Raw genomic sequence first — 72,089 nt, 5'->3', positions numbered from 1 at the left:
AAAGAAAGCAGAAGTTAATAGGTGTGATTTAATTAAAATCAGTAATGGTTAAGATTTTTAACCAGCCAGTCTTTTTGTGTGTGTGTGTTCAATTTCACCAAAAAAAATCAATATATGGGTCACCTTAAGGGCATGAAAGGCAGCTACACTAAATGTATTTCATAAAGTTATGGTTTGGGGCACCTCAGTCTTCTTGCCAGTTAGAGAGACCACCCAACTCAATCAGCTGCCTATTTCCTTGTGATGAAGTATGTTGTACTGTGGCCTCCCTTTGTTGGGTAAAGCATGACATATTTTGTAATGTAGTACTCTACCTTGCGTGCCAAACATCGGATCACAAAATTCTTTGTTTTACTGTTATGCTTGGAATGGAAATACATTTTGCGAAAATATTGTTCTCTCATAAAGCCCAAAGAAAACAGTTGAAAAATGTCAATAGAAGTCTGCAAATCTGTGTATCGGGTTTCACTAGAAACGTGTTTAATTTTACTTCATCATATTCAGGCTGTGCTGCAATAAAATATTTGATCCTGGACACATTCGAGTGACCTAAACAAGAAAAAATAAGCAAATTTTGTATGAATTCTGATCCTGTTTAATGTTCTGGTAAACAGCTAAAAAGACTTTCTTCTTAGATTACACTCCAGTCCGGAGAGCATAAATACGTTATGATTTACGTCTGCACATATGCAGAAAGAACACTTTTTTTTACAGTTTGGGGTAATGTTAAACAATTGTAACTTTCACTTTTCCCAGCAAAAATAGAATATTACTGAACAAAGGAAAGTTCCTTCAAAGCCTATTTGCAACAATCTCTTCCACCCCCATAGAAAATTCACTTTGTACAATAATGTACATAAATTATTCTCAAATAAATTTTCCTTTCTATATAATGTTGTGCTTTTTTTGCCCTAAGCTCAAGGTCCATAATCTTACTTGCATGTAGTTTTGATATATACAAGAGAGTAATTTACTAATGTAAGTGTTTAACACATTTTGTGTAAAAATGTGTTCCTGCTAATATACCAAACTGCCCTTGCTTCTTCTTTGCTGATAAACACTCAAGATGCAAAGTACAGAGCTCCTGGAGGCAAGGAAGCCTTAGGGAGGTTTTCCCCCAGGGCACCCATTGGGTCTTGCACCTACACATGCAGGTTTTGTATACAATTATAATTAGAATTGATTGTATTATTACAATATTAACACATTTAGAGATAATTGTGGCCAATAAAAGTTGCCAGCTTACCACAGACAGAATTTGCACACAATTTACCAATATGGACCCAAAATTGCATTCCTATTGGCAACTCAAGTGCATAGTGACATAGTATTACAGTTAACAATTCCACTATCACCCCATCTTCCCAGGCCCGGTGCCTTGGGGGTTACCCTCATTTCTGCCCTGTCTTTCACTCCTCATATCCAACAACTTATCAAATCATATCACTTTCACCTAAGAAATTTTCCAAAATCCAATCATTTATCACCCCAGATGCTGCCAAAATTCTTATTCACTCTCGTATATCTCGTCTGGATTACTGTAACTCTCTATTATTTGGCCATCGCTTTTAGAGACTGTCCCCTCTCCAGTCCATAATGAATACTGCTGCCAGGCTCATACAACTCTCCAACCGCTCCTCCTCTGCCATGCCACTCTGCTAATCCATGCACTGGCTTCCCCTACCATCCAGGATAAAATTCAAACTAATGACTCTCACATTCAAAGCAGTCCATAACTCTGCCCCACCCTAAATCTCTGAACTCATCTCTAGGTACCATCCAACCCACTTGTTATGCTCCTTTATTGACCTACTTATTAACTCCTCTCTCATTCCCTCCTCACACACTTGCATGCAAGTCTCTGGAATTCACTCCCACAATCTGGCAGACTTTTTCCAAATCTCTCTGCCTTCAAAACACCTCTAAATACACATTTATTTAGAGATGCTTACCCTCATTTAGTTTAACATAACCTCAGTGTGCTGCTAAAAGCAATAACCTGTGTCACACCTATCACATTGCTTAATTCTGATCTTGCCCATTCCCACACCTTGTGTCTCAACTATTTCTCCTTGTAGATTGTAAGCTCTTTTGGGCTGGGCCCTCTTCACCTCTTGTATTGGTTATTGGTTGCATTATTTGTTACTCTGTATGGTCAGTTTAAATAACCCACTTATTGTACAGCGCTGCGAAATATGCTAGTGCTTTATAAATAAATGTTAATAAAATAATAAATACCGTAATAATAGTGGGTAAAAAAATCATGGCAACTTGTGTCTGATTTGCACTTTGCACTTGTGTGACTTTAACCCAAATGCAGCTGAAAATTTAGACAAGTAAAACTTAATAATTGGAAAAAAAATCCTTTTCTTGCAAACATTAACCAGCATTTGGCAACTGGGAGGCATTTTGTCACGTTAATGGTACAATTTGTGTTCACACTACTCCAATGCACCCACCAGTGATAATGTGATAAAAGCTGCTAGGGTGTAGAACTGTGTATGGAAAAGATATTAGGTGATAAAGAAGCCTATGGTATAATGAAAGATGATTTAATATAGTGACCGAATGACACACGTATAGATTCACTTTCTATGTCATCTGCTATGCCTATTTTAAAATTGTAAACGTGTAAAAACCATTTCATGCATTTCAGCATACATTCTTATGACTGTATGTGCAAATTAAAGCATACTCTTTTAAAAGCAACATTTGCACATTGTCACATTATTTTGTAAAGTGAGGAAATGGCCATGCAGATACTACAACATATATTTATTGTGTTACAGCAAGAAAAATAAATGGTTACTGCATTATTATTATTATTATTATTATTAACATTGGACATACAGAGTAACATATAAAGCAATCAATAACCGATACAAGAGGCGAAGAGGGCCCTGCCCAAAAGAGCTTACAATCTACTGCATGCAGCTATGCATTTAACAAACCCTGGACCTAGTGGAATATTGGTGCACAGTTTTTTTGTTAAAGTCCAGTGTTCCAGTTTTGCTTTAATAAGATTTTTTGGAACCTCATTAAAACATCCTGAACTATTCAGTTTAAAATCACAGTCTGTGGCATGATTACATCAAGAATATTTCTGGACCCCAAGGCAAACTGAATAAATAAAGAGCTCCATGAACTAGTTATTGATTCCTGTAAAGATGATGCATTCTAATACACCAGTTATTTCATTGGATTTTAAAAAGTAGATTACAATATTATACAGAATAAAGAACCTTTATTAAACAAACTAAGATGTAAAATTTGCAGATTTGTCATGATGCATGCTTGTTCCCTAGGCATCAAAGGCCAGATTTGGATCCAAAGACAATGACATAGCTGTTGGCTTTATTTGCAGATTTAAACACTAGTGATGGGCGAAATGTTTCGCCAGGCATGGATTCGCGGCGAATTTCTGCGTTTTGCTATTGGCTGCTGCTACCAGAACTTATCTGCTACTGATATTAAACAAACATTTGAGACATACTATAGCTTGCTGACTCCGATGCTGGGGGAGAGACTGGGGTGACAAAACATTAGGGTCAAAGCTCTGTGACCCATTAAGTGATAAGTAGCTAGATAACAGTACCAGGGTATGGCTGCCCTGTGGCTTCTTAGTGGTGGCAATCTGTGTCCAGTATATATTATATATTTTTCAGAAGTAAAGTCTTCAGATTTTTATGTGGAGGTTGTCATATATAAAATAGAATATGTTTTAATGTAAAATATGTATTTTTAATTTGTATTAAAGATACATTTTATTAATCCCATTTACTATTATTCTTTTGACTTCAGAAGGTTAAACTCCTGTGACTGAAAACACAAACATTTCTTGTATGCCATATTACAATGCATAGAACTAAATAGCACAGAGAATGAAGGGACTGAAGGTAAAGTGGGGAGACTCCAGAACAAGTCTGTAAATAAGATGACTGTTTCCAGTAAAATAAAGATGATTCTAGATGAGAGCCACTTGCCTACAGAGGCAAGTCACAGAAAGGCAGACTGGCTTCTGAACTGTGCATTTGAAGGTGTGAAGTAAGGCAGTTCTGTCCCGCTGAATAAGAATGTTTTAAGCAGGGATCCCCAACCTTTTTACTCGTGAGCCACAATCAAATGTAAAAAGACTTGGAGAGCAACATAAGCATCATAAAAGTTCATGGGGCGAAATAAGGGCTAAAAGTGGCTATTAGGTAGCCTCTATGCACACTATCAGCTTACAGGGGGCTTTATTTGGTAGTAAATCTTGTGTTTATTCAACCAAAACTTGCCGCCAAGTCAGGAATTCAAAAATAACTACCTGGTTTGAGGCCACTGGGAGCAACATCCAAGGGGTTGGTGAGCAACATGCTGCCCATGAGCCAGTGGTTGGGGATCACTGTTTTAAAGTTTTGGGTATACAACTGAATATTGTAGAGTAAATGTTTGACAGGTATACAGAATACTTGGGACTATGGGCTTTCTGGATAAGGGATCTTTCTGTAATTTAAATCTCCGTACCTTACGTCTACTAAAATATCAATTAAACATCATTTATATCCAATAGGATTGTTTTGCCTCCAATAAATATTAATTATATCTTAATTGGGATCAAATACAAGGATTATTTTTAAATATTAGAATTATTTTCTTATAATGGAGTCTATAGGAGATGGCCATTCCGTAATTCGGAACTTTCCGATTTGGATTGGATAATGGGTTTCCAGATAATAAATCCCATACCTGTACTAATATTCAGGCCCGGATTTGTGGCGAGGCCACAAAGGCCCGGGCCTAGGGCGGCATTAACAAAGGGGCGGCATTAACAAAGGGGCGGCATGCCGCTCCGCAGCACGCAAGTTTTCAAATTTTGCTCCCATACGGAGCAATGGGGACCTCTCCCCATTGCTCCGTGTGGGAGTTTTAACTTTGGCGCATGCATGTTTGTGCGGCACGTGGGGGAGGGGAATGGTTGCGCGTTCGCACTGCAGGGGTGATACGGGGTGCCGAATGGGGGTGGCCTCGGGGCGCCCCATGTAGAAATCCGGCACTGCTAATATTGCACTTTGCCGCGCTTTCCTGTCTGTTCGAGATTATTTTAGGAATAATCCCTGAACTTTTGAAAACCATTTTTGAACAGCTTTGCCATTGCCATTTTGAGCTTTGCCATTGATAAAACAGGGCACTCAAGTTCATGAGCCAGAAACTATCCAGAAATCCTGACAACAGTCCTGTCCCAGAGAATATGAACTTTAAATTAAATGGAATTTTACAATTACTGTTTTAATATTTAATAATTTTATATATATATAGCCAACTTTTCCAATTAAATAAACAGAGTTTACTTAGATACTGAGTATTAGCAGATTACAATACATTTTTAAAGAAACACATCAAAATATTTGCAAAATAACCTTATCTGACTCAGGATACAACCAAATTTGTCATGTTGTCTGACGGTACAGAGCAGTAATAACAGCCAAAGTTCCTTGAGAATCCTATTTATCACTCTTGTACACATTATGTGTAGCCAAGTTAACCATTTTAAACTTTTGATCAACTAGTCATCCCTGGAACAGGCCACAAGGGTCGGAAATAAATGACAAATTTTGAAAGCAGCCAAACCTCAAACATTCTTGCTATATGATATGATTATATTTAAAATCCTAACCAACTTACCTCATAAATCAGATTGCATTTGCTTCAAATATCTTGTATTTCTACAAATGATAAATGTTAGATTTCTTAGAAATGCCACAGCTGTCAAAAAGCATTACATTTAAATCATGGTGTTTCTCAATCACTGAAGGGGAAAGGGCAGATCAATAAATGTGTAGATACCTGCAGAAGTTATTCACTAAAGGCAAAGATGGCATATAGAACACAGTAAAGATGATAATGTATGCAACTAACTTTTGGCCATGAACAGCCTGTGAGCCAGATATGGTCCTGCAGGGAAAAATGGTGGCTCTTAGTCTGCTAAAGTGCTGTATTACCTTCTTTCTATGACATCATCATTTTAAAGAAAAACTATACCCCAAATAATGTAGGTCTCCATAAAAATATATTGCATGATCTAGCTTATATGTAAAACCCTGCTTCATCTAAATCTAAATCTTTTATAAAAATATACTTTAGTAGTATGTGGTATTGGGTAATCCTAAATAGAAAACTGCCATTTTAATAATTAAGGACCACCTCCTGGGATCATAGAACTCACAGTGCACACAAACAAGCCAAGGCACACATACATGCTAGGTCCCATCAGCCAATTAATGGACAGAGTTCTGCCTTTTGCTTCCACACTACTTCCTGTTACAGTTAGAGCTGCATTATTTCTGTTCAGGTGATCTCTGAGGGAGCACACAGCCCATCACTAAATGGTGGATCAAGGGAAAGGATGTAGTTCTCCTTTAAGTAAAAAGATTTACCCTGAAACATGCAGCATAAGAAATATTTGGCCCACCACAGGCAAAAAGTTCAACAACTAAAGTTATCATTACTATTATAACACAGATTTGACAGCATATTTCATAGTGCTGCACAATAGAGGGTGGCATACACCAAATATACAAATTACATAGAAATCCAGATAAATGAGGACCCTGCTTATCCTGGCTAACAATCGAAAAGTTTTCAGTCTGAAAACTAAATGTAAAATGTACCTACCTAACAGGATTAAAGTAGTCCATATTTCTTGTATATTGCATTTGCTGTTACAACTTCAGTTCATTTGAACAGGTTTAAAGTGAAAGACATAGTATATTTCTATCATGTTTTCACAGATCATGACCTTTAAATGGTCATTACAAACTAAAAAAAAAATTCCAGGTTACTTGTGCTTAATACTGTACACGGAAATATCTATGCTGGTAGAGTATCATAGTGTGTTATCCTTATAGAAAGGTACTGAGTCAGTATCAGCTCAGTATCAGCTTCATAAAAGAATAGCTAAGTAAATTTGATGTTGAATAATTACATCTTTAAAATAATAGCATATTTTTATATACACAAACATATATTTTTTATGGTATGGTATAACAGACATTCACATATATTCAAAAAGGCAAAAAAGAAAGCTAAACAGACAATAATTATACACTCTTTATTATTATAAACTCTTTATATTTTAGTTTGACTAATACAAAGGAGGAGTCTTTTGGAAGTTGCAAAAGTCTTGTATGTTATGGGGCCATATTCTGAAGATTGAGGGCAACAGAAAAGTACTTTAGAAGTGTAAATTCTGGTGCTCAGGATCCTTACTGATTAGACAGGTTAGAAATATCCCCTTAATTTCCACATTTGGTACACAAAACTGCACTTAAGTAGTTATACTAGCTCCACTAATAGTGTACTCAGCAACAGTTATGGAACTTGCCAAGATTTGCACGTGTTCTCCTGATCAGCAAGTAGTTGCCAATGACTATTTCTACATTGAAGGTACAGTGAAGCAATGTTTCTCGAGGATCACCTATAACAGAAATGTCAAATCTTGTGACAGCCCTTGTCCTTTTCTGACTGAATCCAATCTCCTGTGTTTGAAATGATTCCTTAAGAGAAGCGTGGTGCTTATATCATTGAGATGATTAATAAAGGTTATAGTTTTCATTACAAAACTTGTAAAAGAGTTTACTAATGGTGTGTGCGTAATGTTGCTTGATTTTTGCTGTTAATATTATTAGCTTTTAATCCGGTTAAAATGAGCTAATATTGTTATTCAGATTTCCTGTAAAGTTATTAATAAAACATGAGCTCTGTAAATATGAACAAGTTGTTGACAGCAGAAAAAGCGTACATTACACCATGGAATATTACCCACAGCACAAATGTTTTTGTGTCTCTATTGTCCTACACAACCTTTTGGAGTGTGTGACCTTTCCTTTGTTGAAGAAGTTGGCTCAGTTCAGTAAGAACATCTGTTCCCCTTGCAGGTAGACTGTCAAAGTACTTTATCTCTGTTGGATTCAAAGCCTAGCTTTCAGAACCTATTCTGTCTGTTCACAAAAGTCATGGTCCTTGAAAATCAACTTATGGGCTGACAACGGCAGGTCCCTTTCCTCTAACCCTTTCTTGGCTGGTTGGAGTAGTGGACTGCTGTGAGGTCTGGTTCAATCATGTCATCAAATGAGACCATGTGGAGAGGGAGCCAGGAGGAGACATCTGCACAATCCCCTCAACAGAGTCACTTTAAAACACTGACAGATGTATCTGTCATATTACACCTTCAACCAACCTGATATACGCTGGCTCAACACACCGAAGTTGTCCACAAGTGACTGCAAGTCTCTCATGATTGAGGAAAACTCTACCTGGAATACAACATAAAGAAGATAACATGGGGAAATATGCAATTTCAATACTTACTGTAGATCCAATACAATGAATGCATTGAATTTGTCTGTAAAAGTCTTCCTGTCCTCACTAGGAAAGAGAACATGCAGTACATGCAGCATAATGCAGATTTGTTTGACATAACGACAGCAAAGTATCCTCAAAATATTAGGCAATCTCCTTAAGGGACAGTGTTTTTTCTTTGAAGGCTTTAATTTCTCCCTGTAAATATACAGATGTGTGCTTTATGAAAAAGATAATTTTCTCATTTTATCATCTGTCAACAGAACATTCTTTCAAAAGTATTTGGTGTGCTTTGGCAAACTCCAGTCCTGTCAACCAGGGCTGGAACTAGGGGTAGGCAGAAGAGGCAAGTACCTAGGATGCAATGGTAGGGCGGGGGCACTAGGCACGTTTCCCATTTTGCTCGCCTACCCTGTGTTCTGGCTCTTCTACAGCTCCTCACCATCCCAGGACTTCAGCACTTTGCCTCGCTTCTTCCCCAACCCACTTGTCTTCACTCCCACCCACTCCTTCCTTGATCTGCTCATGCTACATTGTGAAGAGCTGTTAGCAGGGTAGCGGGGAAATTTATTGTGGAGAACGCGAACCAGGAGGGAGGGGCTATAAGTGGCGCACCCTGCCTTTGGCCCAGTTAACCTAGCAATGCTGTCAAAATCTAGAGAGATTATGGCTATTTCCTAGAGCAACATCAGTTTCCATTAGATCAGATATCAAAATCAAAACTGTTTCAGTAATCTAAAAGGGATGCACCTTTGAACTAACTTAGTACAGGTATGGGACCCATTATCCAGAATGCTTGGGACCTGTGCTTTTCTGGATAAGGGATCTTTCCGTAATTTGGATCTCAACACCTTATGTCTACTAAAAGATTATTTAAACATTAAATAAACCCAATAGGACTGTTTTGGTTCCAATAGGGATTAATTGTATCTTGGTTGGGATCAAGTAAAAGGTACTGTTTTATTATCACAGAGAAAAAGGAAATCATTTTTAAAAATTAAGATTATTTGCTTATAATTGAGTCTAAGGGAGAAAACCTTCCCGTAATTCGGAACTTTCTGGATAATGGGTTTCCGCATAATGTATCTCAAACCTGTATGAGTAACAGATTATGGTCTGCTGCAGTCAGTGAACCCCATTTGAAAGCTTGAATGAATCAGAAGAAGGCAAATAATTTAAAAAATGAAGTTGACTTGAAGGTGAAGGATTTAATGCTGTTTGTAAATATAACACTGTGCACATATTAATAAGCTTTAAAATACTTTATGCCTAAAAACTAATTAAGTGTTGGTGTAAAATTCACAACATATTTATAAAACTTTGTAGTAGTTGTCATCAATGATTGCAATGCATTGTGATCACACAAACTATCCATTAGAAAGATTTTATTGCTGATTTTATAAAGAAATTTATTTTTTTAAGCCAGGCCCTCTTGAATAATTCCACAATTTTACACCACTCTAGATCTGTCCAACACACTTGGAAATGGAACAAGTTCAAGCAACAATTTAGGCATGGAAAGCGGTTTAATATGCTGTGTAAAAAGAAGCATTGCTTTTTGTGTTTAAAATAGCACCTTTTTAACATTTTACACATTCATAAAAAAATCATTATTCAGCCTAATAAAAATGTAATGTTAAAAGTGGAAGAGTATTGTACTATACACATCATTACACAGCTAACTGCACTTTTAAAACTGTTGTTTTTTTAAAATATCTAATTACTGCCTAATATTATCCCATTTTGCACCTTATTTTCCTGTTATGAGGGTAAATATCCACTAGATGGCCTTCATTACTGACCCACATTAATATATATATATATATATACACACTGATATAGGACCTGTTATCCAGAATGCTCAGTACTAGGGATTTCCAGATAAGGGATCATTCTGTAATTTGGATCTCAATACCTTAAGGGTAGTGACACACGAGGAGATTAGGCAAATCTTCGTTGTTGCGGGCTACCAATCTCCCTGCAATGCCATCCCACCGGCTAGAATGTAAATTGCCGGTGGGATGGCATCCGCGGCGCCACGATTTGCTGAAGTTGCCTTGAGAGGAAACTTCGAGTGCCATGTATGCCATTCCACCGGTGGTTTACATTCACCCGCAACAACGAAGATTTGTCGCGCGGCAACTAATCTCCTCGTGTGTCAATGCCCTAAGTCTACTAAAAAATCATTTAAACATTAAATAAACTCAATACTTTGTTTTTTCTGCAATATTTATAACTTAGTTGGGATCAAGAACAAGGTACTGTTTTATAATTGCAGAATGAGAAAAGAAAGAGAAAAAACAGAAAAAGAAAAATTAATTTTAAAAATGTTCATTATTTAATTAAAATGGAGTCTGTGGGAGATGACCTTCCTATAATTTGGAGTTCTCTGGATAATGGGTTTCCGGATAACAGATCCCATACCTGTAATACCTTTTAATTCAGCAAAAGGTAGTGCATTAGGAAACCCACAGAAAATGACAACACATCTTTTGCATGAAGAATGCATTGTACTAGTCTTTTATGTTCTTATGGTGTGTTTCTCTTATTTTTATTTATATCAAAGCAAATATTCTAGCTGTAGCTACTAAACTGCAAGGACACATCACAGTTGTCAATGTCGTTTATTTTAGTTAACAAAACAAATAACTAATTAATAGAACTGGAAAAACAACACATATTTGAAAAGTAATGTAAGGAACTCTCAGAGTGTAATTTTTTGTTTTGTTTCTGTCACACTGACCAGAAGATGGCACTCTAAGCTTTACTTTTAAAAAAGTTTGTGAAATGAAGAGGAAATAAAAGAATTTAAAAAAATTACACTCACAGGTGTTTAGCTGTGATGAAGGACTTTGTACAGGCCATTCAGTTGGGTTGGGGGACAGGGCTCAGTGCATGTCTGTTCTTCCACTCCCAACCCATTCTGTACTTCCACCAGACTGCCAGATGCTAAAGCACAGCCATAGCAGAGAACACATTTTCAGTGCATCAACCTCTGCACTTTCTGACAGCCCCCTGCATTGTGCATGGTAATGTTCAACTTGTGTGTGTGCCCCTGGGGAGCTGCATCTCTATGTAACGAGTACAGAATTGACTTCATTTAATTGGTTTGTGGGATTATCTTTGCACAAGAATTTATGTATGTTGTTCCAATCCTAATTTGCTACTGAAGGGAGTATGTGACTACCATTTCACTTTCAGCATAAATGTTAAATGATAACCTTTTCTAAGATGATTCATGAACCAGCTGGAAAATATGTTCTTTAGCTGTTGGAATCAATATTAATGCAGAATCTCCAGCAGTTGCATGGGCGAGCATTTTGGTAATGCTGATCATAAAAAAGTTTCTGTTCAGATAATGTTGAAGAAAAGATCACTGTCGCAGGCTCTGAACATCTTTGCCGTATAATAAGCAGAAGAACATGTTAAGGAGGTATCCTCATTGTCTGCTCAGTTTTTTTAATCCTGGTTTCTCAACACCTGCCCAGAGCACACTGAAAAATTGCAGACGGTCAAACAAGATCAGAAATCTCTAAATATCTAACTAATAACTATTTAGCAAATATCTGCTAAAGTGAATAAAGTACTTTCTTATATACAAAGTTGAACTGACACAAGATATCTCTGATATGCAGAAGTACATGGCAAAAAAATGCTGTACTATGTTCATTAAGGATGAGTGGGTCAGAAAAAATTCACCACCTCCACCTGACCCTAACTCACCATTTTTAACCTAAGCTTTCACTCATTTTTATGACTGGACCTGACTTAACATTACCACTGACATCTACAAAGAGAAGGGGCCAAAAGGAAAATATAGCAAAGTTGCAGACTTTACTTTGGGCAGAAGATGTTATCCTGGACTGCCAAAAACAGTACAATTGGCATACACCTCTTAACAGCCTGGCCCATTGTCCAAAACGGATATTCATGCATTTATTACATTTTATTTTGTATCCAGCAGTGTTGTTTGTTAATGTAATTGTATTTTTTTTACTAGCATGCAGCAATTAAAAAAAAAAAAGCATTAAAAATCGCGAGACGATTAGAAGGAAACAATCTCCCCAAATGTAACAGTTGAAATAGATTTTAATTTTAATACCGTAAATGAATAATTTATACTCAAAATAGCTTGCAACTTAAAACTGTTAATGACATCTTATAATATCAAGTTACTAATGCAGAATAAATTCAAGGAGAAAACTAATTCATACATAAACAGTGAACAATCCACCAGATCTATCAAATCCTCATATATAAATACGAATATAAAGTGCATCAATAGCACCTGCTGTAAAAATGATGCAATGCAGTCTCTGTATTACTAATATCTATTTGCAATATCAACTATAACAATACCTACAGTATACAATACCTATATATCAAGTTATTTCTAGTGCATATAGGGTACAAAAACATTTCCTATTTCATAAGGTAACATGAAAAAGCAATACACTGGTCCAGATTTTATTACAGACTAACTTTTAAAAAGCACAGGTGCTAACTTGATGCTAAAAAAAAATCTCAATCTGGGAAGCCAACAAACAGGTTCTGATATAGAGAGGACAGAAGGCACCAGCCATAGACTTGAAGTCCTTTTTAGAGGTAATCAGATTTTATTTTACGTGCACAGTTTCATGAGTTATCTGAGCTTTTTCTGTTTTTTTCCTGGGATTTTTCAGCTATACTCTGAAATTTCTGCAAATATAAATAGAATTATTAGATATGAAGGAACTACATGTTATATACAGTGGAAAACAGTGCACAATACAAAAATATTGTACAGAAATACAAAACTATGGACCATTTACAAATGTCTAAGGGGCCCATTTACTTACTCACGAACGGGCCGAATGCGTCCGATTGCGTTTTTTTCGTAATGATCGGTATTTTGTGATTTTTTCGGAAAATTATCGCGACTTTTTCGTTACCAATACGATTTTTGCAGAAAAACGCGCCTTTTAAATTTTAACGCTACGAAAAAAGCGCAACTTTTCGTGCAAGTTTTAACGCTACGAAAAAATCGCAACTTTCGGAATGGCTACAAAAAACTCGCGTTTTTTCGCGCAAATCGTATTGGTAACGAAAAAGTCGCGATAATTTCCGAAAAGTCGTAAAGGCGCCGAAAAAATCGCAAAAAATACGAAAAAGTCGCAAAATGTTCGTTTTCCAATCGGAATTTTTCCAATTCGGTCGGAATTCGTGTCTTAGTAAATCAGCCCCTATGTATCACAAGTTTTAACAGCTAAAAAGAAAAATCACATATTTACACTAAATCAGATTTTGTTCATATATCCCAATTTTAATTCATTTGTCTGAGCTTTACTGCACCATTTTCCTTTCTTAAGAAAGATTTTAGCAGCCTTTTTTAGCAGTTTTTGCTGCTGTAATGCTGGTTTAGTCCCTTGTCTCGTTTGAGAAAGTAGCTTAACTACTGTATGTTTGCCCATGTTAGATATTTTATTTGTCTCAGATTATGAGAACTGGCTGGAGATACAACAAGTACTAAATTTGGACTGACAGGGAAGTTGGAAATATAGGGTTGACTTGGTCAAGATCATATTTTTGGCAAGGTTAGTCATATCATGTTTTCATAATGTTCAAATGAACACCATTTTAGTCTTGCTGCAGTCAAACAAGGTTTTAAGCAAAAGGTAGTTTCCCCCAATATATTTTAAGGCAGAATGGTAAGAAATAATAGAAACTTTTTTAAACCAAACAAACAATAAAACAGTGGGAGATATGTATCACAATCGGCTGCAACAAAAATGTACTACTTACTGAAGTTTTGTATCTCTCTGATCTAACTAACATGGCAATAATACAGGTACAAAGAACTAAAAGTCTGAAAATGTGAGGCTTCTTTACCTTTGCCTTTGCTTGAACCTTCTGAAGGAGCTTTGTGTAATGCTCTTCCATATCTCTCCTATGTTTTAGCCAATACAATTCCTGTGCTTTTATCTCTTCACTCAGCTTCTTGAGTGATTCTTCATAGCTCTTCTGCAGGTCCTTCATAACCTCAGACTTGGTCTTACAAAGACCTTCTAGACTGGACACCTTATTAACACCCGAGAGATAGCAATATTAAATTAAAAACTAGGCTGGATAAACACCTACTGAGACTTCTAGATCAGACTGTGTTCAGCAGCTCATATTAATGTTGACTGTCAGTGAATTTTCTAATTACAATGCTACATATTTTTCTACATAAGTGAATGAGAATTTACTCTTGAATTGTTGAGGAATGCTCCATATAGACACAGGGTGCCATATTTGCTACATTTTAAATTATGATTAATTGAGGAAAAACAAGCTATCCTATCCGTGATTTGTAAAGGTTTACTGTCTGTACTGACTTAATAAGATGGAAGACACAGTTTTAAATTTTCATTTTATACCCTATAAACTGATATAGTCCTGATGTTTGTGGATGGCCACGTCAAACTAAGAGATTTTCTGTGCTTTATTTAATCTAGTGGTTGCAATTTATGTTGTACAAAAGGTGTTTCTTATAGGTGAGTTTAAGGTTTTATTTACCTTTTCATTAGCCTGGTTCAGGTCTGAGATTAGTAGATCAACATTTTCCTCAAGGAAAGTATAAAGCTCCATCCATGAAAATTTATCCAACAAACTTTGTGGGTGTTTTGCCAGGCCACAGCCTGCAACCAAACGCTGGTACAAGCTGTGCAGGAATGTAAACTTTTCCTTAGAAATAGAAAAAAAAATAATTTGAGTGTTCAGTTTGTTACAGGCTTGTTCCGATACAAATAAAAAAAATCATAATCCTGTTGTCGAGATTTGCATGGTTTGTAGAATATTTTGCTTAACAGGTCTGCAATGACTGAATACTTCAATTGATACTTTAATAAATATAAAACATTGTCAGTAAGATATTACATCAAGCAGGGCCACCATCAGGGCTGAGAGGGAGTAGATTTAGTTACACAAATTGTGTAAGTTATGTATAACGAAGCTTGACAGGGGCAGGCAGGGGGAAACTCCACTGACCATCAACAAATTAAAAAGTTGAGGTAAATTATTTGAGTTATTAGCACATTAATTTTTCATCTTAACTATTTATATGAACTGCTTATTACAGAGTAACATCAGGTTTTTAGATTGGGTTCTATTTACTAAATTATATCATCCTCTTCTACACATTAACTTTCAGGGGAATGACTGGTTATTGGTCCCCACAGCAACATCATTTGGCCCCTACGCTTACGCAATTTATATATGCTATATTTATGCTAAAACTTACGTTAATTTTAAAGAAACTTACGTAACTTATATAAAAACTCCACTGACCCCCCCAAATAATAAAATTATTAGCGCATTAATTAATTTTACTATTTTTATGAACTACTAAGGACTAGTTATTGGGCCCCACAGCAATATAATTGGGCCCCTAAACTTTATGTAACTTATGCAAAAACTTACATAACTCAAATTTTAAGCAAGGACTATGCAGAAAAGGGGCAGGTAAGTGGGAAGGGGTTAAACTTAGGCCAAACTCCAATGACCCCCAATAAACTGAATGACTTATTAGCTCATTAATCAATGGAACTCTTAGGCTGATGCCACACGTGACGTTTTTACGCTGCGTTTTTTCTCAGCCTAAAAACGCTGCACAAGCCACACAGCCCCTGAATATGGCGTTTTTCAGCCTAGAACTGGTGACGTAGCAAATCCAGTTTCCATGGTGCTAATAGTGCAAAATAGTAAAAAACTCCGCGTATTTCAGCTAGGTCTGGCAGCTACCTTTGTGTATACATAGGAATAGCTTGCTTTGCAAATACTGGCGTATTTCAGCCAACGCTTGAAAAATCCGTGCTAAGGCGTTTTCTAGCGTATTTACACTTTGTGTGGTTTGCCTCGAGTCTTTTCAAGTTATTTCTATGGATGATGATATCGGGCGTTTTTCAGCCGCTGAGAGAATTACAAAAAACGCAGCGTAAAAACGCCACGTGTGGCATCAGCCTTATATAGACTGCTTATTATAGAGTAACATCAGCTGTTTATATTGCATACACAAGGGGCATGAACAAAGTGTTGGTACTGTGTTCATGGGGGCCCCATATAAATAACTTGTATGGCACCCCAAAGTTTTTTTATGGTGGCCCTGACATCAAGCAGGTTAAATTATATAAGAATGCAGGGCTGGATTAGTGGTGAGGCCACAAGGGGATATTTTTAGGTGTATTTATCGAAATGTGCATTCTGACTTTTACCCAATAATAGATTTGCCTTTAAAACTCCCAAAGAAATTGTGGTGGATTTTCACCCTGGTGGACTGATTACTCGCTGTAGTTGATAAATATGCCCCAAGCATCCGGGATAGTCTGGAAGTATGTGGGTACAGCTTAATATAGCATTTTTTCCAGTATGCGGAACACTTCTGTATGAAATTCCTAAAATGCAGCTTTTTGTAAAAATCTGTTTTATTTTTTTCAAAAAGCAGTGACCACCGGGTGGGCACTAGACAAAAGAAAACTCTTTTCACCAAATTCTAATGATGGAATGTTGACAAAGGAAAGCACCTGTGAACATGCAGACTCCTGAAGAAAGGTAAACTAGAGGCTCCCTGACTTTAAGCCCACAAAGGTGCAAGGTCCATGCTGATTTTGCTAAAGAGGCATGGTGCCCCATGTGATAATAGGCTTGAACTGAGTAGATATCACCCACCATAAAACCCCTGCATTAGACGACTTTTGTTGCTGCTTTAAAAAAAGCTGCACTTTCGGATTAAAAGAACACTATTGAAATTACTTCTGGGGATTCAAGACCTCAAGGACAAATATGAGAAAATTCCCAAAAATCCTTCCACTTTTCATAACAGCTAGAATTTTTTAAAACTGGTAGAATTTATGACTTTCATGGAACCTGTTCCAATGCTGTATACTGCGACAGAGATTTTTGTAAAAGTCTTTCAATCCATTTTAAAGCAAAAGTGATCTTCATCCAAAACTTTTTTTTTAAAGTGATAAGTTTATATTTATACTCCGGCTTCTGAACCAAAATTTGTTAAAGAGCCCCAGACAACACAGAAACCCCTAATATATATCTTACTGTAATCTGTTCCTTCAAAATGTATGAACAAATACCATTTTTATATGCTGAAATCCAACTGCAAAACAGTTCTCTTTCTGCATCATTTAAAATCCTGGCAGGAGGAGGGACTAAAATGTTACAGTTACCACAGCTTACAGACAGCATGCAGGAACTGCATAACCTACAATCCACTGCACTGTGGTGTTCCTTTCCTTATTGACATCATGTGCAAAGGGAATTGTGGGATTTGGAGGATGCAGGGTGAAGGGAGGTTACGCACAGTCGACTCACAATAGATATTTTTTTTGGATTCTCAAAGTAGTCAGCCAGATCAGCAGGAGAACAGGGGGCTAGGCTAGGTAACTGTTCCAAACCATATTATTACATTAAAAATCAGGAAAAGGCTGCATATTTTTAATTGATATATATTGCACAGTTGCTTGAAATTCAGTTTTTTTTCAAAAAGCACAAGTTGTGTTTGGGTGAAGTTCCCCTTTAATTTTCAATGGGGTTGAAAATCTCCAGTGTTTTAATAAATTGGTAAATAAAGTAATCTAATTCTGAGCAACTTTTCATTACATTTTTCTTTCATTATGCAAAAATCAGTATTTAGGTTGAGATTTCCTTTAAAAGCTGTGTATCCTTAGGGTTTTTGACATTACGATATTTAAGAAAGTTGCATAGTGCAGTCACTAAAAATACAGAAACAGTTAACAATTGCCTGTGTCAAATACTTGTATCTTTTACCTCTGTATCATTCTGATAAGCCCTTGCAAGCTTCTGGATTTCTGTGTCACACTCTAACACCTTTAGTTTCTCATTCTGCCAGCCATTTTGTGCATTTTTCAAGTCCATCTTCAAAACAGCTATTTGATATTCTTGATCTGTGCATTTTGTGTGCAGATCACCCAGGTCTTTTTTGGAAGCTTCCAGGTTAGGCTGTGCTTTCTATTGAACAGAGAAGACAAAAAATTAAACTTAAAAAAGCTTTATTAATAATTAATTCTGTTCTTTTACCTCAATCAGTTGCATTTTATTACTTTATAAGGCAGCAACACTCATTTACTACATGGAAACTGGCAGCACTTGATATATGAAATGTATTCAAATAATGGCATCCTTTGTATGGTTACTCTTAAGGGCCATGGCCCATGGAAAATAAGTTGCCCATGGTTAAATCTCACTACCACAAGTGACACATTTTCCAGAAATGCCTTCCCACTGGCAACAGTGAATAGTGAAAAGTAAATCACTGGTTCCAGATTTCACTAGAGACCTCAGTGGAAATTCCTTGTATAATGCACAAGTTTTTTCTCATCTAATTAGGACTAAGTCATCCATAGAGTTTTAATCACTCCTACTTGTAGCAGCAATTAGGAATGGTACCATAGTTTTACCTTAGAAATGGTACCAAACCCAACACTGATAGAATCAGTCTTCCCTAGCTGTTCAGTACCTAACTGAGTGAAATTCTAATCCTATTGGTTAACCTAAGAACAATTTTACTTCACTGTTACTGACTCTCATCTATATACCATCTATGTAATGCAACTTATGATATGTCTCTTACAAGAGTAACACTGATTATAATCAAACATTATATAAATCTCTGCCTTGCTTAGTCCTCCAATTAATGAAAAAGTCAGAACAAAGGCAAACTGATATTGCCTGCTTTTCATAAGTCAGGACAGTATCCCACCAACTATAGCAGCCAATCCACTAGTAAAATCTAGATTGCTGGCAGAGGTGGTCATACAAAACAATGTCATTTGCATTCACTACACATTCAATAAGGCGCACCATAAACAGCCACCACTTAAGCCCATAGGTGATTATGCAATGGAGCATTATTAACATACAGATTTTTATCCTGCCACTACCGTATTTCTGCATCTGAATATAGAGGGGAAGTCCCCTTCTTCAAATTCCTGGAATCAGGCATTTTTATAAACAGTTGTATTGGGAAAAGTGTTTGAAAAGTCTTTCTATTTTGTTAAGACCTTGAAAAAAGATGGACATTTACTTTAATGGTATGTAGATAAATACAATGGCAACAACCTTAAGATATATTCAGTAGTTTATAGTGTCCCATAAATTACCCTCCCTTATTAGGTAACTGACTCAAGCATAGAACAACGGCACAAATGCAACCTTATGTATCACATAATTACAGTGTTATTGAGTAGAGTGATATAAAACACATAAGGGGTAATATTTCACTGAGCCCTTTAGAAGCCACAGTGTCCAATGTGTGCATCCACAAAATAAAACATCAGAACACAATAAAGTGATATATATTCCTTTCTAAGAGATTAAAATCTAATCAGTTTACTCATATAATCAATTTCTAATTTCTTTTTTAATTTTTCCTCTTTTAAATACTTTTATTTGCATTAACACCAAAAAGTGCCACAAGCTTAACATGCCACATACCTCATTCGCAATACATATTAGTAGTTTAATGGCACAACATAAGGGTATATGTTTGTATAAATCAGATTATCTAATTTTACTTTTGAATGCCTGTATTGTGAGACATATTGTATTATTAACACACAATTTAGTAGAAGTAGAATAGATGTAATTATAAAATATAATATAAAAATCCTTTAAATGGCCGTGTTTTATAAAGTCTTTAGTAAAATTACTAAGAAAAGTATGTATAGATCCTACCATAGCAAGCTCCTGCTCCATTGTGACAGAACTGTCCTCTATATAGTTTTGCTTTGCAGTGAGTTTTGCAATCATTCTGTTTTCTTGCTCTAAATCTGATTTCAGCTGATTCCCTAAAGTACAGAAATCATGTTCCGACCTAAAAGAGTCAACAAGAAAAATGTGGAGAGGATTTACTTTCAGCTCAGATTTTTTTTAAAACATTGGTTCAGCACCCCAATGGAGGTTGACAAGATTTTATGTTAGGTCTTATTGAAAATTGTGATCTGGCCTAAAATTGGCCAGATCACAATTGGGCAGGTTTGATTTTCCCATCAGATGGGGGACCGCATCGGCCAGTTGATGTGGGTCTTGGTCCGACAGCCCATATACTCGGAGTTTTAATGCCATTGGACCCTGTATGCCCACCTTTAGGCTGACAAGCAGTTGAAAAAAGCAGTCATTAAGTAAACCAATAAAACACACTAATAAAACACACGCTCCTGCACATAATATTGTTGGATTTAGAACACACTGGAGTAATTTTATTAGTGTCCAATTCTTTCATAATCCATTTTATATGCACTAAAAAAATAAACTGCGTCACTTAAAAAAATAAATAAAGAAAATGAGTAACATACTGTTTGAGCTTTTGAGCAAACTCTTCTGCCTTCTTTTTTTCTGAATTGTAAGCTGCTTCTACTTTAATGAACTGATTCCTTATCACATCTAAATCAGAAACTGTTTGGACCAGACTGGCCTTCTCCACTTCCAGGGATCTTTCAATATTGTGTATTTGCAACTGTTATGAAAAGTGCAGAGGAAGAAATATTTTAGCACTTTAACATTTTAAACTCTTATTTACATAGCGCGGGAGAACCAAGGGCCGGAGAGTGCAAAGAGTATCACCTCAAGGGGAAGATGCAAATTCAGTTTGGAGAAGACACAAGTACAAAATGTGACCTTTTAGCTTTTTTCAAGAACACTTAAGGGCATATGTATGCTCAATAGTGCAGCCAGCAAAGCGCAATTTTCAAGGACAGTCCTCATGTTTTTTTCCCATAATGCAGCATCATTGCATGCACAAGGGGGTAATGCACTTACCACCAATTTCTGCAAATTTACTGAAACTGTGCCCTCATTTTGTTGCAAATAGGCTGCAGTTGTTCACTGTTGAACTATGTTCTTTACATTAGAACTACAAAAATGTACTATGGGAAAGAACAAATGATCAAAGAATATAGTACACACAGAAAGACATATAAAAAGGCAGAAAAACATGATAGTTACCTTGATAACTTCAGAATTCATTTTAGATTCTAGATGTGCTGCTTTTTCAGCCTCTATATTATCTTCCAAGCTCTTAATTCTTCTATTTGCGTCCTTAAAAAAATAGTTATATGTCAGTTGTAGTTATTATGTGTGTGTTTGTGGATATATATATATATATAGGGATTCCCAAGATTTGGGGCCCCTAGGATGGGTTCTCCTTAGACAGGCACTAGAGGGTGGCCTTAGGGAATTGGACACTTAAAGGTGGTCCTAGATGTTTTTCTGCTAAAAGGGAGTTTCCCCTGCATTTCTCACCAGCAACCACTAGATGGGGTGCTGGGATATAAAAGGGCGTGCAGCCATGTTCTGTTCGTCTTAGGGGCTGATTTACTAATCCCCAAATCCGAATCCCGAATATAAAAAAATTGGATTGGAAACTAACATTTTGCGACTTTTTCGTATTTTTGCGATTTTTTCGTAGCCGTTACGACTTGCGCGAATTGTCGCAACTTTTTTGTAGCCGTTACGACTTGCTCGTATATTGTTGCGACTTTTTCGTATTGAGCGCTCATAAACGGCGGGCAAACCTTTCAGACTTTGCATGATTTTGGAAGCCTCCCATAGGACTCAATGGCACTCTGCAGCTCCAACCTGGCCCAAGGAAAGTCACGATACTGAAGCTTGAATGAATTCGAAACTTTCGTACTCAGCGCGACGGCTACGAAAAAGTTGCGACAATTCACGCAAGTCGTAATGGCTACGAAAAAGTCGGGACAATTTACGAGCAAGTCGTAATGGCTACGAAAAAGTCGCGACAATTTACAAAAAAGTCGCAAAATACCGATCATTACGAAAAAAACGCATTCGGACGCTTTTCGGACGTTCGTGGATTAGTAAATGTGCCCCTTAGTGTGGGGATTGCCTCTAGACAGAGGTACTCCATATAATCAAGGTTGAGTGAGCAGTTTTCATGTTATAGGACACTCTAGGGGGCTGATTTACTTACCCACGAACGGGTCGAATGGAGTCTGATTGCGTTTTTTTCGTAATGATCGGTATTTTGCGATTTTTTCGTATGTTTTGCGATTTTTTCGGATTCTTTACGAATTTTTCGTTACCAATACGATTTTTGCGTAAAAACGCAAGTTTTCCTATCCATTACGAAAGTTGCGTAAAAAGTTGCGCATTTTTCGTAGCGTTAAAACTTACGTGAAAAGTTGCGTTAAGTTTTAACGCTACGAAAAATGCGCAACTTTTCGCGTAAGTTTTAACGCTACGAAAAATGCGCAACTTTTCGCGTAAGTTTTAACGCTACGAAAAATGCGCAACTTTTTACGCAACTTTCGTAATGGATACGAAAAACTCGCGTTTTTACGCAAAAATCGTATTGGTAACGAAAAATTCGTATACAGAATCCGAAAAAATCGCAAAACATACGAAAAAATCGCAAAATGTTCGTTTTCAAGTCGGAACTTTTCCAATTCGGGTCGGATTCGTGGGTTAGTAAATCAGCCCCTAGGAGTGCCATGTAGGGAGTAATAGCTAGAATGGGCAAACATTGCCCCTCTAGGAGTGTAGAGGGGTTAAGACCCCCCAGCAATCCATCTGCTGGAGATAAGGGACCAAAGTGTCTAGGTAGGTGGATCAGTCACCGCTAGATGGGAGATTCCTAATCTGAGGGTGCCGAGCCGTGAGTCCTTGTGGTGGGTCTGTCTAGCGTGAGTACCGGGGAGAGCCCTTAGAGAGGGTCTCTTGGCGAGAGTACCGGGGGGAGCACCTAGATAGGATCACCTGGTGGGAGTACCATGGGACCCAATAGGAGAGACGTTCTCTATAAGTGGAGTAAAGGAGAAGGTGCCCTGATTGTATGTGTTACACTCCTGGAGAGGTCAGCCCAAATAAAGCACTTCATCTGGTTCAACATAACCTTCTGTGTACGGATTTTCATAACCTAAAGGATCACCTAGTGGCCGGTAAGATACTACCCCAGGGAGGGGCAAGGTGCTGGGAGTTGTGTGGATCCCAGTCAAGGGTTAAAGTACCACATTAAGTCCCAGGGTGGGGAATACAATCCCACAGTATCATCCCTGGGTGGAGGCACGCCAAACAGCATTAAAATACCTGTCACCCAATAGTAAGCGGGGCTCAGGGCTCCTGTTGCGCCAAATAATAGCAGTAGCAGCACTGAATCCGCAAAAATGGGCTACATATATATATATGGTGGTAGAATTTCTGAAAGTAGCAAATTTTGTGCAAATTATCCTTAAATTATATTATGTAAAGGCACCACTGCCTTCATGTATTTTTCATAACATATTACCATATACAACAGACAGCTTACTTCAAGTTCCGTCTGCAGCTTCTCTTCTTTTTGGTCACTATAATCCAGCTCACTATTCTGATGTTTCAAAGTCACCAGGTTGTTACAACATATAGTTTCCATTTCCAGCAGTTTTTGCTGCATCTCCTGAACATGTATCTTTTCTTTCTGAAATGAGGTTTGTGTTTTATCATGCTTTGTTTTAAGTTTTCTTTGCTTTAAATGTACAAAATGTGAAGGAAGTGAACAGTTGTTTTAAACACTACTTACCCATTAGGAAGAATTAATTGGAAAACTGAACCCTAAAAACAAAAATGGCTACAAATGTCATAATGATTAGAATTTCTATAATCATCCATGCCTTTAAAGATGGGTTTTGTTAGGAGTTTTGGTGGCTCTCACATGCTCAGTGTGCTCTGGGCAGCTGTTGAGAATCTAAGCTTAGGGGTCATCGTAAATTATCTAATACATTTGTATTCTGTATATACAGTATACTGCGGTCCCTAAGCTCAGTAACTAACAGCAGCACAGATCTCTGTGGTTGCCTTGGGCTGGTAATGAACCCCAAAATATGTGTGGCATTTCTACCCTACTTATTTGTTAAGCTTTAGTTAGGCCCAGATTTGTGGAAAGGCCACAAAGGCCCAGGCCTAGGGCAGCACAAATTTGGGGGCAACATGCCGCCCCGCCGCACCAAAATGTTGAACTTTTTCTCCCATACGGAGCCATGTGGACTTTCCCCCACTGCTCCGTATGCGAGTGTAAAGCCCTGCGCAAGCGCGATCAGGGGTGGGAGGTTTGTGACGGAAAGGGGGCCTTGAGGTGCCCGGATTACAAATCCAGCGCTGGCTTTAGTTCTCCTTTAAAAGACTTTTCTTTGATTTTTTTAATTAAACACCACAGGATACATTGCATAACAAAACAGTGCACTAAAATATTATCAGTAAGCATCAGTTGATATCTATCCACACTATCCACCCATGTATTTACTTGAGGACAAGTTGTAAACAGCATACAAAATGTACCTGCAGTTGATATTTAAGGCTGTGAGTCTCTGAAATTAGGGTCTTCTGTTCCTTCAAGCAGTTCTGAATAATGTTCTCTCTGTTTTGTAAGTCATTTTGAAAGGTTTTTTGTTTTTCTAGCCAATGAAGCTGTGCAGTTCGAAAAATATTCTCTACACTGAACATCTTTTGTTGCAGTTCATCAACTTGGGCTGTTTAAGAAAAGACAAGCAATTCAATTTGCAGCTATTATAGCAAACATGCAGTTTCTTGTGTGCTGGGCAATCAAGATGCATAATATAAGCCTCGCCTGAAGTTCCTTCATAAGTGAAATAGAAATTTTGTAGTACAGGTATGGTACATGTAGAGGCATGGGAACAAACGTAATGACTGAATTCACTGGAGGATACCTTACATTTTGAAACATCAGGGAATAGTGTTTTCCTTGTCTTTTAATGCCCCCTTACTTAGAAAAACCCAGGTCCCAGGTATTCTAGATAATTTCAAATCTCCAAATTTTCTACCTCAAATTTCTATTGCTTTGTCACATGGAAATGTACTTTACCTTTGAACTGAGTCTGAATTTGTACAGAATTTGCCTTCTGTTCTTCCCCTTCTATTCTGGCAACTCTGTATTGCTTTCCAGCTCCCATTGACTCATATTTCAAATTTTGTTGAACTGCTTCTCCATCCTTAATCTGTATCTTGGCAATCTGATTTTCATAAGCGTGTAGCTGCAATTAAAAACCCAAAAGGTTATGCTCTAACTAGTTTACAGCTGAAAAAATCTTCTTAATTCTAATAAGCTTTAATCACACATACTTATTTTTCCCTGGAAGTCACACAAGCAAGATCGCTCTTTGTGGAGCAAAACATGTCATCAAGGACAATCTCGTAACGAGAGGGCTCTGGGCCCCCCCTAAAAAAATCTTTAGGACAGGGCTATGCACACTTCAACTCAACCTTTCTCCCCCCTCCTCCATCCACTCGCACATGTATGCACACCTGCCCACACAGGCAGCAAGCGTGAATATTTTCACTGGGGCTACAGAGGCAAGTGACCCTGCAGTCTGGGCCCCCCAGTCCCACCTGCGGGGTCTGCTTCCTCTATAGTTACACCTTTGGTCAAGGGTTTCACAATTATCCTTATGTTATAAGTAATACACAAGACTTTTCATTTATCCATTTATTTTCTGATTGTTTTGTTGTCAAGCCGCTCTGCTGACTAGCTTCCTTCACAACTAAACCTAATACTTTTTCCTCTACTGAAACTACACAAATGAATCTTCCTGAAAAGGAGAAACCAACATAAAATTTAATTACAAGTTTAATGCTTTTACGTGAAGCGTTAATGCTACAGCCACACGGAACTGATTGCCAACCTGAGGTGAAATGCAGGGCAGTGAGAATAAGCCACTACATTCAAACAGGTATGGGACCTGTTATCCAGATTGCTTGGGACCTGGGGTGATATTTCCATATTTTGGATCTTAATATCTTAAGTCTACGAAAAAATCATTTAAACATTCATTAAACTCAGTTTAGCCTCCAAAAAGGATTTCTTATATCTTGAAATCACTGAAATCCGCTCTGTGTGCCTGTATTCGGGCAAGAATCAACCCCGTATGGTTATAGCCTTTGGTCTTACAGTACTATCATATTTTAAATGTCTGCCTGTTTACACAGTATCACTATTTGTGTAAACCCAGTAAGTGGCAGTTCAGTAGAGTTTACTATTGAATTTGAGGTCGTTGAGAGACTGGCATATGAACAGATTTTGTTCATAAAATGTTGTAGTCTGATCTAGTATAAAGGTCTAATAAACTAAACAACCAACTGTGTTGCTTTATAGTAATACTAAAGAAATTTTAGTCAATCTGATGTAAACATGATCAAAATGAATTTTAAAGACATAATACAGATTTTTTTTTTTGGAAGAGCACAAATAAAACAGAAGGTGTGATTATTGCTCTACCTCATGATGCATTACTATTGCAAAACAACAGTCACTAATGTTAATAAACTTTAGTGTTGACAAATTCTTTATATTAGTTGAACCAATTTGAATTTTCACTGTCAGCATGCTATTAGAGACTATTTGTGCTTTTAAAGATGGCCACACAATGAGAAAATTGACTTCGCGGTAAGATAGTTCTTGAGTGAATGTGAATGTTCCCTTGAACATTGGATGCAAAAAAAAAATAATGTGCATAAATAATAATTTGTGCATACTTTTGAAAAAAATATGTATGTATGTACAGTATGTATATGTATGTATATCTTTATTTATAAAGCGCTACTAATGTACACAGCGCTGTACAGTAGAATACATTAATACAAACAGGGGATTATTAAGATAATAATAGATAAATACAAAGTATAACAATAAATACAGATAAATACAACATAAATACAGTTGCAATAAGTTAAGAGTCGAGGACACAAGAGGAAGGAGGTCCCTGCCCCGTAGAGCTTACAATCTATATGGGAGGGTAACTTACAGACACAAATAGGCAAATATAAGTGCTGTAGATCACAGTGGGTGACATTACAATATAAGTGCTAGTTCCCTGGTCAGGTGCTGGGTGAGTGCTCCAAAAGGTAGTCTTTAACTTTAGTTTTAAAAAGACTGAGGGAGGATTCTCTTCGGAGGAAATCAGGGAGGGCATTCCAAATGTAAGGGACAACAAGGCAGAAAGGTTTAAGGCGTGCATGAATGTCGGTGGGTCAGGAAAAGAAGTGTTTTCACAAAACACACCACAATATGTTGCTGGATTCATTTATGTGTATGAACACAATTTAGAGGGGGGACTGCCAGCAGCCCTCTTTTTGAATACCAGGTGGTTAATCTTGGTGATAAAATCTTTTTTTATATTATAGATATTATATATATTATTTTTTTATATTCCTCACTGGTACGTATAGGTAATCAATGGCCCAGATGAAAAATGGTTGGTTTGAAGCAAAAGGTATGGACATCATGCTTGGTATTATATAAACTTGGGTGTATGGGAACCAAGTAGACAAAATGAGGCCTAATTGAGAGCAGTGGTTATCTGCATTTTGTAGGTTGCATATATCATAATATCATGTCAGATTTAAAATTATAGATTAAACTGTAATCTCTATGGATCCTGAATGGGTTTTATAGCACCTTGCATGGTACATAGTGCAGTGTATGGGGAATATTTATAAAAGGGTGAAACAGAGCTTGCTACAGTCCGCAAGAGGTGAAAATCTGAAAATTCCATACAATTATGGGAATGCCAATTATAAACAATTCTAATTTTTACAAATTACTTCTCTTTAATAATAAAACAGTACCCTTGTCCTTGATCCTAATTTAGCTGAAACAATCTTTTTGGATTTATTTAATGTTAAAATGATTTTTAGCTGGCTTAAGGTATGGCGATCAAAATTACAGAAAGCCCCCTCATCTGGAATATCCATGGTACCAAACATTTCGAATAATAGATCCTATACCTGTACTTCGGCAGAATAAAAAATAAAAATCTTAACAGAGAAAGTCTAACCTGGTCATTAGGATTTATGAATTATGAGCACCCAACAAACACACTGCAGCTCTGAATCTTTCTTAATAACCCAAGACAACACCTTAAGATATCATTACTCTTGTCAGTACAAATTACAGATATAAGGCAGCATAGATACTGAGGTCATAAATTAAAAACAAAAAACACTAAAAAGCTTAAAACTAATAGCCACTTATTTAAATAAATAAAAATTCCTGGATTTGCATGCTAACTGGATGAACTACTTTAGTAACACAGACCTCTTCATTGTGTTTTGCAATTAGTTCATCAATTTCATTCTTAGGCTTGGTTAATTTGTAATGGTAGTCAGAAGTAGTATTGCTCAGAACAGGATGGCCTTGCTTTTCGAAAATAGGCACCTGCAACCTTCAAATTAAAAAGAAAAATGGGAAACCTTTATAACAGATACAGGAAAACACATAGATTGTATAGTAAAATAAAAACACTGGTTACCAAAAGAAAATATAGAAATCTCAAACAGATATAGGAATGGGAAATGACTTGTATTAGAGTTTTTGAGCTAATTCGTTTTTCTGACATCCACACTATGGGGCAGATTTATCAAAATGTGGGTTTAGAGCTTTTTACATAAAAACTCACCCACATTCTATTAATTCATTTATAAAAGAGTGAAAGTTAGAGTTCACCATTTGATAAATACCCTTGTAAAAATCCCATAGGAATGAAGAGAACATAGGTGAGTTTTTATGTATTAAGTTCTAAACTCACATTTTGATAAAATATAAAGAAAACATTTGATAATAAATATTATCAACATTTGCTAATAAAGAAAACATTTCCAGCACTGAAAAACATATAGATTGTGTAATGTTGCTTTCACCTAAGCTTCAAACTACAGAGGTTATTAAATAGGTTGTTCACCTTTAAATTTACTTTTTATTTTGTTTAAACTGATATTCTGAGACAATCTGCAGTTGGTCTTCATTTATTATTATTATTTCTGTTTTCTTTTTATTCAGCAACTCTCCATTTTGGGATGTCAATAGCTATCTGGTTGCTATAGTGCCATTTACCCTAGCAACCAGGCTGTGGTTTGAATGATATTCTGAGACAATCTGCAGTTGGTCTTCATTTATTATTGTTATTTTTATTATTTCTGTTTTCTTTTTGTTCAGCAACTCTCCATTTTGGGATGTCAATAGCTATCTAGTTGCTATAGTGCCATTTACCCTAGCAACCAGGCTGTGGTTTGAATGAGAGACTGGAAAATGTATAGGAGAAACCTGCATAGATAGGTAATTAAAAAGAAGTAATGAAATTGTAGCAAAAGTTTTTAAAAGCTGGAAGGAGTCAGAAGATGGCTAATCATTTAAAAACTATACAAAGTAACTATGACAACCAAGTGAAAAGCTGCTAAGAATAGGACAATCTGTAATATAATTAAAAGTTAATTTAAAGGTCAACAACCACCTTTAATCTAGTGCCAAAGGGGCTGTTGTAAGATGCCACAGACAGTCACTATTTATTGGGCCCGTGGGGGGCTGTTTGGGCCTCTGTGTAATTGAAAATGTCATGGCCTGTTTTGTTCAAAAATTTACCTTCTAATTTCATTAAAAGAAGGCTGGCTCTGGAAACCATGTGTCATGTTGTCCTTGTTTTTAGCTGTTGAGCTATTTCTCATCCAGACTTGAACCACTCTGGCATTTCATAGAGAAGTCCGTCTGATAGAAAAAGTAATAAAATGATTACTTACTACATTTAAAACATTTTGGCTCGCACAGTACTACACGCACAGTTTAATAGAAAAAAAACAGCGTTGCAGATCCCATATCAGACACCCAGCATCCACTGTACTTCACTTAGATTGTAAGCTCTACGGGGAAGGGACCTCCTTTCTACTGTGTCTCCTACCACATGGCACTTATATATATATACATATATGTATTTATTGTATTTATTTATTATATCACTTGTCCTCCCTGTGTGTAATTTTGTATTCTGTAAGACTGTACAGCGCTGCGTACCCTTATGGCGCTTTATAAATAAAGTTATACATACATACATACATACTTACCCACCTATGTCCTCTAGTCTGTGTCCCTGCCCTGCCCCTCTTGATACGAAGACAACCTCACCATGCATTCATAGTCAGATTTTCAATAAAGCTAGGGGAGGCTAAACCTGCTTGGCACCTTTAAAAAATTAGTCCGTTACTGATATAAACTGCACTGGCACATGAGGCAAGCAATGAAAGCTTCTTGATTCTGTTGTAATTGGCTGCACTCTGATTGGATCTCTCTCATTGTGGCTTGTCCAAACAGAGAGCAGCTCCTGACAGACAGTAAAATTAACCAATCAAGCCATAGATGCAGGTGGGGCTGGGAAGAAATCACAAACTAAAGACATTGCAGAAATGAAGACTAATAAAATCTGTAGGCTGTAACATTTACCTAAGATCCTTACAAACTGAACATATGCTGCAGATTTTATCCCTGTCCTTCCGGTACTATACTTTATATATTTTAAAGGCTGACTTACTAGCTGAAATGAGATTATTTTTTGCCACCTGGCATCTATAATATCCCTAAAACCCTTACTCCAGTCCCTCTCACAAAAAAGCTAATTGTGCTTTTATGGGTTTTTGTTTTGTTTCTAGTTTTTTCTTACTTTTGTCATTGATTTGTTCATTTTCAGTTAGTTAAGGTGGAGCCTTCACGAGACTGCATGGCTGGGAAACAAACCAATGTTGTGCATCAGTGCCAATGTTATAGTGTGAGGGCCTGAATATCTGCCATCAGTACCCACTGCATCTCACTGCATATAATGTGCTGGTTTTGTAAATATAGACTGAATTTTATTGTATATAATGTCTGGGGATGTCAGTACCCACTGCATCTCACTGCATATAATGTACCTGTGGTGTGTCTATTCCCTGCATCTCACTTTATATAATGTGGTCGGGTTGTCAGTACCAACTGCCTTACTCTCTATAACACTAAAACTATATATACTAAAACACATTTAAACTAATTTTTCTCTAGGACACCATAATTCAATTGTTCCATCAGTTTATGTTTTAGCCCCAAAGGTTGATTGAGCAGTATTTGCTCTAGGTTATGAACCTATACAAACCAAAATTTTTAAGAAAAAGCTCCAACTTAGAATGAAGGGAACGTTTGTGAACACAAATAGATGGAGAACCCCTAAAATGTGACCTCAGTTGGAACCTCATAGAAGTGCACGTATGAATACTTTTACACCCTGAGCAATTTAGGTTGAAAAGGCACACCAACCTGTACTTTTGCACAGTTTCCCTGAAAGTCAGTGGGAACTGCTAGAGGTAGATGGGGATGTTTATTCTTAAGGTGGCCATACACGGTACAATCCTCAAAAAGATCCGCAAATGAGCAGATCTTTTCCCAAACTTCTCTCAAAGGTGAGCGATATTGGGCTAATTCAATCATTTGGCTCTAGGGCCAAAAGATCAAATTGACCTGACTATCAATCAAAGTCTGACTCTGCATGATTGGATGTTTTATTATTCTATCAGAACAGGTACAGAATTCTCATTGACTATATATAGAAAGCTTCTTATTTCCATAAGATGATGCTTATATTAAATGTTCATTTTGTGACAGTTCCCCTTTAAATATGCAACATTGCTGGCAGCTTAGCCTCTTGAAAAGGCCACAATATTGGCATATATTATACATACAGCAGAATAAAACCAGCGTACCAAGTCTGGACAAGCATATGTGCCATTACTAAGAATTGCAGACGATTGATTCCCAAGAAGACAGCCAGCTGGTAACCTTGAAGTATCTACCTGCAGTGGTCTGAATTAACAGTTTGCTGTATGGATCTTGGACAAACTATCTTTATATTGCAGAGCAGCTGTTTACATTGCACAGTGTAGTATCACTGGATATGTATTATGCTTACTAGCTTTATCACACACATTTAGGGGAAACAACACGCTCTCATTTGTATTCTTGTTGTACACATTGTGGCTACAGTCAGGATACCGGCAGACTTTTAATATTACAACAGCAGCATCTAGTAACAATATAGATTTTAGATATTATGCTCTAACTATAGTAAATCAAGCTATTAGGACCTAATACCCAAATTTTATACATTGGTTTCAAATGCAGTATTTGGAACTGTTGAACTATTGCCAGGCCATTTTTTCTGATATTCTTATGCTTCCTTTTATCAGGTACGGCTCCTTTGGACTAGAGGAAACCTGATGTCAATCCAATATTTATAAAGGATTATGATCTCAGCTTGACAATTATGGACCTGTAAAGTTTGACATCTGTGGTAGGCAAGTTAGAAGAAAGTTTAAAGGCTGACAATCAAGCAGGTGCAGAGCAGACTGGGGCAAAACAGGAAATCAGGCTAACTAAGTATGCAGGTACTGCATGCAGTCAGAGGCTTAAACCAAAGGCTGCCTGTCTGTGCCTGCAGTCATCAGTATGGACAGCGGCGTTAGTCTGCTGGAATGACAGGCTAGTGGCACTAATGCAGTTGGTCAGGTTTGTAGAGACCATATTGTCTCTAACAGTATCTTTTTTGCTACTAGCTGCTATCTTCTGTGCTCACTCAGGTAAGCCATTACTGGCAGAAATTATAATACCTCTATGATCTCAACAGCAGTAAAGGGATAATTCTGACTCATAATTCATAAAACAAGTTTTAGCAACCAGTGAGGACTGTGGGTTCTGGCAAATGCCAGAGGGCTGCTGTAAGATGCCATAGACAGTCACTATTTATTGGGCTGTAAGGAGACATTTTGGGCCTCTGTGTACTAAAATCATGGGGCCTGTTTTGAAGTTTAGTCCAGATCTGGCAGGCTGTTAATACTGATCAGAGAGCCACAGCTGCTCTATCTGGTGTGCTCTGCTCTGCTGAATGAGACATGCTAAATAAAAATCCATAATGTGTGATGTTGATGCTGCCTTTGAAGTTTAACATTATTACATGTAAATAAACACAAGCTCTGTAAATATGAACACATTGTTAACAATCGAAAAAGTGTATATTATGGAATATTACCAGCACCAGAAATGATTTTGCATCTTTAATGTCCTGCATAACCTTTCGGAGTGTGTGACCTTTCTTTTGTTGAAGAAGTTGGCTCAGTTCAGTAAGAACATCTGTTCCCCTTGCAGGTACACTGTCAGTCCTTTATCTCTGTTGGGTTTAAGGCCTACACTTTAAAACCTACTCTGTTCACAAACGCCATGGCCCTAGAAAATCAACTTATGGGCTGACAACGGCAGGTCCCTTTCCTCTCACCCTTTCTTGGCTGGTTGGACTAGTGGACTGCTGTGAGGTCTGGTTCAATCATGTCATCAAATGAGACCATGTGGAGCGGGAGCCAGGAGGAGACATCTGCACAATTCCCTCAATAGAGTCACTTTATAACACTAACAGATGTATCTGTCATATTACACCTTTGACCAACCTGATGTATGCTGGCTCGACAAACCAAAGTGACTGCAACTCTCTCATAACTGTTTGAGTAAAACTCTACCTAGAATACAACATAAAGATCATAACCTAGGAAAAAATATAAAACAATATTCAATTCCAATCCTTTTTTTTTTTTTTTTTTTAAAGGAAAAATGTACACAGTGTGGAACATAAAGAAAATTACAAGAACAAATATATAATGAAATGCAATTTACAAGAGGTCTTAATATTTAATGCAATGGCTGCATTGTGTCCTTTTCTGGATGCTGCAAAGATGTAAATATTTCTTTATAAGAAGGAACAGTGCCATGCGTTGTATATAATGCTGATTTATTTCAGGCAAATTATATAAATGCCCCAAATAGTCTCAGCACTGACCAGTCCAAAACCTGTGTCCCACTCTTCCTCTACTTCTGGACCAGTCCCTACTTTGGTGATTTGCTCATTTATTCAATTATTGAACTAGTCCCAGCTTTTCTGATATTTCTTGTTCTTCCTGGTTATCTTCTGCCTTTCAAATTCAATTTCTTGTCTGCCCTTTTGTGCCTTGCGTGGACTGTCTCTTGATACACTGCCTCTGTATCTGAATTTATGTTCTGCTGTTAACCTTGATCTGTCTGCTCTATAAAGTTTTCCCTTGTTGTGCTTTTCTGCATATTCTCTGTCATTGTAAGACAAAATAATTGACATGGAAAAGTATGTGACTCACCTGCTATAGTAACGTTAGTGTTTTTTAAATTTTTTCCTGGAAATTAGAAGCAACGACTTCATGCTGAAACTATTTGAAACTTACCAGCATTAGCAATTTCAGCTTTACTTGGTCCTTAAGGGCTGTGGCAGACTGGTAGACTATTCGCCCGCGACAAATCTCCCCGAAATACAATCCCACCTGCGAGTATGTAAATCGCCGGTGGGATGGCATACGAGGCGCTGCGTTTTCCCCCGAAATCGCAGAAGTTGCCTTGAGAGGAAACTGCGCTGTGTATGCCATCCCACTGCCGATTGACATTTTCGCTGGTGGGATAGCATTTTGGGGAGATTAGTCGACCCGCAACAAGGGAGATTTGTCGCGGGCGAATCTCCTTGTGTGCCACAGCCCTAAAGGCGTTGCTCACCTTTAAATTAACATTTAGCATTACAAATATTAAATTATGATTATTATGAGACAATTTGCAATTGTTTTTCATTGTACATTTTTGCTGTTTTATCAGTTATTAGCTTTTTGTTCAGCAGTAGTCCAGGTTGGAATTTTAGGTATCTGTTTGCTAGAAGACTAAATAGAAAAATAAGAAATAAAAGATAATAATAGTAATAAAAGTCTAAGCTCAGAGAACAATAGTTTTTGGCTGCTGGGATTAGTGACCCTTATTTGAAAGCTGGAAAGACGAAGAAAAGGAAGGCAAATAAGCCGAAAAGTATTAAAAATATATGAAGACCAAGTTGATAGGAATAGGGCATTCTATAACATACTAACACCTTACCTTTACATTAATTTTTAGCATGATGCAGAGAGCTTGTGAGTGGAAGTGAGTCGTGTTGCTTAGGGCACCTAGCTGACCAGCACTGCTCTCCAGTTTGGAATTTCAGCAGCTACCTAGTGGCTAAAGTCCAATTTGTCCTAGGAATCAGGCAGTGGTTTGAACAAGAGGCCGGAATATGAAGTAACAATAAAATTATGGCCCTACAGAGCAATAGTGTATTGGTTTCCAGGGTCATTGTGACCACCATTTGCAAGGTAACTAATTAAAAAGCAATAAAAATGAAGGCTAAAACATAAAAGTGAACAATTACTTTTAACAGCAAACTCAGTCTGACAGCATGAAATTTGGATTCTTTTTTGATACTTTTTACTTTGCTAAATGTTACATTTTCATTAATCTGCATAACCTTACTAATATCACTGTATAATACATGTGAGATTACCACTCGTGTGTACTAAATGGGCATGATTTACCCATATAAGGGGGGTTGATTCAGATTCCAAACAACATCTGATATACATTTACACTTTACTAGAGGTAAATACTGTTGTATAAGAGGCCATATCTAATCACTGAACATGCAAATAATTCATTAAATGGCCTAATTCAGCTATTTTGCACTGGAAAATATATATTTTTAGCATATTGTACTCTGCTTATTACGCCACAGTGACAGATTTGCTTGGTATTGCTTGATCTTGTCAGATCTAGTTTTCTGTGGGAGTTATGTTTTTATATGGTATTAATATGAGTAAAGTTTACCCATAATGTATGTATGTTTTTGGAGTGTTGGAGGAAACCAAAGTTCCTGGAGTTAACCATGCAAGCACTAAGAGAACATACTGTCTTGTATAAAAAAGGGAATTGACTCAAGGGATGAAAAGATAATTTTGCCTCTTTATAGGTCCCTGGTAAGTCCTCACCTTGAGTATGCAGTGCAGTTTTGGGCTCCAGTCCTTAAGAAGGATATTAATGAGTTGAAGAGAGTGCAGAGACGTACAACTAAACTGGTTAAGGGGATGGAAGATTTAAGCTATGAGGTTAGACTGTCGAGGTTGGGGTTGTTTTCTCTGGAAAAGAGGCGCTTGCGAGGGGACATGATTACTCTGTACAAGTACATTAGAGGGGATTATAGGCAGATAGGGGGTGTTCTTTTTTCCCGCTTAAAAGGTCAACGCACCAGCATCAGCATTTGCAGGCAGAAGTGCTTACTATTGCACCCAGCAATGGTTAGATGCAAAGGATCATTTAATATCTGTTATGGGATGTCTACTCTTAAATCCTCAGTTAGAACAAAGACTACAAGAATAGGGTTTAGTACAGGTATCAGACCCCTTATCCGGAAACCCATTATCCAGAAAGTTCTGAATTACAGAAAGGCCATCTCCCATAGATTCCATTGTAATCAAATAATTCACAATTTTAAAAATGATTTCCTTTTTCTCTGTAATAATAAAACAGTGCCTTGTACTTGATCCCAACTAAGAAATAATTAATCCTTATTGGAGCCAAAACATTTCTATTGGGTTTAATTACTGTTTAATTACTTTTTTTAGTAGACTTAAGGTAGGAGATCCGAATTTGGTAAAGACCCCTTATCCAGAAAACCCTGGGTCCATAGCATTCTGGATAACGGATCCCATACCTGTAATTAAAAATATATTTTAAAGGCACATATACTCCCCTGCAAATGTATTTTGTTGTTCCCCTATCTTGGGTACAGAAACAACATTTTTCATATAACCGTTAAGGTAAATAAATACATAAATAAAGAATACATCAGTTAGAACATATACTTTTGCCTGGCAGACCTGCTGATGTTATTACTGCTACAACGTTCTTTAATTATGTGCATGTGTAACAATACCTGTGTTTGCAAATTTCCCTGTTGTAATCGCAAATATCCACTAGATGGCAATGCACATATAGCATTTACTGTAGCAAAACATTATGGAACGGAAAGAAAAATGAAAAAATGATGAGATAAAATCAAAAATAGAAAAACACATAACCATTCTTCTAACATAACACTCTCATAACCTTAAGGGTGTTAGAACCCAATAAATATTGGCCAATACATTTAACTAAACAGTAATTTGATGATACTAATACACCAGCAGGGAGAGAAGGCAGGGGCTCAGTAAGGACCCGCACGCTCCCTCCTGCCTGACAGGGATCCCAAAATTTTTTTTGCAAGGGACTAAGGGAAGAAATGTAACACCACTGAAATTATACATTACAGCTGGACATTACAAGGGACACACGCTATAGTTAAATTGTGACAGTGCTATTCCCACTATTTGATATCAAATAGGATGCTTTAGTTGCCACAGAATGACACTGCCTGGAATTAGACAACTTGTTATCTACAAAAATCCCCAGATCCTTCTCAGTTAACGATACCCCCAACACACTACCATTTGGTGTATAACTTGCATTTGTATTATTTCTACCAAAGTGCATAACTTTGCAGCATTGAGCCTCATTTTCCATTTTGCTTCCCAGTTTTCCAGTTCTCCTGGTGCCTGATGCTTGCCTTCCAGCAAAACTTGAGCATAATACAAATAAAACCCTGCAAGGTTCTTGTAACTTTTGTTCTTTAAGATGTCTATCAAGTTTTACTTTAGGCTTATGTCCCACGCAGGGACTAGTTGCCTGCAACAGACCAAGGTAGATTAATCTCTGTTTATATAGCAAATAAATCACTCTGCCAATTAAAATTTTATTCTTGAACCAACAAATGTAATTTTTTTTAGCTGTAATATTGGGGTGTAGGCAGCCATCTCAGTGCATTGTGCCTGAGTCTGAGCATTCAGAAAGAGCCAGTGCTAAACATTAGAACTGCTTTCAAATAACCTATTGTTTCTCTTACGCCCATGTAACAGGAGGAGTCCCAAGCCGGACTTCTTACTATTGAGTGCTATTCTGGTATCTTCTAGGAGCTGCTATCTTGCTAACCCTCCATTGTTCTGCTGATCGGTTGCTGGGAGGGGGGTGATATTACTCCAACTTGCAGCTCAGCAGTAAAAAGTGTGACTGAAGTTTATCAAAGCACAGGTCACATGACTGTGGAACCCTGGGAAATGAAGAATATGGCTAGCCCCATGTGAAATTTCAAAATTAAATATAAAAAAGTCTGTTTGTGTTTTTGAAAAATGGATTTCAATGCAGGACTCTGCTGGAGAAGCTCTATTAACTTATGTGTTTTGGAAAAAAAAGTGATTTATCCTTTCCTTCTCCTCTAATACAATAGTTTTGCATTACTTTACTAATATGTAATTGCCCAAGTTTGTGATATTCCTATCACCATCATTTAAACTGTGCAAACAAGTTATGCAGCGCTTTACATTCACTTACAAACAGGGGTTTTGCAAAAAAAATTTAACAAACAAAGGTCCCAAAGGAAACACTGGATCAGAAAGCCCTGCTTACATGACCTTACTGTCAACTTTAATAATCTGATGGACAACCAGTAAAGTTGGTATATAGTATGTGGTTACTAGGATCAGCCTAGCTTCACACTGCCCAGGCATCACTACTACTTTGCAGGACAAGTAGCAGTTACATACATGCTCAAAGTTGTCAGTGAAAGTAGTTGCCTTTAGCTGCTGGTTAAAAATACTTAGTACTTAGAATGTTATCAGTATATTAAAACAATGCTCGAAAAGTAAAATTGCCATTAGATTTTTTTTTTTATATAAAATCATTAAATGTTACATTGGACAAAATATGCATAAACTATTCAATAAATACATTGTTTTGTATAAAAAATGATTAACAGTTTCCATTTTCATTGGTTTAACACATTTACAAATTACAGTATGTATACAAATACTAAGATGTAGTTGGAAGCCTCCGTTGAGGGAGTGAAGAGTAATACACAACAGAGGAAGCTTCAGTTGGTAGAAGGTGAAAACTGCTGCTTTCTAAACCGTTCTTTACTTGACTATGTGACATCTCCGGTTCGGCCTGAAGAGGCAGGAAATCTTGGCCATTAGTTTTGTCTGACAGATACTCTGCCTTTGTTACTTCCTTGATGTTATCATTGTACCTTGTCTGGTTAAAAAAAAAAAATGGTTTGTGAGAGAGAAATCCAGTACACACTTTAATTTAATAAAATGTCAGTACATTGAAGTAATATACAAAACTGATTTAGTTATGCACCTCTCAGACCAAAGGGCAACAAAAGTAATTGGAAATATAGTGGGTACTTCATAAGCATAAAATTAAAATGGTTAGGGCTGCAGTAAACTTTTGAGCTTCTCTGGTGGTGTGTATATCATTTCCAACGAATCTCTATACATACCCACATACAAACCCACTTCAAACAGGCAGAGAAATCTTTATCCACACAATCAATAATCTTTATTATGTACATTATAAAAATGTGCAATACACAGCCACTTCCTCGGCTTCCTCTAACACTTTAGATAACATCCTAACTTTTTTTTAAGTGTGGTTTCAAGGTCGAGCTGTAAATTGGGTATTACTTATAACTGGCTGTACAAAAAGATTTCATTTAAATTGTGTACAAACAGTTGTTATTGCAAACAGCTTAACTGCACTTTGATGGGGACTGAATGCTGATTGAGAAAAAATGCAGGCTGAGAATTAGCCCCTATACTGGCACCAGCCCCGTGTGGCACTAGCCTTAAAGGAAAAGTAACACCAAAAAAGGAAAGTGTATCAAAGAAAACAAAATAATAGTTACATACTTAAACTGAAATATGGTCAAATGGCACAGATCACATAGCAGTTAACAGATAAACACTATTGTATTCTACAGAACGTATGTGTTATCTGTTATGTAACCTGCACTTTTCTCCTTTTCAACTTGAATGGCTGGCTACCCCCATGGCTACACAGCAGCTTTTTTATATAAACTTTAGAAACCATTCTGAAGCAAACACACACCTTTAGGGCGAAAACACATGTGGAGATCAGTTGCTGCATTTAGTCTCAGCGATTCGCATATTAATCGATGACCTCTAAATCACTGCGATAGGCCGCCACCAGTTTTTAAAGTCATGGCGACTAATCGCCCTGTGTGTCTTTGCCCTTACTAGAGCAGGGCAGCAGTACATTATATTTTTATTACTTTAAAACATTTTCATTTTTTGGTGTTACTGTTCCTTTAATGAACAGAACTTGTGCCGAACATACTTTTTGCCCTCTGTTTTAATTATAACAACTCTAAAGTCTGAATTATTTCTTGAGCTAAACACAGGAAATATGGAAATCAAAGACACTCCAAGTTTAGTTCTTGCGAGGTAGATACTTCCCAGTGTACAGATAATCTCCCTGCATAATAGACTGTTTACTAGTACACTACCCTATCACTTCCTTCCCAGTTTTGTAATCTAATTATCTACCTCACAAAAACCAAACATGGAGTAGCTTCAGTTTCCCTGTTGATATTAAACTATAACATACAACACACATATTTCAAGGCTAAAACAACAGGCAAAAGGTATGTTCAACATAACTCACTGCCCATGGATCCTGAAGAATTCACATTAAACAATGTTAATTTTAGGAAATGCACAAAGACCATATTGCTTGTAATATGGTTACACTTTTAAGCATTATATACTAAGTAGTTCGACAGGGTGTCTTACCAGAGGAAAGTTTTCATTTTCACGCAAGCAGGCAGTTTTCAGTTCAGATTTAAGTTCTGCAATGTGATTCTGGTGGCATTCTATTTCTCTTTCAAGGGTAGTTAATTTGGTACATGCAAAATCATATACTTGCATGAAACTCTTAATCATTTTCTGCAACAAAATATTTTAGGAGACAATTATAGTGAGAAAATTATAATGAGAAAATTATTAGCATTTATTTCAGGTTCTTTATAAAATAAAGATTCAGCTATACTTAAAGGAATACTTTCATGGGTAAACATGTTTTTTTTCTTTTTTTAAATGCATCAGTTAATAGAGCTTCTTCAGCAGAATCCTGTATTGAAAGTTTGAAATTTAACATGGGGCTAGCCATATTCTTCATTTCCCAGGGTTTCACAGCCACGTGACCTGTACTCTGATAAACTTCAGTCACACTGCTGCGCTGCTTCTCCCTTTCCCTTCCAGCAGTCTATCAGCAGAACAATGGGAAGGCAGCAGCTCCCAGTACATATCAGAATAGCACTCAATAGTAACAAATCCAAGTCTGGCTTGGGACTCCTCCAGTTACATGGGAGGAAGAGAAACAATAGGTTACCTAAAAGCAGTTGTAATGTGTAGTGCTGGCTCCTTCTGAAAGCTCAGACTCAGGCAAAATGCACTGAGACAGCTGCCTACACACCAACATTAAACAACAAAAAAATACATTTGTTGGTTCAAGAATAACATTTGCTATGTTGGTCATTTTTTGCTGATAGGGCTGCTTTTGTAAGTAACTGTTACTCGAAGTTCCTAAACCTGACTATTTTGCCAACCTGACTGTCCCTTCTCAGCCTGTCAATTACAACTTCTAATGCTATGATGTTATATATTTTAAAAAAGTTTTATTTCAGGCGTCAGTATCTCTTTAAAGAGGACTGCTACAAGATTGGAGGCAGTTAGCACAGCCTAAAGGTGGCTATACATGAGCTGATAAAAGATGACAAAGGACCATGTCAGTCCATCTGCAGCTTCTTTAAAGGATGTTACTTCATCACCACAACAAATTGCAAGAACGGAGTCATAATTATGTTAGTTTAATGCAGGGACACACACCTGGCATGCGAAGAACTCTGGCCGGCCTGAGTGTTCCAGAAGAGGTAGCATCTCTAGGTGCAGTTTGGGAAGCTGAAGAATGATATCATTCCTTGAAGAGCACCCCAATGACATCTGATCTCTGACCTAAGAAAAAATAGCATTATTTTGCTTCCCTGTGAATTTCCTGTAATTTTCATTAGCTCTATGCTAATCTGTAAAAGGGGGTTTTGTGCTTCAGAAAAGTTGCAGATGTAAATCAGAGTCTCTCAGAGTGAGTCAGTGTGAATATTGCAGTTCATGCTAAAGTTGCCTGACTTTTATTTTTAATAATATCGAATGTGTTAAAGGAACAGTAACATAAAAAAGTGTTTTAAAGTAATTAAAATATAATGTGCTGTTGCTCTGCAAAAAAGTGGTGTTTTTGCTACAGAAAAGCTACTATATAAATAAGCTGCTGTGTAGCCATGGGGGCAGCCATTCAAGCTGGAAAAAAGGAGAAAAGGCACAGGTTACATAGCAGATAACTAGTAGATAAGCCACATATAATGGGGGTTATCTGTTATCTGCTAAGTAACCTGTGCCTTTTCTCCTTTGAATGGCTGCCCCCATGGCTACACAGCAGCTTACTTATATAAACTATAGTAGTCTTTCTGAGGCAAACACACCAGTTGTAGCAATGCAGGGCAACTTTACATTATATTGTTATTACTTTTATACACTTTCATTTTTTGGTGTTACTGTTCCTTTAAATTTGGTGATTATAATCTTTGCAAGTAAACTGAAAATGTATTCATTTATTACAGAATACAGCACTGTGTGATTGCTATGGCATAGCAATTTAGTGTAGAGAGCTGTCACTCAGCATCAACATGGCTAATTCCTCATACAGTGTATTATCAAATAAAGAATTTGTGATCTATATAAGATTTGATTAGACATAACTTGTGTTAGAAAAACATAAAAAAGGAACCTACATTGGACAGAAAGTGCCACCCAACACTTAGGCAATTCTGGAAGGTTTTTAATTGTAGATGTTTAATACAAGTTTCTGTGCAGCCAAATGTTCCCTTAAAGCTTGTTTATATTTACCTTTTCAAAGACAGAGTCAACTGATTTCATGTGCTTCACCAGAATTTCTCTATCTCTGTAGAAATGAAGACACAAAAAAAAGATTAACTGCTGTTTACCAGCAGGGCAATAACAAAAATAGATATAGCTATAATTGGTATTACACACTGAGGAACAAATACTCTTTTTTATGACTCAACAATGAAAGTTTAGAAACAATGCCTGGTTGCTAACAAAATGAAGACCCACCAAAAAGCTGCTACGGATAGGGCATTCTTTTAGTTAACTTAAAGGTTAAGGTTTACTTTAAGTTTAACTTCCATTTTATTTAAATAAACAACTGATTTAACTAACAAGAAGAGCTCATAGAATTAGGGTTATTATGTAATAATATTTAGTCAATACAATGAATTGCCTTATGACTTCACACAGGATCATGCAGATAAATATAAGAATGAAGGTTTTCACTATCATCATAAAAAATATTTTGGCTACTCTAAGGGCAGTCAAAAATTCCCTAGGAAAATGTGGTACAGTTTGATTTGAAGCTTTTGGGTCTTGCCAAATGAAACAAGAGTTACCCAGCTGCTATGGGAAAAAAGCTTTTATGGTTAGATAAAACTAAAGTAGACACATGTAGTACATATTTAATATTTTAATGTCCACACCTTAAAATTAACTCTACCTACAGTGAAGTATGGTAATGGTAGCAATATGCACTAAGGCTGCTTTTTAATCATTTTTAAAATAAAAGGAAAAATGGATGGTACATATAGGATAACATTTTTCAGTCTGCTAAGAAATTAAAACTAGGAGTTCTTCTTTTAGCAAGACAATTCCAAAAACAAGGCTAAAGTAACACTGGCATTGCTTAATAACAGAGAGAAAACATCATAAAAGTTCTAAAGCCCATTGAAAGCTGAGAATCTGTGGCACTATTTGAAAATTAAGATGCATAATAATATATATATTTTTTTTTAATTCTGTAATTGCTCTCCCTAAGGTGCTCACTTGGCTATCATCCACAGGGCATTTTCAGCATCACGAATGCCCTCTTGAAGCCGAAGTTTGTCCTGCTCCATTCTTTCCAGTTGTCTGTTCAGTTGGTGTAAACATTGCCCTTTTCTCTCTAGTTCTAACTTAGCCTCAGAGAGACTCTGCAAGTGGAAAAGAAAAAGCAAGTTTATGCGTCTCCAACTGTAGCTGCCACACAATGAAACACTTTTTTTTTTTTTTTACTGCAGGGGACATAAGTAAACATTTAAGATAACAGGTAAGGGACCAGTTATACAGAATGCTCGGGGCCTGGGGTTTTCCGCATAAGGAGTCTTTCCATAATTTGGATCTCTATACATTGTCGACTGAAAATCATTTAAACATTAATTGAACCCAATAAGATTGTTGTGCTTCCAATAAGGATTCATTGTATCTTAGTTGGGATCAAGTACAATGTTCTGTTTTATTATTACAGAGTAAGAACAAAATCCTTTTTTAAAATTTGAAATATTCCCTTATAAATGGAGTCTGAGGGAGATAACCTTTCCGTAATTTGGAATCTTCTAGATAACTGGTTTATGGATAACGGATCTCATACCTGTACCAGTATAAAACCAACATGGTTTATAATGAACAGCACCTGTGTTCAAGATAAATAAATTAATAAAAAAAAAGCACTTTGTATGTAATAGCTTTGCACTATTTGCTTGTGATTCTGGCAGATTTGAAATGACCTCTGAGCACCTCTGTTAAACCTCTGTAGATTATTATTGTGTTCTTATACTGCTAAATAAAAGTAGTGATGCTGCAAAAAACAAGTAAACCCTGCAAGAGAACCACTTTTGTTTAATTATTAAAAGTAAGAAAAACACCTTCAACCCAAGCTTCAATTATCCAAAATACAGGATCAAAGTAACAATGGAATGGTTTAAAACAAAAAGTTGTATCACCCACTATGGGCCAGGCAAGGCTCTTATTTCAATATAACTGAGAATCTGGGGCACTATTTAAAAATTGAGATGTAAGTTAGTCATATGACAAACATGAACAACCTGGAGTAAATCTTCCTGGAAGGACTGCGGAAATTGCTCTCAAAAAGTATGCAAAGTTATACTTACCTCAAAAGACTTAAAGGGGACCTGTCACCTTAAGAAATAATTCCAGATTGTTTTCTATTGTGTTCTTCAAGCAAAATAAACTTCATTTACACTATATAAATTATTTTAATCTTACTTTCTTCAGTCTTGGAATTCACAATTGCAACAAGCAGGCAGGCACCATTTTGTGGACACTGTTATTAAAAGGAACAGTAACACCAAAAAATGAAAGTGTTTTAAAGTATTTAAAATATAATGTACAGTTGCCCTGCACTGGTAAAACTGGTAAGTTTGCAACAGAAACGCTACTATAGTTTATATAAATGAGCTGCTATGTCAACACGGAGGCAGCCATTGAAGCTGGGAAAAAGGAGAAAAGGCACACGCACATAGCAAATAACAGATAAGCTTTGTAGAATATTATGGGGTTTTATCTGTTATCTGCTAAGTAACCTGTGCCTTTTCTCCTGTTAGGGCTCTGGCACATGGGGAGATTAGTCGCCTGCGGCAAAACTCCCTGTTCGCGGGCGACTAATCTGCCCGAGTTGCCTTCCCCTGCCATCCCACCGGCGATGGCACACGCGGCGGGGCGATTTCTGGAAAGTTTTCGGGAGAGTTTTGCCGCGGGCGACTAATCTCCCCGTGTGCCAGAGCCCTAAATGGCTGCCCCCGTGGCTACACAGAAGCTTTCTTTATATAAACTATAGTAGTCTTTCTAATGAAAACACACCAGTTGTACCAGTACAGGGCAGCATTACATTATATATTAATTACTTTTATACACTTTCATTTTTTGGTGTTACTGTCCCTTTAAGGCAAACTTTGCATTCTGCTAAAATCTTGTTTCTGTGCCAGTATGGGGGACCTGATACCCATATCCATGCACTGATTACACAACTAGATGGTGAGGAGGGAGGGGGAATGTGAGGAGAGCAGCAACATCTAAGAAATTCTGAATTGAAAGTGAAAGTAACTCTCTGCCCCACCTCTATGCCTAAGGCATAGAGGCGGGGCAGGCAATATATGATTGACATCTGGGATTTTCAAATGCTTTTATAATGGGTATGGATGTGTTAATAAAAAAATGAGTTTGGGTTTCCTTTTTAATTTGAAATGGGCTTTTATTTTTTATGCCTGGGTGACAGGTCCGCTTTAAAGCTGTTACTGATGCAGTAAACAGTATATTTCTTCTTAAAATGTATAACATATAAATAAATAATGTCCCTTGAGCACCACTTCTCAAGTGCCTGTAATCCTAAGCCTAAACTGGCCAGCTTTAGTACAGTATATTCTTTTTAGTTAAATTAGTTGACCATCATGAGGCTTTCATGATTGTTTTATGTTGTTTTTTTTGTAGAGGAGATCAAAACTGCATACTCAAGAATAGATCTTACCAGTGCTTTAACTAGAATTGTTGGCCCTTCAATAAAGCACCTAACTTATTCACTTTGAGGTAAAAACAGCACACAAACAGTATAATTATGCTTGAATTTCAGTTAAATTAAGAGCATAACCACTGTAAACAATGTAAAGTTGTGTTTATGTTGTGTCTGTGTTTAACATTTTGGTTGACTGGTATGTAATAATATGTTAATTGCCCTACTTTCATGACTTCTATAAATAAAATAGCTGCATACAAGCTTTCAACCACAAATGTCTAGTATCTTAAGTGTGTATTTACTTTTTTCATTATTTTGGATAATATATAAATAAAAAAAAAAATATTTTTTCTATGCTGAAGGAACAACACACAAAAGGCATATATGCATATAAGGTATTAAATAAAGTTTGTCACCTTGACAGCTTCTGTTAAAGTCTGATCCTTCTCTGCCTCTTCTGCGGAATGCAATTCTATTCTGTAACTTAGCTCCTGCAGCTGCTGAGATTGCTCATGTAGCAGGAGTTGTGCTTGCTGCTCCCGTAATAATGCATTTTTCAGCTCATCGCACATTTTCTTAAACTTCTCATAAGAAACTGCTTTCTGCAAACACAGAAATTTGTTTATACACCACAACCCTAAGCTTAAAAGAGAGCAAAGAGAGTCTCTGAAGGGACTGAGAACTAAGGTATGGCTTGCAAACAAGTTGAATGATGCTAGGAGAGGGATTCACACTATACACTCCTTTAAATCTGTGCACTATAGTTCTATAGCCAAATATTAGAAACCCATGACACAGAGAAAATCAATCTAAGTACGGTAATATGTGCCCTTGTTATTTTGCATGCTGTATTGCTTGTCTTCCGCTCTGACAATCCTCTACTTCCCTTCCAGACATTTACACCACTTTCTGGTTGCTAGGGTTTATGCAAAACTCCTATAAGCCCCATACCTGCATACACATATTCTGCATTACTAATATCATCATAAGAAAATAAATGAATTTTATATGAACTGATTGAGGGGTGTCATTATAAATAATCTTGAGATTGAAAGAACTGGTATCATGGGAATCCACAGATAAGGGCAAGGGTGGGGGGCTGCCCCAACTGCACTTGTACTTCAATAAAGGTTATTCTCTTGCCATATTATTTTGTTTTTGTTCTTTTTTATATTTTTATATGAACACATTTCTTTAAATTACAATTAAAAAGCTGCAACAGGTTTAAACAAGGCTTAAACCTGGGGGTTAGTACCCCTTTAAAAATGGACCATCTCAGAGCTCATACGTTTGCTGCCTATTCTACTGTTCCAGCTACATTTTGGACTTAACTCCTCCCTTTCCCTGTGAGAAATGAGATAATCCCTGCTGATGAACCAGTAGGGTGGTAGTGGAAGGCTCTAACAAACTGTGTGTAATAGAGATTTATACATATACTTACAGTATATTACATGATAACAATATTATGCCCAAAGCATTTTGCCTAAATAATGATGGCTACATTGGCTCAGAATAATGAATGCGTAGGTGTAATGCGGTTTAGCTTTCTAAAAGCCAAATTTAAATCTAAAGAGCCATTGACTGACAGTTATGAAAAAATGCAAACGTTTTATGCATAATGCATAAAAATTACTTACTTAACCACAAAACAAGCAGCTCTAAGTCTGATTATGTCACTCACATGCTGGGCCAAATTGGGATGATATGAATTCTGGCACAGGGGCCAACAATCAGATCATAGTGAAACCAATGCACTAATGTGGTCCTTGTCCAATGGGATATATCTACTAAGTATGTATCTAGTTTTAAATAGAACTCTGCAGGCAACAACATTCTGCAAAACACTGGCTAGTAGTTATGAAAAAAAAATACAGAATTTGTGTCATGTGCAACTGTTACTAATTTATGTATAATATAGAAAAGCTGTTGTTAGCTTTGTGTAGAACTTCTGATACCAAAATATTGGTACTAGTAATTTGTGCAATACATTTGCCTCCTTTGCCCCCACCTGGTGCCATAATGCAAATATTTGTAGCATACTCTTAATATTTTTAGAAAGAGTAATATTGTGTTGTACTTGCACATCTAAAATACTCACAGTTTGTTTGCTCTTCCTGTTTTGACTATTAAGTCTCTCTGCGCTATCAGTATTTGTTTCAAGCATGAAGATTTTTTGCTTTAACTGTGCCAGTTCTAAACGCATTGAACGGCGTTCCACCTCCGCTTTATGTAATCGCTGTATGAACTCATTTATTTGGCTCTTCAAAATTTCTGTAGATTTCTAATTGGGTATAGTAAAAGGCAGAGGAAAAAAATATATATTTACAGAGTCTTTACAGATAAAATTGTACAGTGAAATACAGGCTCCCATTATAAATTCCATTATAAATTCCAAGCAGACAAAGACAAGAAGCCCTATGCACTCATCATTATAAATATATATAGGACATTATGCATATTTAGGACATTACTCCCCCCTTTACATCTGTATTGATGGCACATTCATTAACCCTGTCAACTCGGCACATTGTTCGGGGGATGATCTTTGACTCTCCTCCCTCTCCTTTTCTGACCATTTTAACACCACTGTCATTTCACTTTTTCCCACACAATATTGCCAAAATTCGTCCATTTCTTTTAACTGTAACAGCTATGATGTTCATATATGCTCTCATGCTTTCAAGACTAGACTACTGTAACTTGCTACTAATTTGCCCTCCAACTCCTATCTCTCCCCCCTACAGTATGAATTAAATACTGCTGCTGGAATTCTCCTCCTATCATCGAGGAAAGTTCAGGCCCTTCCAGTGCTAAAGTATCGTGGCTTTCCATTAAACAAAGAATATCTTACTAACTCCTTCTTTAAACCTTCAAAGCTCTCCATTCCTCTGCTCCTCACTACATCTCTTGTGTCTCCATACGTTCCTGGCCGACTCTTCTGCTCCTCACAGAGCAACTGATCGGTTGCGCCCCCCACTACTGCTTCCGTTTCCCGCCTTAAACATTTCTGCCTTGCTTATATTTGGAATGCTGTCCCCGATTTCCTCCAGAGAGAATACTCCTTCGGTCTTTTTAGAGCTAAACTCAAAGACTACCTTTGGGAGCACTCGCACAGCACCTGATCTGGGAACTAGCACTTACATTGCAGTGTCACCCACTGTAACCTGCAGTTCTAATATCCTACTATTTGTGTCTGTAAATTACACTCCCATTTATATTGTAAGCTCTATGGAGCAGAGACCTCCACCCTCTTGTCTCTTTAATTTATTGCAACTGTACCTTGTATTTATTGTTACACTTTGTATTTATCTATTATTTTAATAACCCCCAGTTGTATTAATCTATTCTACTGTACAGCGCAGCAATCATAAATAGTGCTTTATAAATAAAGATATACATACATAAAGACATAAGTGCATAAAGCTACTAAAAAAAGCCCTCCCCATTAAGAAAACATGGAATTTTGTCCACATATTGCAATATTCAAGCTGCCCAACAATGTCAAAGTCGTCCCTGGTCTGGCTAGTCCTACACTCACTTTCAGATTTATTAAGAATTCTACTGCTTGATTATATATTGTTCATAGGGAGTAAGTTACCTGCAGTTTGCTTGTTTTCAAGGTTAAAACTCCAAAATGATTGCCCACCACTTGGATCACCTGAATTTCAAGCACAGCAAACCTCAAGCACAGTGGGCTACACTGAATGTGATATGTTTTCTCCCCCAAACGTGACAACTGGTTTGTTGACTTTTGCTTTCCTAATGGTTGATGTGAAAGGTAACAGTGATTATTTAAAAGAGGCTGAATAGCTATGGGCCTCTTAAGTATAGGCTATTTTTATTACTGCAGCAGATTGATGGGAAAAGAGAAGAAAGAAAGAACCTTATGCTTTTATGTCCCACTTGAGCTTTCCATTATATTATCCAGAATGCTCGGGACCTGGGGTTTTCCAGATTTCATATTGAATAAACCCAATAGGATTTTTTTGCCACCAATAAGGATTAATTATATCTTAGTTGGGGTCAAGTACAAGGTACTGTTTTATTATTACAGAGAAAAAGGAAATCATTTAAAAAAAAAATAAAAATAGAATTATTCGTTTATAATGGAGTCTATGGGAGAGAATGTAGACTCCATCTACAACAGTGATCCCCAACCAGTTGCTCACCAACCCCTTGGATGTTGCTCCCAGTGGTCTCAAACACGTGCTTATTTTTGAATTTCTGGTTAGGAGGCAAGCTTTGACAGCATAAAAACCCAGTGTAATTGGCAAACAGTGCCAATTCAAGTTAACATAGAGGCTATCAAATAGCCAATTATAGCTCTCATTGGCACCACCAGGAACATAATTTATGCTTGTGTTGCTCTCCAAAGCTTTTTCCATTTGAATGTGGCTCACGGGTATAAAAGGTTGGTGATCCCTGATCTACAATGAAGGGGGGGGGGAACGAGTGGGTCCCTAGGCAGCAGCTGAAATGTAGTGACGACTACTTTCTGTGACCTCACAGCTGTACTTCATTAATCCCGCATCCCTCCTTTCTGTATGGCTGCTGCTACTGCCTGCCAGAACAAGTAGATGACACACAGACACTTCTTATCCCACACACTTACATTTAAACATACATACACACATCATTTTTTGGTGCTCACAGGAATAATAAAGAGAGCTAAAACAGCGAATATATTTACCATAACTGGACTGGAATTTGTCTCTTGAATCCCTCTGGCTTTGGAATGGATTCTCTGAAGCCCCAGTGCTAGTCTGTGGAAAAGGGAATCTGCATCCCCAGATGATGCACCACTATCACTAGGAACTGCTGTACTTTCCATTTGAATAGCAATTTTCTTCATTAGCTTTGAAAATGAATTTCTTGCAGCATTTTGAATTAGGCTAACCTGAGATGGTACACTTGGATCTAAAGAAAGTATACAGAATATTATATTACATTTCTCTTTTTTGTCAAACCGTGCTGATCTCCATCTGGAGATGGTGTGGCACTTGTCTTTCAGGAAAGAAAGTTTTTTTGTTAATTTGGCTAATTAGATCTTGTGCAATACAGAAGATTACACTTCCACTATTCATATACTTATGATCACATTTTGTAAGTGTCTTGATAGCCACACACAAGCGCATCTAGTTATGTTTGGAGGTAATAATCAGTATATTTTCCTTTGAGAATTAGCTAGTATTAACTCAATGTGGTTCCCATTTCAAATGTAAAAACATGCCAAAGAATCGGCATTCAAGCCTGCCTTTGTGATACAAAACTTGGTCATCTCATGTCATACAAAACACAGATAAATGAATAAAACATTGTATTTGTCATCTTACTACAATGGCAAAAGAATCTAAAAGCAAAGGATTAGCTCAACTGTTCAGAAAATCTGCATGCAAAATCTGCATGTGTCACTATGCTGCTTGAGCACTAGATCTATGGTGTAATAGTTGCAGTTCAGCTGGTGCATACAAACAAGCCAAAAGTCACAAAAGAGCGTAAAACAAACAAACTGAAATGGAAGAACACAGGATTTTAACCTTACCTATTTTATTTAAAACTTCAAGCAACTCAGACACTGAAGCAACTACAGCAGTAAGAAGATCAGAACTGGTGAACCAATTCACAGCCTCCTGACAGCGCATCTGCTCATCTTGCTTGCCTTTCCAAAGAAAAAAACAGGTATATAAGCATCACTGTGTATGAAATAGATTGAGGTAAAAAAAAAAGAAATCATAAACTTAGAAAATTTGCTCTACCAATGCAACCTGTTGGCAGGTAAAGCTGGCCAGTGTATGTACAGATAAGAGAGACCAAGAAGTTTTTACGAAAAGTAACGGGGTTCTTTTTAAAATGTGCATACTTTTTTGGTATGTTAAATGAAGCATACAGTACTATGATTTAAACTACAGTATTTTATCAAGATTATACCCTAAGCACATCACTATACTTAACATATAATTATCAAACATTAAGGAGCAAAGTACATGGAGAATTGGTTACTCAAATCTCTTTCAGTGGAAAGAGATCTGCTATGATCCCTGATTAATGCCTCATAGTCTCATACTTCTATCTAATGATTTTTATATTTTGTATCTGCCAGTGGAAAAGTAACACCAAGAAATTAAAGTGTATTAAAGTAATTAAAGTATTATGTAATGTTGCTCTGCACTGGTAAAAGGTGTATGTTGCTTTAGAAAGACTACTATGTTTTTTATAAACAAAGCTTCTGAGTAGCCACAGGGGCAGCCATTCAAATAAAAATAAGGTTTAATGGCATAGGTTACATAGCAGATAACAGATTAGCTTTGTAAAACGCTATTGTATTTTACAGCTTAGAGTTATCTGCTATGTAACCTGTGCCTTTTCTCCTTTTTCCTGCTTGAATGGCTGCTCTGGTGGCTACACGGCAGCTTATTTATAAAAACTGTAGTTGTCTTTCTGAAACAAACACAGTTTTCACAAATTCAGGGCAGCAGTACATTATATTTTAATTACTTTTCCTTTAAATTTTCAAAAAGATTTTGCCTACTTACTTGTTGGTCTGTCCATGACCTGTGTTCCTCCTGTACAAACCATGATTCCAGTACCCTTCCAAGCATTATCTGTCCAAGTAAAGAGAGAACTGCAGGATCTGCCAAGGCGATGAAGCCTGTTCACAGTCAGGACTACAATCACAGCTCTGCGAAAGAGTAGGATGCCTTGGCATTGCGTCTTGGTATTACTCTGAATTTTTTCTTTGGTCTCAGATAAAATTTGGATCAGTGTCCAGATTTCATTTCTGACTTCTACAGAAATTGTGGTCTGATGCTGAAGAAGGTGTCTTTGGGATGCCAACAAACAGGTCCTGCTGTACAGAGGATATAAAGCACCAGCCAGCAGTGCACAGGCAGCAAGAAGAGATTTGTGGTCCTTTTCATTAGTAATCAGAAGATTTTTTATGTGAACATTTTCAAGAGCCACTTGATCTTTTGTTTTTTCAAATACAGCAATTTTGTCCTTGGACTTTACTGCAATACTCTGAAATTTCTGGAAGCATATATCATAGAATTATTGTTAGCTGTGAAGCAACTAAAATTTATATCGCAGTCTTAACTAGAGTGAGATCTCCTAGTTGTAATTTCCACTAAGTAACTAACAGAATTATTATAATATTAACATATGAAAGAAAGAAAAAAGTGTGACATGTAGCAGCAAACATAATTTTATACATATCATTACATGACCAAAATGCATAATTTGCTTCTTACCCGTGCCTTTGCTTGTGTCTCCTGAATGAGCTTTACAAAACGCTCTTCCATATCTCTCCTCTGTTTAAGCCAAGACATTTCCTGTGTTTTCATCTCTTCAGTCAGCTTCTTGAGTGATTCTTCATGGCTCTTCTGCAGGTCCTTTATAACCTCAGACTTGGTCTTACAAAGACCCTCCAGACTGGCAACCTATTCATCACCACATAGAATGTGACATTTCATTTTATGTTGACTTTAAACATAATTGCTAATATATCCAAAAGAGTTAGTGCTCATGAACCACCCAATAGAGTAAAAAATCAATTTATGTTTATTAAAAAAAGAATCAATTTATACATAATTGCAACAACTTGCAAACTAATTAAAATGATTATTCTGAAAAAAAGCCTTGTTCTCACACCCTTCTCAGACTTCTAGATCAGCAGATCTTGTTAGTGTCCTGGCTTTCCAAATATTATAGTTTGTTTCTACAAAAAATACAATAGAAGCATAATGAATGGGTAACCTAGACATAACAATTTAATCAGATTTCAAGAAAACACTTGCAAAATTAAACAAAATGAAGCAGTGATTTTCTTGACTACAAAAGCAGTAAAGTAGACAACAGGAAGTACTGGAATGAAACTTATTATCTATATTTTGGGAACCTGGGTTTTCGAGACAGGTGGTCTTTCTGTAATTTGGATCTCCATACCTCAATCCTGCTAAAAATAATTTGAAACAAAAAATATCCCCAATATCATTGTTTTGCCTCCAATAAGGATTCATTGTATCTTAATTGGGATTTAGCAGAATGTACTGTTTTATAATTACATAGAAAAAGCAAATCCTTTAAAAAATCTGGATGGGTTTCCAGATTATGGACCCCATACCTTTGACTGTATTTGGCAGACAAGTTAATAGATTTCCTGTATCGTTGTTATTGCTACAAGAATTCCACAGTGCCTAAAAGCTGGTCCAACCTGAAATTGCTTACCAACCTGCAATTTCTTTTAAAGCAAGTGAGAAGTCATTAAATAAGCAATACAATTCATTGTAACCAACATGTCTTCCTTTCTTGACACCCCCCCTCAACATAGCATGAAAAACATTTTATTTGTAATGTTGAGCAACAAATAAATATTTCTGTCATATTGGTTATTAGGTTAGTTACATGACAATCATGAAGTCAACACAGTTACTTGTCATGTCCACAAGTGCTCAAGCCTTATGGTGTACTCTACCATATGATTCAACAAATAGTGATATGTTGCAATAATGAAAATAAGTTGAACTATGACCATGTAAGTACTTTGTTAAAATACTAAAAGACAATAAACAGTTGTTTTTCGCCATGCATGGGATTTGAAAAGGTTTGGTTGCAGCCCTGTACTGACAAATGAACAAGGAAACATGGCTTCATAGTTTTGCATGAAAAAAAATATATTTATCTTGTGCTTTATCAATACATGGATTAGTATTTATTTAGTATAGAGATGTATGTGGGTTTAGGGGTCAATTTACCTTTTCATTGGCTTGGTTTAGGTCTGATATCAGGAAATCAACATTCTCCTCCAGGACAGTGCAAAGCTCCACCCAGGAAAATTTTTCCAACAAGCTCTGAGACTTTTTTATAAGGACACAGCCTGCAACCAAACGCTGGTACAAGTTGTGGAGGAATGTCAACTTTTCCTTGGAAACACAAAAAAAACCCCCAGCAATATGAGAATCTAGTATAATTAGTTAAGTTTCACTCAATTAATGGAAATCCTTATTGCTATTATTTGCATAGCGTGTAGGATATGTATTAGTTTATACTTATACAAATTTGACAGAAGTATCCCTCACTATGAGGGCAAAGCAACATATAGAAGTATAGCAACCTTGTAAGACTAGTTTTTTTAATTAAATTGATGCGATATATATATTTTATTTCTACTGTGTAAAAGGGATATTAAAAAACTACGGAAATGTATCCGCTATAAGTTATTCTTTAATTGACTAAACCTTGTTATTAAATTGTACATAATTTTGAAGCTTAAGTAAAGGAAACATAGCAAAAACATGCTGCTGCACAAATACTACTACTAATAAACCAGACCAAAAACTAAATACATGCACCACATGCATCCAGTGAATTGGTTGCTAATATTGGTTGGTAATATCATTTTTTAATGCGCACACTGGAAGTTACACAATCCCCACTCAAAAAATGCTAGTTGCAACTTGCACCAAATTAATTTAAAACACAAAAAGTTCAACAGAGGTAGCTTTAAAACACTGGATCCAACTGCGGCAGCTACAGTTGCACATGACCACAATGACACAGGAAACTAGGGAAAAACCATGTTGTATTACATCTGAACAAAATGTATTTTGAACATCACACAATGAAAATAAATGCACTTTATACTGAAAGGAGAACAACGTCCTGACATTTATAGAAAATAGGTCTCATTTCATAAGCAATATTACATTTTCTTTCTGAAAAACTAGTGGAGCTTCTAAAAATACAGAAAACATTTAACAAGCATATTATACCTCTATATCCTTCTGATAAGCCTTGGCAAGATTTTGTCTTTCATGGTCACATTCTAAAACCCTCAGTTTCGCTTTCTCCCATCCGTTTTGTGCTTTCTCCAAATCCATCTGCAAAACAGCTATTTGACATTCTTGATCTGTGCATCTTGTGTGCAGAATGTGTGACTCTCTTTCGGCAGCTTCCAGGTCAGCTTGTGTTTTCTACCATATAGCAGAAAAACAAAAAGCATATAAGCATTCCTAATCATTAAATAAATTGGGTTTATCTTGTTTAACATTTAGTTCATGTCTTATAAATATTCTTTAGCTTGTAATTTTTCATTAGTCAGTAATCAGATACTACTGGCTCATACTACATAAATCAGCTAATTTTAAAATTAAAACAAGTATAGAAATATAAATGTTAATGAACACATGGTACCCATTATAACAAGTAAATGAAATGTCAAGAGCTACTATTCAAACAATACCTCAAGGTTGTGACACAGTGTTTGTATCATTGCCTTTGCAGATTTCATTTCTTCAGTTATCCTAGTATAGGCATAACTGCCTGCTTCAAGCTAGTATATAAAAAAAAAAAGTGAGTGTATACCAAATAGAAAATAATATTGGATGGCTGTAAATATTCGGTATTAATCACAAAATAAACAGTAGATTGAGAAACTTAAAGGTTGAGTTGAGTGGTCTAGGATCTAAGATTTAGTAAAGGTCTTCAAATGTCTTATTTAGGAAATTTTGCCTGTTTAATGGGAAACTTTAGGAGTTTAGGGAGCTAAATGTGTTGGGTAGAAAAGAAGGGTTTTGGTTCCTATAGGACTGGACTGATTTTTCTTTGGGGCACAATCTAAATAACAGGGACAGATTTCACCTTAATAGAAAGGGGTTTTCTGAGGACTGAAGGTTACAGGCGTGCGAGGGGACAGGATTACTCTGTACAAGTACATTAGAGGGGTTTATAGACAGATAGGGGACGCTCTCCTTTTCCCCATAAAAGGATCGGTGCACCAGAGGCAACCCTTTTCACAGTGGGAGCAATGAGGTTGTGGAATGCCCATGCAAGTGATGTTATGATGGCAGATTCTGTTAAAGTCTTTAAGAGGGCTTGGATGATTTTTTGAACAAGCATATCCAAGGCTATTGTGATACTATTGTTTTAATTACTACAATTAGTATCAATATTAATATATATTGTTTACGTATGTGACTGTATAAATAGGTCGGTATAGGTCTATGTTTGTGCACACCATACAGTCCACTCTTGGTTTTGAAATGAAATGCACTGACAAGCATGGCATCTGTATGGCAGTACACACAACAGATTTTGGCATGAAAATGCAAAAGTATGTAATTTTTGTGCCCAAATCCTCCCACTCCTTCCTATAAGTGCATTGACAGATGGATATTGTGCCAATCTGTTCATTTGCCAACACAAGGCTAAAGGAGAACGAAAAGTAACTAGAAAATGCTTGCCCCTATAGTAGGTCCCCTATAATATTAGCAGATGGCTAAGTTTTTAGCCCACCAAATCCTCTTTTAAGATTTTTAAGTTTTATCTGTCTCAGGGTCCCTGAAAGCAGCCCCCATCTTACTAAAATAAGCACTTCTTCCTTTCACTCCGCCCCCCCAGGACCCTTGCCGCATAAATTAAAAGTATGTACACTGTACAAAAAAAAAATGTTAATGCAATTCAAGGCTTCCTGGGGCAGTGGGGCAGAAACACACAGTTATTTTGGTGACATTCAGCTAAATTCTAGACTCACTTTCTTCAGCAGTGCATTTCCTACAGGATACCAACAGGCACTAAATTCTGTAAGTGAGACCAAAAGATGCCTATCAAATTAGAGTTAGTTTTATTTAACCTTTTGTTGTCCTTTAACAACATTTGCACTCGTTAATTCATAAATGGAGAAGAAGTTCATAATTATCACCAAAATACCGCAGCTAGCTGCAGGCTTCTACTGCAATGCTTGGTGGTATGTCACCTAAGACCATTACAAACAACTAGTAACATGCAGAGCAAAGTATTACCTTATTGGACAAGTCTTTGAACCTGTTCTTATTATCTGTCAAAATATGCTTCAAAGTCTCAAGGAGCACAGAAAAGCCTGCAGGTTTAACTGTCTCGTTGCAGGCCTCTGCAGAGAAAATAAAATAATTGCTGCATGTAAACAAACTCAATAGGGTATGTTTTTTGTAAACCATATATTTAATTAAATAGATATATTATGAAAAAAATCTAATTTTGATACATGTACCTAACCCAAGCCACCGGGGAAACTATTTTGAGGTGTACAATATAGGTGAAATGGAGCCCTTTGAATACCTTTTAAAGCAAGGCCTGAATCTAATGCATGCATATATAGTACAACACTTGTGCGGGTGAATCCGATACATAAAATAATACAGAAAGAAATCTGCATTAACTAGAAGCTAGTTTTTTTAAGTGTACTTCAGCATAGTCCACTCTTTTGTGCCAACATGAATTGAAAATAAAATATAAATACTCTTTCAAAGGGTTCAGTTTGTTGAACGATTGTATTTAGCTCAGAGATAAATCTGTTCTACTTACAGGTACAAAGTATTCTAATATTAAGGACAACTCCACTTCTATAGTAAAAACTTTTATATTGATGGCACATGGGCCGATGACAACTGTTGTTAAATCTAGGCTACAATGGGTATTAAAAATCCCCTGAATACATTCCAATGGTGATAAAATGAATTGTCAGTGCCAAAACATATGTGGTGCTTCCTTTTCCAGAGTCACCCATAGTTTTTTTGTCGCAGACTTAATAGTGGGTGACAAATCTCCCTGTGTGCCATCACCATTACCGTAAATAATATGAGCAGACTACTTTCAGATCTACTTCAATCATATGATTAAGCGTAAAGGTAGGCAAGGAAGTAACTCTACAACAGACTCCCACAACAGACTCACTTAAAGCACAATGACATATCTGACAATGTACACCTTCAACAAATCTGATGTACCATGATGGGATGGAATGAAGTTGTCCACAACTGACTGCAATTGTCCCAGGTTGTCTTTGTGAGCTTCCTCCAGAGAATAAAGTTGTTTCTTGGTCTAGGACATAAAAATGCATGCTAGTTATTTTCAAAAACAGATATAAAATGAGTTAGATAATAAAGAGGTTATATTGTTATAATTTCAGCTGTTGCACAGTAAGTTGCACAAGAATGCAGGACATCTTAACCTGTGTAAAAAACTGAGATGCAAAACACCATGGTTTATTGCAGGGGTCACTAACTTTTTTTTTTTTTTTTTTTTTACCTGTGAGCCACATTTAATTGTAAAAAGAAATACGGAACAACACAAATGAAGAAAAAATCCTGGGGGTGCAAAATAAGGGCTATGATTGGTTATTTGGTAGCCCCTATGTGGACTGTCAGCCTACAGGAGGCTCTGTTTGGCAGTACATCTGGTTCCATGCAAACAAACTTGCCTCTAAGCCAGGAATTAAAAAAATAAGCACCTGCTTTGCAGCAACTCGGAGAAAAGAGCCATGGGGTTGTGAGCAACATTTTTTTCCTGCACATATGCTGTAATCACAATTGACTAGACCGGCACAATGTACTCATGGGTCAGGCAAATGCTCACAAATGGTAGCCAGTTATTTTTAAGTGGCAATGGCCTGATCCACAAGTACACAATGTGGAATCAGTGTGTGTGCACTATTGTTTTCACTCTGAAGCAGTGTGTCTGCTTCAGAGGTACTACTATACTTTAGGGATGCACTGACTCCAGGTTTCGGTTTGGTATTTGGCCAAGATTCTGCATTTTTCGAATCCGGCCAAATCAAATCCTTAAAATCACTTGACTTTTTGAACACGGAAGTAAAAGCGCTCGCTTCTATTTAACCCTTCAGCAGTCTAATTTGCATTTGCAAATTAGGATTTGTTTTCAGTTCGGCTTCCACCCAAATATTTTACAAAGGATTCGGGGTTCAGCCTAACCCAGGGGTGGATAGACTTTCTTCGTCCGCAATCAAACAGGGAATGCAGAATTGCGGCGCGAATGCATGCGTAAGCGACGCAGCGTACGTATGCATTCACGCAGCACTTCCGCATCCCTGGCTTCATCACAACCCACCAGAAATCCACGGGGGATCGACTGGTGGACCGCGATTGACGTATTGGCCACCCATGCCCTAACCCAAAGATAGTGGATTTGTGCATACCTACTATAGTTTATTTAAATAAGCTGTTATATAATCTCAGGGGAAGCAATTCAAGTTAAAATTAGACTATAGGGTACGTGTTTACAAAGCAGAAAATAGATAAGCTGTGCACAAAACAATGGATTTAGTTCTTTCAAAGGAAGCTAAATAGGGATTGAATGGCAGGCTCTATACAAAAATAGAGAAAAAAAATAATCTTGCCAAATAAGTAGTACATTTGTTGCAAGAAATCTTCTTGCTGTGCCTACACCTGGAAGAAATAAATCCACCTGGTTGCAGACACATGTCTGCCAACTAACATGAGACGTTTGTTGGCGAATATTGGCTGCGTGTACAACAAGAAGTTTTTTTTTTTAAGCATAATGGCGAATTGCCAGACTGCACTTATCTACAGCCTGACAACAGGCCCCTGTGACCTTATCCTAAATGGATACAAACAAACAAAAAAAAAATCACCTTTAGGGCTCTGGCACACGGGGAAATTAGTCGCCCGCGACAAAACTCCCTGTTCGCGGGCGACTAATCTCCCCGTGTGCCAGAGCCCTTAGGGTAATGATACATCAAGAGATTAGTCTCCATTTATAAATCTTCTCTACTGTGGCCAACTAATCTCCTTCAAATGCTTTCCCGCCAGCTAAAATGCAAATCACCGGTGGGAAAACATACACGGCATGGCTACTTTGCAAAGCAGCACCAAGTTGCCTCTCGAGAAACTTTGGGTTGTTTTAAAATGTAGCCATGCCACGTATGTTTCCATACCAGCAATTAGCATTTTAGCCAGTGGTAAGAAAAACAAGGGAAATTTTGTCCCCTGCAGTAGCCAGGTAACAAAAGGGACAAAACATCCGGCGTGTCATTGCCCCTTACTATTGCTAGTCTTTTCATTCCATTACCCAGTACCTCTACTTGAAAGATATCATTTTGAGAACTTACAATAGCAAGATCCTCCTCCATCGTGATACAACTGCCTTCTATACTTTTTTGCTTTCCAGTGAGTTCTGCAATTAAGTTGTTTTTTTGCTCAATATCTGATTTCAGCTGATTAACCAACATACAAAAATCTTGTTCTGACCTAGAAGGGTTAAAAAGAAAAGTAAAATGGAGCATGACTCTATACCATGGCAGTTAACAGTTCATATTGTTAAGGATGGGCCAGTAGAAAAGTATTCACAATTTTTTACCAATATTTTGTCAAGTAAACTAGAGTAAAAGCACATATAACTTGCTTTATTGTTTAGGCTGTATTTATAAATATTGTGTAAAGCTGTTTAAGTAAACTTTAGTATCCATTTTAAAATGTATATTAAAATGTTTACATACAAATTATGTAAATTTCTTTTTGCCTTGGGGTGGGAGGTCAACAGAATAAGAGATCTAATAATAGTAATACACAGAATGCATTTATTTAAGTCCTATTTATCTTCCTCATATTTAGCAAATATGGGGGAATATGGCTCCCTAATAGAATTGTTTAATCAGCATAACTATTGTTTCCAACAAACTGTCTATCAGGTGACCTGAAACCACAACTCCTATTACTTGTCCTTTTCCTTGGACATGTGTAGGAGTGGCAGAAAGACAGGTAGTGTAGAGAACACTACTGCGATAAAAGCCAAGAATAAACTATGGCTTTTTGCAGTCCCTGGTAAAACACAGTTTGAAGTAAGTTTTTCAGCTTTCCTAATGACGTTCTAATTAAAAAACAAAAAAAATACATTTAGGTACAATTAACGAATAGCACTCATGTGAATACATTTGTCATTAAGCTTGGGTTAAATAGTACCGATCCCTACACTTAAAATGCCAAGGCTGACACAAGTGATCAGGGAAAAAAAATACTTTTTACTAATAATAAAAAAATAAATAATTTACTTTTTGAGCTTTTCAGTCAACTGTTCTGCGCTGTTTTTTTCTGAATAATAAGCTGCTTCCACTTCACAGAACTGCTTCCTCATCATATCCAACTCAGAAAGAGTTTGTGCCAGAGTGGCCTTTTCCACCTCTAAAGCCCTTTCAAGATCATACATCCGCAACTGTTATAAAAGACATACAATAATTATTTTAAAATGTTATCTTTCTGCATAATATTTCACACTCTTACTTTAAAACTGAGAGGAGAAATCATTAAGTTGACCTTACATAATAGTATTTACCCCCTCTCCTGAACTGCTATTATAAAATTTAAATTGTCTCCTCTCTTCTCCTTGGTTTAGGCCACGGCTTCTTTGCTGAAACAGAGGCTAGGGACTGGCATTCTCAAACTTCACGTGTTACTTACCTTCAACCAGACAGCTGCATGAGTAAAGCTGGCCATACACGCACCGATATTCGGTGCGTGTATGGCAAGTCGGCAAGTATGTATGTATATCTTTATTTATAAAGCGCTACTTATGTACGCAGCGCTGTACAGTAGAATACGTTAATACAAACAAGGTGTTAATAGATAAATACAAAGTATAATAATAAATACAGATAAATACAGCAGCAATAAGTTAAGAGTCGAGGACACAAGAGGAAGGAGGTCCCTGCCCTGTAGAGCTTACAATCTATATGGGAGGGTAACTAACAGACACAAATAGGCAAATATAAGTGCTGTAGGTCACAGTGGGTGACACTACAATATAAGTGCCAGTTCCCAGATCAGGTGCTGGGCGAGTGCTCCAAAAGGTAGTCTTTAACCTTAGTTTTAAAAAGACTGGCAAGTCGACCGGTATCGCAGGAGGCTGCTGATATCGGTCGACTCGCCAATCGGCCAGGTCAAAAGATTTTGATCGGGCGCCATAGAAGGCGCCTGAGCAAAAACTGCCGTCAGGGCTGAATCGGCAGAAGGAGGTAGAAATCCTATTGTTTCTACCTCCTTATCTGCTGTTTCAGCCCTGAAGGTTAATGGCGGGTCTGATGATCTTTCGTGCGACCGATGGTCGAACTAAATATTGCAGATTGCCACGTGTGTGGCCACCTTAAGTGTAGGGAGTACACACTGAGAGCAGGTTGTTATGACAACAAAACGCTAAAGGGCCTATTTATTATGCTGTGTAAAAAACAGCAGAACTTGCGTAATGTAACAGCGCAAAATCTGCTGTTCGCCATTTACTTTACACAGCTTTTTACACTTTTTCCAGCTAATTTAGTTTTACATAGCATAATAATAATAATTATTATATAAAATAATAATTAGGAAAAATGTTTCAGGGCATGTTTTTTTGCCATAACAGGAGTTATTAACCCTGAAATACGCATGCACAGGGCCTAGGGAACTTACTCTGCACATGCATGTTCCCTCAGAACACAATTTTTTATTTTACAGAATTATAGGTATTGACAAAACTAAAGGTATGGGTTAATTGATTACACAGACATCAGGACTCACTGGGCTGCCTACTGCTGATAAGAAATTCTACCAATAATAATAATTTTTTTCATGTGGAGACAAGTTAATCTATCTCATCCGATGCTTAGGTTAGACACACACAGTGGTATTTTCTGTCTGGAATCCTCCTAATATGAACAGTCATAGTCAGAATTCAGTTTTTCAGTTTTTATCAATACATACCATATGAGGAACAAATCTGTGTTCTTTCAACAGAAGAGAAAATACAATATGCACCATTAGCCCGACTATAGTTCCACAAAGGCTGCTAAATTTTACATCTGGTGCAGCAGTAATTTAAATTTCTGCTGAATATACATTAATAAATAACGTGGGTAATGTTTTAAATGATAGAGGCAGTATGCTTACAGAGTCAAAATGACTTAAGCAGCGGAACGATGTGACGAATTATACAAAAGAATGATCAAAGAATATAGGGGGTAAGACATGATAGCGTTACCTGGATGACTTCAGAATTAAACTTAGACTCCAGATGTGTGGCTCTTTCAGCCTCCACGTTTTCTTCCAAGTCCTTTATTCTTTGTTTTGCTTCCTAAATAGGTGATATAAATCAGTTCTGCACTCACAGGTCTTTGTCAAATGAATCAAAAATATTTATTAAATCATCAGCAGGCAAAGTCCAGCATTTCGGGCACTAGCATGACCTTTAAAAAGGACCTATGTGTCCACAAACATGCTTTTACACATGCTTGTGTGTGCAATATGGAATTTTAGACAAGGCACTGTTATGGTATTAGCAATTATGGCCAATTTGCCACCACTTTCCTGGATGCTACAAGCCAAAGTTTTGGCCCAACTGAATTTAGCTGTACTGCTGCAAGGCCCCATCTCACATCTCAGGTTCAAAATCATACCCTATTGCAAGCCTCAATGTACTTGCAAGCAATTGCATCTGAACTTGTTAGTGATTGCTGAAAAAAAGACTGGCGGGGGGGGAAGTCCAGCGGCAGCCTCCCAAGTAATCACCACACAAAACAAAATAATACAAAAATCTGTACATGTGACACTGCCTGAAAGCAGAACTAAAACCTAATAATTAATATGGCTAAAAATGCCATATTTTATATATATGACCTACTGTACCAGACACAATTTTCAGCATCAATCATCCAGGACTTCGAACTTGTCACAGGAGCTCCCCATCTTGGAAAGTGCCTGCAACACTCACATGCTCAGTGTGCTTAGGGCAGCTAAGCTTAAGGGTTGTAGCTAATTATTAAGCAGAAAATGAGGCTGGCCTGTCATATAAGCTGATGCTACAGGGCTAATTATTAAATTAAGTTTTATAGCTGCCATGTAGTAATTACCTGTATTTATTACTTATTACTTATCTGTATTTATTATCAGCTTTATGTTGTGACATTTATATTCTGTACATACAGTATATTGTGTGTCGGTCCCTAAACTCAGTAACTGACAGCAGCACAGAGCATGTGCAGTGAATCAGCAGGAAAGAAGATGTGGAGCTACTGGAGGCACATATGTTAGCCCTGCTAAAGGGCTGTGGTTGCATTGGGCTAGTACAGGACCCCAAAAACATAATGAACAAAACCCCAAAACATAATGAACAACATTTCTGGCCTACTTATTTAGTTAGGCTTAAGTTCTTCTTTAATGGGGATGCTCATCTTTGAGAAAGTTACCTTTGAGAAAGTTACCATTAAACAAACAATGCTCAGTAAAGGCAATGAGATATTCAGAGATTCTACATACATGCCTAATTGTATGACATCACCTACCTGCCAATGCCTACTGGCAGTATCATGCAATCACAATCATGGGAAATTAGAACATATTATAGATCTTTGAGTACAAATGTCGTTGCATAGCTGGCCTTAAAATTTTTATAATTAGGCGCATAAAAGTAAACATGATTATGCAATAAGAATTGCTTTAATGCAGGGCTGTCTGCAAAATGTTTAATTTTTTTTAATTGGTTATTCAAAAATTCTCAAAAAGCAATACACTACATCTAGCAGTATACATTATGCTTTGAAAAGTATAGTGTAGATAACGCAGAAAAGTAAATTACCCACCAACACATCACATTAACAATATACATTATACACAAGTCTCCAATGCTGATCACTCAACTGCTTTCAGACTTCAGGAGATTTTTTCTCTTCTCTCTTTGTCCTGTGCAATATTGACATATATGGAATGATAAGCTTGAATAAAAGCTTTAGGATAAGGGAGGCCACTGGAGGGCGCCAATTTTCCAAAGTTTTCTGTACTGCAAACGTGCCAAGCATGAATTTTGCTGAACAGTTAACCAGCACTGTGAACCCTTTACTCTCAAAAAGCTAGAAAATGCATAGAATAAGCTTCAGTTTTGTATGGGAGTAAAGGCACCTCTGCCTTCAAGTATTTTCTCATTGTAATGCAATGTGTACATTTATGGCCCTACATAATTTAATACACTGAAATACAGAGAAGACAACTTACTTTAAGCTCCCCCTGCAGCCTTTCTTCCTTTTCACGACTATAACTGAGCTCATTTTTCTGCTCCTTCAAAGTTTCCAGGTTCCTAGAATGTTCAGTCTCCATCTGCAACAGTGTTTGCTGCATCTCTTGTACATTCAGCTTTTCTTTCTAAAATTAAGAACATGATTTTAAAGTTTTGTCGTCTGTACCAACTAAGCACATGCAGTATATGTTTGCTTTCTCTAATCATTGACTGCAGACCAATCAATTCCATCCAGGATTTGGCATATTTGCAGCAGGATCTTGACAAAATAGTAATCTGGGTGGCTAAGTGGCAGATGAGAATTAATGCAGATAAATGTAAGGTAATGCACCTGGGATGTAAAAATATGCAAGCCACTTATACCCTTAATGGGGCTGCACTTGGCAAATCCATAATGGAGAAGGACCTTGGAGTCCTTGTAGAGACGCTTATGGGTTGATATGATAACTATGTATAAATATATAAGGGGATCATATAATAACCTCTCTTTATTTACCAGAAGGTCCTTCCAGCTAACATAAAGGCACCCATTCCGATTAGAAGTAAGGAGATTTCGTCTAAATATTCAGAAAGGATTTTTTAACGTGAGGGCTGTGAAGTTTGGAATTCTCTCCCTGAATCAGTCGTACTGGCTGATACATTAGATAGCCAACTAACAGTTACGCAGGTTATATATAGGCATTAAGGTTGAACTTAATGGATGTGTGTTTTTTTAACCTAACTTACTATGTTACTATGTACAAGATGTGAAGTATGTGGGCAGTTGCCCTCATTGTTACTAACTCAACTGATAGCATTTTAAAAAATCTTTACTTTTGGTGACCTTCATTTCCTTTAATAATTATACCCTGTAAAATACTGTAAAGAAAGATGTAATTTCATGTATGCAGGAATGTTATTCTAGCAAGAGCTGTCATCTGCTTTCGATGTAGCTCTAGGCTTTACACATGCACATTCGAGCAAAAGTTTTTAGGTCCGATTTCTAATTTCACTCTAGTGCACATGTGCATAGCCCAGATCAAGCCCCAAGGGATCCCTGGGGCAGAAGAAAAGATGGTGGGCCGTGGTTACTGGAATAGTACCCTAGGCTAATTCATTTTTCACTGCAGATAAGTGTCTGCCTGGTAGAGTAAGCCATTATAATCACTGGGGGGTGTCTAACAAATTGGCACCCAATGATTAATTCTTTTGTTTTCCTTTAAGAAAACACTCCTATAAGTTTCCAGCACTGAAATGTCATAATCGGAGGACACTGCTTTCAATATATTGTATCTGTGCCATGTATCATCTACATAGGACAGATCCAATGCTATATGCATACCTGAGGCAGTGCATTTGATTAAGACACTATTTCCTGCAGCCTAGAGCCAGATTACATAAAACACACAAAGAGACAGCATAGTAAATTCACCTGGAGAAGGTATGTAAGGTTGTTCTTTTCCAATACAAGGGATTCTTGTTCTTTCATGTAGTTCTGAATAATGTTATCGCGATTTCGCAAGTCACTTTCAAACATTTTTTGTCTTTCTTGCCAACCAAGCTGCGCAGCTTGAAAAACATTCTCCACACTGAACATCTTTTGTTGCAGTTCATCTATCTGGACTGTTTTAGAAAAGATAAAAGCATTTACTTAAATTTGCTTCCCTTTCCCGTAAAAACTTAACTATTACAGCAATGCTGTTACTTGCTTGTTTGGCCATTAAAATTCCTCATAAAGTGAGGTTTTGCACAGTATCTACAATTTCTTTTTACAGAAGGAACAAATGCTGATATTATACCCAACACGACTCCACTTACTATATGATTATATATTATATTTCATTTATTTGCTACTCCAATCCCTACCACTTTTCACATAAAATTCGACTGTACCTTTGAACTGAGCTTGAAGTCGATCAGAATTTGCCTTTTCTTCTTCCCCAGCAATTTTGGCGACTCTGTATTGCTTTTTTGCCACAGCCAACTCATATTCCAAGTTTTGCCGAACTGCCTCTCCTTTCTCAACCTGTGAACGGAGCTTGGCAAACTGATTTTCATAGCTGCAAAGCTTTAAATTGAAAAACAAAAAAATGTCATTATATGCCAATTAATCAGATATTTCACAGCTCCAGGAGGCATAAATAATTGCCAGTTACACAAATGTGGAGCAAAAGTTTAAAAGAGACAATCTTGGAAGACACTTCACATGCTCCCAATAATTGACCCTTTTATCTACAGACAATTAGATCAGCAAAATGCCAGGTTATGATAAAAATTATACAGGTTGGCAGTACATTTTATAAGGGTCTATATTTTAGGAGACATGTGGGCCAATTTACAAAGGGTTATGTGCAGCAACAGGACAGCTATATGCTGAAAAAGAGCTAACCTGCTTTTGTGGCACTCCATTCAGTAGGATATTTCACCCAGCCCTTCTGGTACTGTTTATGTTCTCTTTATCTTGTACAAAATCAGATCTGTGCAAATCACAGCTCTGCAAAAAGTAAATTCAGGGCTGTCCAACTTGCATGTCCTGGTGCTCCCCAGCTTGTGTGTTAAGAGTGTCAAACAAACTATGGATGCTCCAGGCAACACCCACATGCCAGCCACATCCTACCCCCTTTGAATGCAGTGATAAATAGAGTGAGGCAACTTATCCCTTAAACGGAGGGCTTTAATAGCCAGCTTAACGCACCATTGCTGCTCACAGCACAGTAAAAAAAGCCTGCTAGGACAAGAAAAATGACATTGCAGAGGTTCATGAGCTAGGGCAGCTACCTTCCTAAATAGAGCTAAGCCTTTCACCTCTACTCACACTAGATAAACCTATTTCCTCCTAAAAGAAAGCGCTGCAAAGTTACCTTAGGAATCCTCTACAATAGTAGAAATTACTGTTTCTATGTGTGGTATCACTTTTTAGCGCCATGATGTACAATACATTTTCCAAACAGCTTATTAAATTTGCTGTTCCTGAGACATTGGTAGATGGACTGAATCTTATTATTTTAATAAATTCTATTTGCATACAAACTTGACCTCCATATTTTTCTGTACATTAGGAGCATTTTATTTAGTTCTCCCATGCATGGATTTCCTAGAAAGCAAGATGGCATAAGACAGTGCTGTCCAACTTCTGTGGTACCGAGGGCTGGAATTTTTCCGACCTACGTGGTGGAGGGCCGATAATGGAAGCCAGTTTTGACCACTCCCCTTTTTGAAACTGCACCCACTTGAAACCTCACCCGTGTTATCACATGACCATACCCATATTAATGGTTGTAGTACAGCAAAAACCTGCCATACTCTGCCTTCCCTACCCTGCCTGTGTGTGCCATACTCTGCCTTCCCTATCCTGCCTGTGTGTGCCATACTCTGCCTTCCCTACCCTGCCTGCGTGTGCCATACTTTGACTGTGTGTGACATTCTTGGCTGGTTTGTGCCATACTTGGCCTGTGTTTGCCATACTCTGCCTGCCCTACCCTGCCTGTGTGTGCCATACTCTGCCTTCCCTACCCTGCCTGTGTGTGCCATACTCTGCCTTCCCTACCCTGCCTGTGTGTGCCATACTCTGCCTGCCCTACCATGCCTGTGTGTGCCATACTCTGCCTTCCCTACCCTGCCTGCGTGTGCCATACTTTGACTGTGTGTGCCATTCTTGGCTGGTTTGTGCCATACTTGGCCTGTGTTTGCCATACTCTGCCTGCCCTACCTTGCCCGTGTGTGCCATACTCTGCCTACCCTATTCTGCCTGTGTGTGCCATACTCTGCCTGCCCTACCCTGCCTGTGTGTGCCATACTCTGCTTGCCCTACCCTGCCTGTGTGTGCTATACTCTGCTTGCTTGCCCTACCCTGCCTGTGTGTGCCATACTCTGCTTGCCCTATGCTGTATGGCACACACAGGCAGCGTGGCCGCCAGTTGGACAGCACTGGCATAAGACATACCTCTTCGTTATGTTTTGCAACAAGTTCAACAATTTCTTTCTTAGCACTGTTCAATCTGTAACGGAGGTCAGCAACAGTGCTGCTCAGCTCAGTATGGCCTTCCTTTTCCAGTAGAGACATCTCTTATCTGTTGATGACGATAAAAACAAGAAAACTGTTAACAGAAAACGCTCTCTTTTGTTCAAATTTGAAAATTGTAAATGGAACCAGAACTGACAACTTGTTTAGTGATTTTTCTTATTTTTGGCTCAGGGTATGTGCCTGCATTATTATAAATCCTTTTCTTTTGTAAACTAAGCTGACTCTTATTTCTGCAGTGGGACTTGTTATGCAGCTGACACCAATCTAATTTTGTAAGTTCCCTGGTTACATGGCCCAAGGGAATTAAGAGAATAGCCTAGGGGCCAGCAATGGTTTTATATTTAATGAACAACTACTACAACATCAAAGTAAACTGTCCCTTTAAAGCCAAATATATTTGAACTGCTTATTAATCACACATTAACATTATTTACTACACAGATGTATGGACATGGAGTGCATATACAGGTAACTAATAAAATCAAACAAATATGGAAATAAGAAATCCACAATAAAGGAAGGACTTGCATTTTTGTATTAATAATGTAGCAAATACACCATGCAATATTGTTATAAATGCATAGGACACCATTCATTCTCTAAGAAATTCCACAATTAAGAGATTTTCAGTTATAGGTTAGCATACAGTTACCATGTCAGCATCACAACAGCTAGTGTAAACTGTTCCCTTGCCAACACTAAGCTGCCAAGCCTGACCCAGCAATCACTGCTCTCCCCTTTTAATTTTAGAATCTTTCACCCAATACTCAGTTTTTTTTGTAGCAAAGCTCTTTTTCATACCTACTGACACCACTGTGACATCTTACACAGGTAAATGTCTGACAGTAAAACAAAACACTTTCAGTGGTTAAGAATGAAACATTATATATAAACCAGCACCAACCTGAGATCAAGGGCTGAATTGTAGAATACAGAAAATAAGCCTTCTTCCCAGTCCTTAAAAATAGGTAACAGTCGGGAAAAAACATATAAACAAATGATGTTGCACGCCCTAAAAGAACACTTTCTGTAGAAGCCGAAAGAATACGCCGAACAGCCCCGCTTTTCATAACACAGCCCACAATCCCAAAGAGCTGTTTAAACGACAAGAAAGGCCTGAAAAAAAGGTTTGGCTCATTGTACATGCATCTTTAAAACCACTCTCAGCTTCTCCTTAGTTTGTCTTCATATCTCTCTAAGGCTGTGATCAAGCGTAGCGCCTCTCAGAATAGTGACGTCACCGAATACTACCATTACATCCGCCCACCTGCGCATGCGCATGCGCATGCGCCTCATGGCAGCCTTCATTCCTTCTGTGTGGATAACGTGCTGCCTCCAAACCAATGGCACCCTAAGCGTCAGATCACCATGGAAACGCTCGGTCCCTTATTTGCATAAACGGCAAGTTGCTTCTGAAGCAAAGGCGTTTGCGCATGGGGGGGCGATTAAGATGTGAACATGGACTACCAGTCAATAATAAAGCAGCTGCAAAATGTCCTTGCTCGTGGAAGTAGAGAGAGTGCAACACACCATTTAAAAAAATCATATCTTTCGAGTATCCGAGTATCTGGCATGGTTTGAAATCACCCGACTAACTCAGATTGTAAGCTCTACGGGGCAGGGACCTCCTTCCTACTGTGTCTCATACCACATGGCACTTATATATATATATACATATATGTATTTATTGTATTTATTTATTATATCACTTGTCCTCCCTGTGTGTAATTTTGTATTCTGTAAGACTGTACAGTGCTGCGTACCCTTGTGGCACTTTATAAATAAAGTTATACATACATACATATCCGCCTGAAAGAATGGACTATCTTTCCCAAACAGTATGTAAAACTGCTATGTATGTACTTTTGATTCATTGGTCGGCTTGAAATCAGTGGGTCAAGCAGGTTTGGACTA

General features: G+C 37.3%; 2 protein-coding genes across 4 annotated transcripts; both read right to left on the bottom strand.

Moving 5' to 3' along the window:
* Window positions 1–12,411: 12,411 nt before the first annotated feature.
* Window positions 12,412–30,401, bottom strand: LOC116406522 (coiled-coil domain-containing protein 171-like). 3 transcript variants are annotated; one of them, XM_031890390.1, is made up of 13 exons: window positions 30,229–30,400; window positions 29,753–29,875; window positions 28,433–28,559; window positions 25,205–25,373; window positions 24,661–24,851; window positions 23,657–23,803; window positions 21,334–21,426; window positions 20,685–20,845; window positions 20,065–20,203; window positions 18,139–18,339; window positions 14,878–15,045; window positions 14,209–14,397; window positions 12,412–13,038 (listed from the first exon to the last, which is right to left on the bottom strand). In XM_031890390.1, exons 2-13 carry the CDS (start codon window positions 29,833–29,835, stop codon window positions 12,976–12,978), a joined length of 1,731 nt encoding a protein of 576 aa, XP_031746250.1. In that variant the 5' UTR covers window positions 29,836–29,875; window positions 30,229–30,400; the 3' UTR covers window positions 12,412–12,975. The 3 variants fall into 3 exon arrangements, with proteins under 3 accessions (XP_031746250.1, XP_031746252.1, XP_031746253.1); XM_031890392.1 differs by having other exon boundaries at window positions 30,233–30,400; XM_031890393.1 differs by lacking the exon at window positions 23,657–23,803 and having other exon boundaries at window positions 30,229–30,401.
* An 8,134-nt stretch (window positions 30,402–38,535) lies between these two features.
* Window positions 38,536–71,460, bottom strand: ccdc171 (coiled-coil domain containing 171). The gene is made up of 24 exons (XM_002935670.3): window positions 71,080–71,460; window positions 70,095–70,221; window positions 68,045–68,219; window positions 67,584–67,774; window positions 66,151–66,297; window positions 64,145–64,237; window positions 62,187–62,347; window positions 61,248–61,386; window positions 59,107–59,200; window positions 58,144–58,250; window positions 56,586–56,675; window positions 56,116–56,316; window positions 55,099–55,266; window positions 53,596–53,784; window positions 52,882–53,374; window positions 51,891–52,007; window positions 51,039–51,265; window positions 48,447–48,629; window positions 46,765–46,950; window positions 43,888–44,033; window positions 42,898–42,952; window positions 41,827–41,952; window positions 40,732–40,884; window positions 38,536–39,169 (listed from the first exon to the last, which is right to left on the bottom strand). Exons 2-24 carry the CDS (start codon window positions 70,212–70,214, stop codon window positions 38,948–38,950), a joined length of 3,783 nt encoding a protein of 1,260 aa, XP_002935716.2. The 5' UTR covers window positions 70,215–70,221; window positions 71,080–71,460; the 3' UTR covers window positions 38,536–38,947.
* Window positions 71,461–72,089: the final 629 nt, after the last annotated feature.

Source organism: Xenopus tropicalis, chromosome 1 (assembly GCF_000004195.4).
Source record: "Xenopus tropicalis strain Nigerian chromosome 1, UCB_Xtro_10.0, whole genome shotgun sequence".
Classification (NCBI taxonomy): Eukaryota; Metazoa; Chordata; class Amphibia; order Anura; family Pipidae; genus Xenopus; species Xenopus tropicalis.
Note: the sequence above shows the minus strand (reverse complement) of the source record. Positions and strands in the feature narration are given on the sequence as shown.

Bases quoted from the DNA above. Each gene is read 5' to 3' on its own strand.
- LOC116406522 (XM_031890390.1), bottom strand. From the start codon at position 29,835: ATGAGAAATAGCTCAACAGCTAAAAACAAGGACAACATGACACATGGT. The intron at 21,427-23,656 runs GTAAGCTGTCTG...TATTTTTTTAAG, and splicing joins AGCTGCAGACGGAACTTGAA to GACGCAAATAGAAGAATTAA. The intron at 15,046-18,138 runs GTAAAAGATACA...TCTATTTCTAAG, and splicing joins CTTATCAGAATGATACAGAG to GAAAAGTTTACATTCCTGCA.
- ccdc171 (XM_002935670.3), bottom strand. From the start codon at position 70,214: ATGTCTCTACTGGAAAAGGAAGGCCATACTGAGCTGAGCAGCACTGTT. The intron at 68,220-70,094 runs GTATGTCTTATG...TTCAATTTAAAG, and splicing joins TTGCAAAACATAACGAAGAG to CTTTGCAGCTATGAAAATCA. The intron at 44,034-46,764 runs GTGACAAACTTT...TTCCACTTGCAG, and splicing joins CTTTAACAGAAGCTGTCAAG to AGTCTCTCTGAGGCTAAGTT.